Genomic DNA, 72,089 nt, shown 5'->3' with positions numbered 1-72,089 from the left:
GTTCAGCGGAATAACCAACTTAAGGAAACCAAAACCCAAGAAGAGAAGCAATCTTATAGGAAAGAGAAAAATGAGAGGAACAATTTAAAGGACAAGTCCACCCCAAAAAAACTTGATTTGAATAAAAAGAGAAAAATTCAACAAGCATAACACTGAAAATTTTATCAAAATCGGATGTAAAATAAGAAAGTTACATGGCATTTTAAAGTTTCGCTTATTTTTAACAAAATAGTTATATGAACGAGCCAGTTACATCCAAATGAGAGAGTTGATGACATCACTCACTCACTATTTCTTTTGTATTTTATTATATGAAATATGAGATATTTTTATTTTCTCGTCATTGTCATGTGAAATGAAGTTTCATTCCTCCCTGAACACGTGGAATTCCATTATTTTAACATTTTGTGCTTCAGGCAAGGAGGTCCTAATCGTCAAATTCTTAAAAATTGAAATATTGTATAATTCAAACAAAAAAAACAAAAGAAATAGTGAGTGGGTGACATCATCAACTCTCTCATTTGGATGTAACTGGCTCGTTCATATAACTATTTTGTTGAAAATAAGCGAAACTTTGAAATGTCATAACTTTCTTATTTTACATCCGATTTTGATGAAATTTTCAGCATTGTGCTTGTCTGATTTTTCTCTATTGATTCAAATCAACATTTTTCTGAGGTGGACTTGACCTTTAAAAAAAAGTTTCATCAAAATTGGTTATGAAATAAGCAAGTTATGCACGTTTAAAAAGTCTTGCTGTACTTTCAATGGGGATCCTTAAATTGGCAAACATGCTTCAAAATGGCTGCTTTTGTGGACAACTCTCCATTTGTTTTGTACACATATTTTCAGATTTTCCCCTTTATTTTACACATTATCTCCTCCTGACCTTTACAAATGTGGCGTGAGTTATATTTTCCCATGACTTATGTTGTACTCAGAAGGAGGCAAGATGCAATTTGAAAGAAAGTGGCTATGATAGCAACTCTTGCTGGAATATCACCTTTCATTGGAAGAGTCGACCAAAAACAAAACTTTCAATGTTGTCATGGTAGTTGACCCCGGTAGTTGACATTCCAGGAAGACGTGTTATCATAGCAACTTTTATGAAATGGTGCACCCTCTGCACTGCAATTGGTAAGATTCAATTAGTGACTTGTCACCCTTAATGAGAAAAAGGGGGAAATTCATATTTGTCTCTCTTTCTATTGCAGGAGGTGGAGATGATGCAGGGTTCTTTGCAGCAGCTCAAGATGGCCCAGTCTCGGTTTATGGAATCATCAGAAAGCATAGCCAAATTAAATTCTGATAATGAAGGTGAACTGAAAATAGAAATAATAATAGTACAGTTCTTAATAGACGCATATATACATTATAAACATCAAAGAATATTAAATCATAGATTGAACCGAACTTAGTTAAAGTATACACACGAAGAAAATTCACGAAAGTGATGATTATAGACAAATTATATATGGATGGAAAGGTATTGTCTTTTTATACACAAATTTGTCACTAAAAAGTCTTATAGATGTCGTGGAAATGCAAGAAATGAAATTATTAGACACCCTTCTCAGCCCCCCAGACGGACAAATCACGCAGCCGAAAACGGTCGAGAATAATGACGTCACACGATCGATGAGCTCATCATCTCTCTGTGCATCATGCACTGAATCACCTTACTGACCTGTTCAATATCTTCCGAATTTACCGTTTTCTTCATGTAATGTGATATTCAATTTCTGTTTTCGACAACTTCAGACCAAACGTGAATCAGAACTGTGTTCCTTTGCCCGTTTTTATTGAATTGTGGACTGTAAAGACCGATTTTGTCCACTGCAGTCGTCATTGTGTTGCTCCACTCCAGTCAGTGAGTGAGTGAGTCGCTGCCCAAATAATATAAGTAGAGAATCTAATCAAGAACTTGAAAATCAAAAGCAGCAATTAAGAAGTATGATTTAATAAATACAGGACTGAATAGAATCTCCATAAAAATAAAAAGAGAAAAAAGAGCTGGTAGGAAGGCTTATTATAATCACTCGCGTCGCGGGCAGGTTCGTAATCACTCGGGTCGCGTTCGAAATCACTCGGGTTTTGGATTTTTGGCGATTTTTTTTATTTTTGTGTCGTCTTATTCTTCTTCTCCTCCCTGTTTTGCTTCGACTTTTTTTTTACCTTTTCTTCTAATTCTACATTTCTTCCCTCTTTCTCTTTTTCATCTCCCTCTTCCCCCTTATTCACCCCTTCTTTTCTCTTTCTTCTCAGTTTCCCCCTTTATTCTATCCTTCTCTTTCTCTTATTCTTCTACATCCTCCCCTCATTTTTCTCTTTCAGTTTCATTTTTACTCCCTTATATTCTCCATCTTCTTTTTTTCTTCTTCTTCTACTTCTCCTCTTACTTTTCTTATTCAGCATGTTTTTCCTCCCACATTTCTACGTTAGTGTAGAATAATTCACAAAGAAAAGGAGAGAAGCAAGATAAATAATGATATTATGAAATTGTAGCACCTCTCTATGCTTTATAAAGGATACCACAGACTTCAAAAGAGATCCTCCAAAGCAAAATCGAGAGTAGCCTTTCCTCCTTTTCCTTCTTTCTTCATTCCTTTTCTCCTTTCTTTCCTTGATTCTTTCTTTCTTTTTTTCTTGATTTTTCCCCTTTTTCTCCCTCTCTCCCTTCCTTTCTTTCCCCCTTTTTGAGGGGAGCCCCCCCCCCCCTGCTTCCGCCGCCTATGGCTCTAAGGTTTAATTTGGCGTGCAATATGGCCTAATTTACGTGTAGGAATCATTTCACCTAATGAAATAGTGAATGCTTCTTCAGCCTCAATCATGAATATTTTATATGTCATTGAAGCCCTCGCTGGCGCGCTCATGTAGGTGTCTAGAGAGAAAAGCACAGCAAAAAAAGTAAAATACGACTTGCACAAGAATCTTTTTAAGTATACCGTATACCTTAGAAGTTCGTGTGTTTGTGACCAATAACTTCAGTTCAGTACCGGTACCAAAATCGAGTGTGCGGAGAGAGAAGTACATGTTGGTGTAAATGGGAGATAACGATGTGGGATGTAAACAAAATCAACAGAAATCAGGTCAAATATGTGGAATGTGATTATGTTAATACAATAGTCAGATTTTGCTTGTTAGTTATGTTAAAACAGTAGTCGAGTACATTTATTTAAGGCACTTAAATGCCGGCTTAAAACGAAACTCTAATTTCAAATTCATTTTATTTTCCCAGCATGTTTGTCCCATTGAAGACCCCGTTAGAAAAAAAATTGCACCGAATTAAGAAAAAATCGTCCAAAATCCAAAACCGAGTGATTATGAACCCGCCCGCGACGCGAGTGTTTATAATTAGCCGGTAGGAACGGGGAAGGAATATAATTTAAAAAAATCCGAACCAAAAAAAATCAGAGTTTCGAACCAGGATCACCGCACTCATAAAAAAACCTGTGTGCGTACAGATTTGTCCATAGACCATGTCTCTATCTCTGCCGGGTTCATAATGATATATAAACAAAGTGCGTTCGCTGCTGTTGCCTCGCAATGCTTCGGCAATCCAACTGCAATTCCAATCATTTCGCGATGGATATTGCCGTGTTTTTTTGTGGTTCCTGAACTTGCTACGTAATTAAATTTCATAATTTTTATTCAGTCGTGAAGACGAATGTCTATGCTTTATATTGATAATAATATCAATGTGGTGCAAGCATGATTTCTAAGTGAAAATATGCTTTGTTTATTCACGTATATTTCTTGAAAACAAATAATTTTTTCTAAGCTAAATATCGGTTACCAAAATATGTTAAATGTGCATTTCATTTTACTGTTCAGAAAATTCAAACTTTTATCTATGTTATAAGACCAATCTTGAGAGGAATAAACAATTCTAAGAGCAAAAAACGCTGATTGGAAAGATCGTCTTCAATGGGCTGCTGTCAGCTCAGCTGCTCACTGCTCTTGGTGTGACGTCACTCAGCTGGAGCTCGCCAGAGGACGGACGAAGGCAGAAATATGCCATGAAAATAAGTCATTTTTGAGAGCTGATTTCTGCAAACTCTAATCACTATTTCAAAAAGTGAAGTTATATATCTGATTAGTAATACTTCCCCTTTACAATGATGACCACAAAAAGTCATTATAAAATACTTCTGATTCTTCGGTTGTGTACTTTAAACATTCTGAAAGAGGTGGGTCTTTAATTGTACTTTGAATTGCTCAAGGTGGGTAATATGTTGTAACTAGTCGTCGGTAGAAAATTCCATTGTGTTGAAATCTGTTTTATTTATTTATGCCTCCGCCCATTTTGGGCTGTGCTTGAGGTGTTTTGTTTTCGGGTTGTCCGTCCATCTAAATTTTATTCTCACGATAACTAAAAGAAAACCATGGGATGGATCAACTTGAAACTTGGCTCATGGATGTGTTGGAGCCTGTGATCCAGTGGCATATGCATGGGGGTGTTTACAGGGGTTCACCCCCCCCCCCCCCCCTTAATTTTTTTAATACCTAAAACCCCCTCCTACATGTAAGAATTCAATTCCCCCCCCCAAAAAAAAAAAAAAAAAAAAAAAATGTAATGACCTGAAATTGGTGGTGAAGACCCTTCTTTCTTTTTTTGTCAACATTTCATTCACCTTGACCCCCCCCCTAAAAAAAAATCCTGCATGCACTACTGTTGTGATCTGATTAGATTTGGGGGTATAAAGTTAAAAAAGATAGAAATGGAAAATATTTCTTGAATCTCACATCTTTAATCTTCATTAGAAATAATCATATTGCCTATTCAGAGTGTAATTATTACTCTACCTGCTCTGGAAATGTAGCCAGTTTTCTCTTTGTCATTACATGTATATTCTATGTGATTCATTATGTGTATAAAAATAAACTGAATAGGTGTATGTATACATCTATGGATTAAACAAGTAGATGTGTATATAACTGGATAAATTATCATTCTATATTTTTGTTGGTATCTTCAATTCTACAGGAAAAGAGATGCTGGTTCCACTAACATCATCTGTATCCTTTATCTTATCAATCTTTTTTTGTTTTTCAGTGAGTAATTTTTAGTCTAGGCATAGGCCAAGTTATAGTTAAGAGTTAAATCGTACTTTTGTTAAATAATGCATGCTCAATTTGATTTGGGAATCAAAGTCATGCATAATGTTCTCTTTGGGGGCAGGGCTTTCAGTCAGGAATATATTCACTATATTTTGCAAGGTATAAAAATCTTTTGAATAAATAGTAGAATTCAAAACTATTTAAAATTGATAATAGTTATTTCTAAATGTGAGAGGGTTGTGATTATTTACATCTTAGAGATGTGCTCCTATTCCGCCAACCAAAAATAAAGAGTCCATGCAGATGAATTAGTTTTTTTTTTCAACATTAGCTCAAGTGTTATTTTCATCATCATACAACCTTCCACCCATTCCTATATGATAATTTGAATATTGTATTATTGTTTTCTCTTTCATATAACATTCTTCTGGTTTTGTGAAAATTGTTCCTTGATTCCTAACCTTCACAGCTCTATGTACCAGGCAAATTGCAAGATGTCAATAATGTATTAATAGACATAGGGACTGGCTACTATGTAGAAAAGGTAAGTTTTCAAGAAGCAGATACAGGTTTATCACATATGTATATTATTACTGAAGAAGGTTTTTTTTAATGTACATTATTTTACTGAGTAAATATTTGACACAATGGTCCATATTCCAAACTCTAGTTTGATTTAAACTCTGGTTTAACTATGGATAGCTGATTGTGACACAAACTTCTACCTGTAGATGATCAACAGCTCAATTCATTTAGCAGGCATGATATATTAGAATCGGAATTGTGATTTTTTACATAATTATTTTAATCAATTTTTTTTTAACATGATATCCTTTGCCTAGAACATTCTCATGTTTTTTTGCTTTTTAAAAGTCAAATGATAAAACTATCATGCAGACTCACCTTTACATCATGTAAAAATCACTTTCGATTCAAGAGCTTGTAACCCCGACCAGGGCGCCTCGGACTTTGGCGGTGACTTAGCAACCATTGGCTATTTTCAGATTTTTTCTCAGAGAGGAATATCATGCCTGCTTTAACTAAAAATTGTCAGTATTCTTATTGAATGAAAGAGACTGGAGTTGATTACTTCATATAGAAAACTTTCTAATCCTGACAATATTGCGCAGTTCGAAAATATAAAGCTAGTGATATGCCATTTATGAAAATAGCGCTCTGTGTCCAAGTCTCACACCCGGGGGGGGGGGGCCACTTCCATTCACGAGTGGATACCATGCGCGACCATGGGGTCTCGAAAAGCACCCTTAACACGTAATTTCCATATTCTGAAAATGCGCCCCTTAACAAGTATTGGCGTGTGAAACCCTACCCATAACAAGTATTGGTAACAAAACGATACTCTTGGCAAATGTTCCCTGAAATGAACCCCTAAACAAGTACAGGAATGTTTTATTGCTACGTGTCCTTCGGTCATCGGCTTTACCTTATTTGGTTTAGTACGACCCCACCTTCTACACCTCGCGCAAATCGGACTCTAAACACGAAGTGTTGGGGCAAAAAGGACATCCTTTATAAAACATTTTAATTTTGTTTTATCATCCCCGCGAATTCGACCCTAAACACATAATTTTCCTTGCGAAATAGATACCCTTTTTTCATTATTTTTGTGTTTTTGACACCCTTATCACGTTACGTATGTAACGTGCCCTATCGTAAAAAAGACATCCTTTTTACGTGTTTTTTTGGTCGCGCATGGTATCCACTCGTCAATGTAAGTGGCCCCCCCCCCCCCCCCCCCCCCCCCCCCCCCCCCCCCGGGTCTCACATTCCTCAAAAAATGAAGGTAAGAATAAAAGTTAAAGAATTAGAATTGATGTTTTATTCTTTGTTTTTATTTAATTCGCAGTCACTTGAGGAAGCTAAGAAGTACTTCAAAAGGAAAGTAGATTTTGTCACCAAACAAATGGAAAAAGTGCAACCAGTACTAATAGAGAAATCAAAGATGAGACAAGGTAAGTTAAAGGTTTGTTGAAGGTATAATGCATTAAATATCAATAACATGCTGATATTTTTTTTACCATTATCATTTTTGTCTCACCTGCGAAGCAAAGTGAGACTATAGGCGCCGCTTTTCCGACGGCGGCGGCGGCGTCAACATCAAATCTTAACCTGAGGTTAAGTTTTTGAAATGATGTCATAACTTAGAAAGTATATGGACCTAGTTAATAAAACTTGGCCATAAGGTTAATCAAGTATTACTGAACATCCTATTAGAGTTTCATGTCACATGACCAAGGTCAAAGGTCATTTAGGGTCAATGAACTTAGACCATGTTGGAGGAATCAAAAACATCGAAATCTTAACCTGGGGTTAAGTTTTTGAAATGTCATCATAACTTAGAAAATATATGGCCCTAGTTCATGAAACTTGGACATTAGGTTAATCAAGTATCACTGAACATCCTACATGAGTTTCACGTCACATGACCAAGGTCAAAGGTCATTTAGGGTCAATGAACTTTGGCCGAATTGGGGATATCTGTTGAATTCCCATCATAACTTTGAAAGTTTATGGATCTGATTCATGAAACTTGGACACAATAATAATCAAGCATCACTGAAAATTTTGTGCAAGTTTCAGGTCTCATGATTAAGGTCAAAGGTCATTTAGGGTCAATGAACTTTTGCCGAATCGGGGGTATCTGTTGAATTACCATCATAACTTTGAAAGTTTATTGGTCTAGTTCATTAAACTTGGACATTAGAGTAATCAAGTATCACTGAACATCCTGTGCGCGTTTCAGGTCATATGACCAAGGTCAAAGGTCAATGAACTTTGGCCGAATTGGGTGTATCTGTTGAATTACCATCATAACTTTGAAAGTTTATGGATCTGATTCATGAAACTTGTACATAAGAGTAATCAAGTATCACTGAACATCCTGTTCGAGTTTCAGGTCACATGATCAAGGTCAAAGGTCATGTAAGGTCAATGAACTTTGGCCATGTTGGGTTTTTTGTTGAATAACCATCATATCTTTGTAAGTTTATTGGTCTAGTTCATAAAAAGTGGACATAAGAGTAACCATGTATCACTGAACATCTTGTGCGAGTTAGAGTAGTATTCAAAGTCAGCACTGCTGCTGTATTGAACCGCGTGATGCAGGTGAGACGGCCAGAGGCATTCCACTTGTTTGAAATTTACATTATGATATGAAGTATTAATGATCTATTGTTATTTGATATTTCTTTGATTTAAACTGAATTTAATTCAGCTCTTGGAAACAAATTTTTATTTCCCCCTGAACATGTGGAATTACCATTGTTTAACATTTTGTGGTTCAGTCAAGTTTGTCTGTAAAAATTGAAATATTGTATAATTCAAACAATAAAAAACAAAGGATTAGTGAGTGAGAGACATCATCGATTCTCTCATTTGACCAAATTGTGCATAGAACTATTTTGTAAAAAATAAGCAAAACTTCAAAATGTCATAACTTTCTTATTTTACATCCGATTTTGAAGAAATTTTTAGCATTCTGCTTGTCTGATTTGCTTTATTGATTGAAATCAATTTTTTTTCCAATTTTTCTGAGGTGGACTTGACCTTTAACCTCTGGCCCCAAACAATTTAGCCATCAATTAGCTGCTTGAATTTATTTTCTGAAAAAGCCCCATTCCATTCATGGAAGCTTACTGCGAAAAAGGAAGCTAACCATGATTTTTTTTTGGGGGGGTGAGGAAAGCATGCAAAAATTCTTTTTTCGATTGAACTTTTAAGTTTTGCCCAAATTTTATGCTAAAACAAAAATACGCTGAGATATATTTTGGCCTTTAGTGAGATATGAGTCAGATAAAACAAAAAGAATATCATGCTACAGGTAGCACTAACATTTCTGAAAATTTCATAATTTATGAAAATGATCACTTTGTGTAGTGTGTATAAGCTTGACTCCTTCTGTATACTCTCATCTCTTAAAGAGTAAGTTAACGCTGAAAATTATTTTGTTTCAATAAAAGCAGAGAAAATGTCAAGGTTTGATGAAAATTCATCAAAGGATTCGTAGAAGTTATGAATTATAACATTTATTATTTTGTGACATCACAGACAAGCTTCTAATCCATATGTTGTGTGATGTAGATTATTTTAAAATGTTTTTTTTGTCTAAAAAAAATTTTAAGTAATTTTATTTTGCGGGGGATATTTCATTAGAAACATCATTTTCATACCCCTTTCTTTAAGAAAAATCTTTTTATACACCATGTTTCTTTTAAAAAATGGAATTTATTTATATTGCGTAATAGAGCAGGAATTTCTCACATGAAATCACTCATTAAAAACTTTTTGGAAAAAAATCATAGCTTTTTTTTTTCTTATTCTCGGATGATTATTCATAAAACTTTCACCATTATTTTCCCTTATACTTCTGCTTTTATTAAGACCAACATATTTTTAGGGTGAACTTCCCCTTTATTTCTAGGTATTGTGTTATTCCCTGGCTGTAGAATATTGTTTTAAATGTTTATCCTTTCAGGTCACTTTTTCTTGCTATTTTCAAATTGATAGCTCTAAATTTTATTGTGTGGCTATGCTTTCTTTTACAGTTGTGACAGAAGTGATGAACATGAAGATTCAAGCTCAAATGGCACAAATGCAATCACAGCAAGCAAAATCATAGGAGATCAAAAGAGATGAGCTCTTTCTTAGTGTATAAACTATTCATTTTTATAGGTGTTACATGTCATTTTCTCCCTTATGCATCTTTAGTGACCCGTGCCCACTGAATGCAGTCTAGGGCCTATTGTGGTTCAATATTAAATGAAATATATGTATATGGATATTAGTGTACGATGAGAATGTTGTAGCAGCAATACAAATGCGCTCAAGGTTGTGCCATAGTCTCCAGGCACAGACCTTCAATTTCTCATAGTGCACAATACAGAGTCTGAAGTAGTGAGACTAGATTCTCTCAGTCATGTTTTGTGGCTGTCTCTCCCAGGCAGAAAGTTTGGAGCCTAGTCTTCACTCTAGACTTGGTAGGCTATACATGTAATTTGTTTTGAAAATTGGAGTCTGTGCGTGCAGACTACTTGTAGGTGTACCATACAAGGTTCAACAAGCATAGTACTCATAGGGTTTGTATTAGGCATATGAAATTTGTCATTAGAAATGTATTCCTTATGCCTTTATGTAGCCTCAAGTGAGTAGGGCCCCATAATATGAAGCTTAAAATGTGGGATTGGATCCTGCGATTGATTGCAATGATTATTGTGTGATCATTCTTAGAAACTAGCCCCACAATTATTTGCTAAGTTTTATGTTATTGGGCCCGGGTAAAGTTTGGGATAGAGTAACCCAGATTGGATTTAGTAGCCTATGACAAATGCCACTATAAGGCCCTTGAAATACACCAATGTAAGCTTACTGACATGCATTGTACATAAACAGTAAATGTTTTGTTTAATCGGTCTACTTTTGTAAAGCAACCACTGTAAGGAACTTTGTCTCAAGTCCTTGCTGCATCTTTTCTCAGATGCTTCTTATAATGAGAGGCTTTTCCATATTTTCTATTGTTTGCCTATGCTGAAATATAAGGTATTTGAAAAACTGCTTTGGGCAAGGTGCCTGTTAAAAGGTTAAGGAATGTAGTTGCAATACACAATGATTTCATAATGAAGTCTGTAATGTCAAGGTCAACTGTCATCATATCTTTGTAGATTTAAATGTATATCTACTCTGTGAAATCATGAAATCTAAGCAGAAAAGTGACCACACTGGGGATCACCAACATAAATAACCATATGTGGGGAAGCATATTATTATTGCTTGGAAAAGACTTACTTCTGGCTGGAATATTACACTTGTTTTTTTTTTTATATTTCTCCGCAATTACATATTTTCTACCAGAATAATCTGGCACATATTTTTTATTCAATTATAAACACTTTGGTGGTCATTTTATGGAACTCATTCAGATCCTACCATAACTGGCATTTATGTGTAAATAATGCTGTCATATTTAGACATTTTTGTTCTCACGTCAAATGATTCCACCATGTATTCCAAACAACTATGTATTTACTGAACCCTATGGCTATGCTGTGTTCGCTTTAGTATATTGATGGTAATATATTTACATGTATGTACTGCTCACGAATTATGTCTTCTTAAAGTGGGCATCTCTTCAAATATTTGGAAAGAATGTCACTTTTAAGAATCAGTTTTTGTGCTGATCTTCTGTTTGCTATTGATCCTTTCCTATAACTCATGCAATTCAAAATAAAAATTATGATCACGGTCATATTTGGGTATACGTTTAACTAATACCAACTGAATTTTGAGGTACAATAACCAGAGGTTTTTCAAATACATATGCCAAAATGCTTACTCTACTTAAAAGTAGAAAAGCAAATGCTGTCAAGTAGTCTGGTTTGCAAGGAGACTTATCTACTACACTACAGATAGGACGTATCTGAGAAAGAATCAACAATGGTACGCCAGGCTTTGCGATCTTACATGAGAGTTGGTAAATCATGTAGGAGACTTCAAAATATGGATTTGCTAGTTTACATTCAATTATTGAATAGCCTACTGTATCAAAACTGTTTCTGATATGCTTCACTATGGGTATAAACATGTGGGGTTTTTTTAATTAGAAATTGGCTGATTTTAAACATGTTATCTTTTGCTATCGCTATTCTTCCATTTCATTCATATGATCGTACATATGTCTATGTACAAGTGAGTCCTTTGAATTATGTTCCATTAAATGAAGGATATACTGAGAAGATTCTGATTCTATCGCATGTGTAAGTGAGAAATTGACATGTAATATATTAGGTAAATGTGTATCTTTTGCATTATTCTCTTTGAGAATAGATTGCTGTGCTTTTTATGTTTATGTTTTATGAATGTTTTGTAATTATAATTAAAAAAATAGATGAATTCTGTTTAGTTGTTTTCTTTTTTAGATGTAATTTGATTTGTGAATCTAGAAAGGGGTAGCAAGAGTGCATGTATGGTGTATGTGAGAGTACATGTGTGTATGGTGTTTTGTATGTATGAGAGTGCCAGAGTGTGGGTGAAGGTGCTTGTATGGTATGTGATTGACTCTGCCTATGTGTGGGTGAGGGTGTGTGCCTGTGAGGGCGTGCCTGTGGGTGAGGGTGCTTGTGTGTGTAAGGGATTCATTGGTTTTTAGGAGACAGGATTGTGTGTGTGTGTGTTTGCAGGAGAGAGAGGGGGAGCATATACAGATCAGTGTGTGTGTGGGAGGGGGGACACTGAGAAGGAATTTAGAGTATCACTGAATAGAGATCATGGAGCTTACAGAGAGAAAAAAAAGTTTTAACCTTGGAGCTAGCGAGAGCAAGGTGGGCAAAGTGTGTGTGTGTGTTTTTTTTTGGGGGGGGGCTGGGGTTAGATGCTATTTTGGCCCATAAGGTAGGAAGATGGAGCAGCCACATGGGACATTACAGGGGTTAGCTTGGCTGAAAATAATCAATTCACTGCTGAAAATTCAATATCTGATGACAAATCACCAAGTTATTGGATTTGAAAGTTTGACAATATATTTTTTTGCCTTTTTTTTTGTAGCAATTGATATCTTGCGCATTAGATCAGGTGCCAATTTGGATAAATATAATTTCATATGAATAAAATCAAAAGAATAATGGGGGTATGACATCTTCGGATTGTTCATTGATTATGTGTTGAAGACATGCTTAGAACTGTTTCAACAAAATAGTGCAACTTAAAGCTTCAAAATATGATAACTTTGTTATTTCTTGTCTGATTTTGAAGAAATTTTCTGTGTTTGGTTTGTCTGATTTTACATCTGTTCAAATCATAATTTTCAGCCTGGGGTACCCCTTAAGATGATTACAAAGTAAACACAACCTTCTTCTGATTAGCATATTGCTTGATCCAAAAAAAAATTAAATTTCATTGATGTGCAAAATTAAATTACATTTTATATTATTAAAAATCAAGCATCGATCTGAAATGCAACCCATATTTATATTTCACTTTGAATATATTTTTTTCATTATTATAATGAAGTAAAAGTTATGAGGTACAACGACAATCTAAACTGTCGTATGTTCTTTATACACTCCCTCACACACCCACACATACATGTACATATTATATATTGTGATGCCAAGTTTATGCACTTGAGATGAGAGAATGCTACATAATGAGATGAGGGTCAAACTCAAAAGATATGACGCAGGAAACTGCTTCTGACAAAAGCTAAAGCTAAGAATGGTTTCCTACTCATTAATAGAGTTGACCCTCATCACATATATGTGATGAGATGAAATTAAGAAATATATATATATTTCTTCATCTTTTCTCTCCCTGTCCTCTCATCCTCATCTTTCCCCCATCAACACAATTATGATATCTCATAAACGAGTTCGCTAATGGAAAGAGGCATTTTAAGGGCATCATCCTTTATGTAAACATTGCCTTAGAAAGTGACAGCTCATTGGGCAGTCTCTGCTCTGGAAAATGCATGTTGTTCCCAACAGCCCAAACTGAGAGCAAATTGACAATAGAGATTTCGCATAGGACGTCAATCGGGACCAGTCTGTGCACGGGTCTCTATAGCGATCAATGTAAACAACTAGTCAACCATGAAAAATCGATAGGAAAATGGCCGTGAGTTCCGCTGCGCAATAAGCTCTTTTTCTGAAGTGGAAAACTCATATTTTGACCGTGTTACAAGCAAAGAATATTGAGGATACTTCATTTGCAAGGCTTTAAGGACCTGTTCACCGAATTTGGGACCTTTAAGAAAGGTCGAGATGGCGGAAAGTGTCAAAGTAGCGGTGCGATGTCGACCATTCATATCCTTTTTCATAATTTGGTAGCGAGAAGTGGTGGTTGTCTACGCCTGAGCTGCCCGTGTGACTGTGTCGCATGTCGGCTTTGCCCCTGTGACTGTGCTGTGTCCTGTGACAGCTTGGGCAAAAAAGTAGGATGGGGGGTCGGGTGTCCGGACACTTTATAATTTTGAAGCCTTCTTTTTTGTCTTTGGATTACACTAAAAATATCATTTCAATAGCTGTAACCATCTTCTATTTTGTTCTCTACAATATTTCCTACCATTTGTACCGGTATGGCAGTGTATCCTATTGCCGGACACATTCATTTCAGTGCTTTAAAAATGACAACTAGAGGAAATACAATCAAGAAAAATTATCACTTGCTATTCCAAATATTCTGAAAATTATGAATATGATGAAATTATTTTATATTTTCCAACCATTTTCTTTGCACCGCACTTGCCGCATACCCCTCCGCGAAAAACAATTATTTTCGTGCGTGACAAATTATATTGTAATTCCGGACGCGCGCCGGACGGGTAAAAATATTCTTGATTATAATGATGTAAGAAAGAATTGGTGTGATTTTTTCGAGATTAATCATCTCATGAGTAAATTCTAAGTTTTTGTTTGCTTTCTTATAACGATTCTGATCAGATCTTTGTTATAATTTGCGTTGGCTAACTAATTTCCTTTTTTTTAATTGCGCGTTCGATATTGCACTCGTTCATATCGTAAGACTCAGTCATCAAGTTAAGTTCCATCGATGCGCTGTCGATCATTGACGGCTCTCCATCACGGTAAACCTCGCGCACGGCCGGGGTACGGGAACATTGAGAACTAGCCGTCGATGATTTAATCGATGGAGCGTACGAGATTGAAATTCGGCGAATCAGGTCCGTATTTCAATCAGAAAATAGATCAATTGGGATCAATTGTTAATGCCAAAACTGTGTTATATGTTATTTCAAGCATTTTCTGTCATTTTTAGAGAAAAATAAGGTAAAAGTTATATTTTCGCCTTGTTTTTGCAATCTCGTTCTTTGAATTGATCTGTGATATTGAACTGCGGAAGTCTTACGGTACGAAATTGATTTCCTACGCAGTTATATGTGCGTCCGGAAATATGATAGTGTCCGGTAATACAATACGTCACTATACTAAAAATTGATGAAACTTCACTTGTAAATTTTTCCAAATGACTTTCTAAAATTTTTCGTCCGTACACACAACATGTCCGGACACACAACAACTGGGTATACAAGTATAGGCCTACCCTTGGCCTCGGTCTTACATTTTTAAGTGCAGGTCTAGATATGTTATGTTTGCCTTGATCTACTTTATAAAGGCCTAATCTACCTTCTTTTTTGTCTGTTCAGCTAGTGAGACAGGTTTGCTCGGTGACATTCGACTCCTGCAAATAATTGCAAATGAAAGTCACCGGCTCAAGACATAAAAAGTCAAATTGCCTAACGTTGGGCCTAACTTTAGCAGTTCTTAAACTTTGAGCTTTCAAAACTAAGTGTTTACTGTGGAGACTAGGATATAAAATAGGCCTAAAAAAAATTGAAAAGACGATGAACGTCAAACAATTTAGCAATTACGCACAAAATTTTACTTCATGAGAATTAAATCAACGAGAGATAAGTTTTGAAATTAAACATTAAATACCTACATCCAAGTAGACTGATAAATAGGTCTATTTCTGTCAGGGATATGCTCCACTGAGACTTAGTTTGGCACCGTGGCATCCCCTCCGTCAATAAATCGATGACGGCCATTGGGCTCGTAATGGAGCAAACTACTTAACTACAGCGTCTATGGAGAAGGGTACGCTGGCACACTCTCCTCAATTACTCTTAAAATTTTGCTGTTTGACGGGGTTCTAAAAGGGAAGAAATAATAAAATAGATTTTGATGACAAACAGATCAGGATCATCCAGGTTCTTTGATCGATGTCAGCGCAGCTACAGTCAAAGATACCCAGCATATGAATGTGCAAGCCAATTCCCTGGCGCTTTCGTATGCTCAGCTGTAGCTGACGCTGACAATCGAAGAACCTGGCTGCATGGTACCTGTAGTAACATTAAAGCTTCGAAGAACAACAAACTTCAAGTCCTTCTGATTTAATAGTATGAACAATTTCAAGGCCTAAAGATGATATCAGGCCTGAGATTTCCCCAATATTTATCGGGTTCCCGATATTTTTTTACCAACATAGGTAAGCTTTGAGATCGACGTAAATCCGGTATAAAATTAAGGGGGGTTAGGGTGTCTATTTTCAATGCCTTATTCGCAAAAATTGCTAGAAAATGAAGGGCACATAGCGCCCAAATTCACACAAAGTTTTAAGTTCTGGCAACTTGCTGTCGTTAATTTTTATGAAAATTGCTAGATAATAAAAACATGTATCAATTATCAATTAGATTTAGATTTGAATTCTTGAAATTAATTTTTTGTTATTAAAAAGGGAGTCTGTGGAGACCCCCTCCGGGGCGTTGCCCCTCGATCCTCGGCCGTTAGGTGCAAGACTCTGGTCACTTCGCTCCCTACAGCCAGTCTCAGGCCTGGATGATATTTTCAATTTTCTGTTTACTGAAAATAAATAAAGTACATGTACATGTATACTCCAGTATTTCTGTAAAGTTGACCTTAATTCCGGTGCACAACTCCAGAGAGAAGGCTCGCAATGCCAAGCTCATCATCAACATGAGTGGGAATACGACCACCATCACCAATCCTGAAGACCCCAAGGAGGAACCAAGAAAGTTCAACTTTGATTACAGCTATTGGTCACACGATGGCTTCAAAGCACCGGCTACCGATGATGGCTATCTGGAACCATCCAACAGCAAATACTGTGATCAGGTAAAATTATCATCTCTCAAATCTGCTGTGAATCAAGAAGTAGCAATTCCAATACTTGTGATATTAAAGGATTTAGACCGAGTCAAGCTTGTCAGTTGAAATAAAATGGAAAAAAAATATTAATTAACAAGGAGAAATAAAATTTTGCACTGAAGTCATTATACTTTAATTAATTTATATAGGCCTACAGTGTATGCATATCCCCCAGTTATTATTGGCTTTACTCATCTTCTGCAATTTGATATTTTCTCCTCCCATTCCCACACTGCTTTTTACACTCCTTGCAACATCCCGTTCATGCGAAAGCAGATAGTTTTACATGAAATCAAGTTTTGAAGCTAATGTAGATTTTTTTTAATTATTGTATTCTTTCATTTGTATTATCTTTGTTTTGTAATACGTTTTTTCTCTTCCATGTTTTGCAGAAACGGGTGTTTGAAGATCTTGGTAAAGGTGTTTTGGCCAATGCTTGGCAAGGTTACAACTCTTGTCTCTTTGCCTATGGACAGACAGGTTCAGGCAAATCCTACTCCATGGTAGGATATGGAGAAAATAAAGGTAAAAGGAAGTGATACATTTATCTGTAAAGTAATAATTTTAAGTAATGAAGGATTTTTTAACTTCAAGAATACATTATTCATCATCTCAGAGCATTCTTATTTCAGATCTTTCAAGAGGGATGTGTTATGTCTGTACAACAATAACAATGCAATAATATTGATAGTATAATATCTTGACTGTTTACACAAAAAATTAGGAATAAAGAAAATGTTATAAATATAATAATTTAGTAAATGCAGGCCATGTTAAAACTGCAAAGTTACTTATCAATATATAAGCCAGAATCTAACATACTGGTAACGGTAGAAAGGAATTTATTTGTGTATAAACATAACCTAGATCTGGATGTGTGTGACGATACAAATTGTGTACAATGTAAAGATTTATTGGCTTTCTTTATAAAGTGAATAAGATTGCATTTTCGATCAGATTAGAAAAAAAACAGCAAGATTTGAACCTGCTGCAACATTTTAGATAGATGTCTTTATGTACAGATAGTTTACAGCAAAATCAGTGTCCCATTATCTGAAACAACTCCAAGAATTAGGATTCAATAGGTTGGGTTATTGGAAAGTGAAAAAAGGTCACATCTTTCTCTTATCTAGGTATTGTGCCCATCTTCTGTGATAAGATCTTCCAAGAGATAGACCAGAAGAAGACGGAAGGTGCAAAGGCAGAGTATGAGGTCTCCTACAGCATGCTGGAGATCTACAACGAGCAGGTCCGTGATCTCCTCAATCCTGCATCCAACAAGAAGGGCGGATTGAAGATCAGAGAGCATCCCAAGAAGGGATTCTATGGTGAGTACAGGGATGGCAAAGAAAAACACATGGAGAAGAATAATTTTGGTTTGGCAATGGCGTAAATAGTAGAATTGCAAAAATTGCATGCCTCTCAACCTCTGACTCTGGAGATGAAATATCCCCCTTACCATGTCTTATGCAGGGGTAACAGCAGAAATGTAGCCATTTTGATTCCAGTCGCAATATACTTTTGCGATTCATGAGATTCAATTTTCAGTTTTAAGGAAGATTTCTTCATGTTTTTATTCACCTTTTCATCTCTTTCTCATATCACAAATTTGATTTGACTTCAGAAATGAAATTGTTGTTGAGACTTTTGGAAATATCAATGCAAATGTACCTTTATCAATACTTTTCAGTTGAGCAACTTCGCCAGACACCTGTGCAGAGCTATGCCGAGATCCAAGCCCGTATGGACGAAGGAGTTCGCAACCGAACTGTCGCTGCGACCCAGATGAATGCTACAAGCAGTCGAGCCCACACCATCATGAGCATCATCTTCACACAGAAGACCATCAATGATGCGGGCCAGGAGATGGCTAAGACCTCTATTGCCAATCTTGTGGATTTGGCTGGAAGGTAAGAGACTATGTCTCACCAATCCTTGTAGAACATGGTTTTGAACACATGTATCCTGCCTAGAGGTTGAATATAGCATTTCTTTTCCCCGACAGAGTCTGTGTTCTAAAGGATTTCGATGCCGATCTCAGAGACACACTAAAATGTCAATTGTTTACAATATAGTGAGGGGTGATATATTGATCAACCAATATTGTCTACTCATTGAAGTCTTGATGGCATGGCATTTTGGTATTACAGTCATTTCATGTAGTCCTTATTTGTTATACTGTTACATTTTACATAACAAGTTCATAATTAGAAGGAATAATTAATAAACGTTTGAATTTGTATGTGACCAGTTTGTCTTCAAAGTGTGTCCCTCAGGGAAAGGGTTGCATTCATCTCACTATTGCTACCATAGTTAACATTTCCTTCCAGACCATCTCTCAGCCATATGACCAGTTGCCACAGTAATTAATGGATAGTTCCTTACTTTCCCCTTCTTGCTCTCTTAAATGTCAGTGAGAGAGCAGAGTCCACAGGAGCTACTGGTGACAGATTGAAGGAAGGAGCCGCTATTAACCAATCTTTATCATCGCTTGGTAACGTCATATCAGCCCTCGCAGACAAATCAAAGGGCAAGAATGTGAAAGGTGAGTTATCCCTCAGGAAGGGTGGTTTTTTTTAATAATATGTAGTGAATGCTGCAGAGCAGGTTACTACTATATCCTCAAAATGTTATTCCAAAAGGCATTGAAACATGAATTCTAAAAGTCACTGGGGCATCAGATTTCATGGGGAATGGATTTTTTTCTGCTGACCGTAGACTTAGTAAAAAGCATTGGAAATACCTGTAACAGAGACATCTTTGGGGGAAAGCAAACTTGGTGCACCAGCAGCAAAGCCTCTTTAGCTTCAGGCAACATTGTCAGGCCACGGAATTTACCATAAGGCCATCTTATAGTGGTATTACATAACGTCTGCTAGTCATAAATCCTGATCAACCATGGTTCGACCATGTGTGGTTCATATGCATATGATGTCAAATTTCTCATGAAAGGTGGTGCCCCTCTGACTTTAATGCCTAAAAGTTCAAGACTTTTCAGCAACCAGGTTACCCGATGAGGTCTGGTTGCTGCACTCCCTCCGGAGCAGCAATTTTCCACTTTTATTATTTCTCAGTCTCATGCCTGCCCTTGATTGGCAAGCATTGGTAACATGGTATTTCTGATGGTTTCACAATGTGACTGCTAATAGGTCTGATACTTCAGGCCAAACATTAAATTTTCTATTTTCGATGGCTTCTCTTCACAACCAATAGCCTAAATCTGCAACAATGTATAAGCTTTTACACTGCAGTGAATTGGGAATTTCATGTTTTTTTTATTAATTTTCCAGAGCTCTTTTGAGCATATCAGTGGCGAAATCGTCTCGATTACGCCCCTCATGTAATTTTTTTCCCTGCTTGACTTTCCATTACTTTATCTCAAACAAAATCCAAAATTGGACTAATCAAGACAGAAGATGGGCCACATTATAATGTCTTTCTTGTGTTTGATTCTCGTAGTTCATCTATTTCGTGTATCTTTCTTTCAATATGTAGTTCCATTTCGTGATTCCGCGCTGACGAAGCTGCTGAAGAACGCCCTCGGTGGTAACAGTAAGACAATTATGGTTGCTGCCCTCAGTCCTGCGGATATCAACTACGATGAAACACTCTCCACATTGAGATACGGTGAGTAGGCTGCTTTTCAACTCCATGTCACAGGTCATTTTGTCTTCTGATGATAATTTGTGAATTCAGTTACGATCTTTTCTGGAGTTCTTGAAGGTAGTAATAATAACAATCAATAACTAGAATTTAATTCGTCATGTGGACGAATTAGGTGGTCTGTCATGATTTGTCATTCAGTGTCGGCTGATGTATGAAATAAATCATATAGATATCATTGATAATCTTGATCGTAGACATCCTAAGAATAAGTTTTGACCATTGCTAAATGTGATTATTGATGTGATGATGACAATCGTCAAACATACATCTTCAATCAGATACATACAAGATAGATGATTATATATATAGATGGATGGAGTGGTGGATGGAGCGATGGATGGATCAAGTGATCGATTGAGAGATAAATGATAGGTGGTTATATTAATAAAACATAGATAGACAGACAGACATATAGATAGATAAATAGATAGATAGATAGAGACAAATAGATTGATATAGATAGATAGCCAGACAGACATACATATGGAAAGATAGATAGAGACAGGCAGATAGATTGATGGATATATAGAACGATAGATAGATATACATATCTAAACAGATAAATATGTTATATTAGACAGAGAGATAGATAGACAGATACATGTACAGAGTAGGTAGATAGACAGACATATATTCATGCAGATCAATATGATCTTCATGATGACGACGGAATATTCATTATGGATGGAATACTTGTGAAAGACGGGAGATGATAAAGCACTGTTAAAAGGGTCTCTTTCATGTATGACAATACATGTGATATGAAAAAAAGTAATTATAATCTGTTTTATCTTGCGAAATTTTAAATTTTATACCATTAAATTATCACGAAGGATCATGTACGAGGTGGTAAAAAGAAAAAAAATGAAAAAAAAATCTTGTTTACCCCAGGACTCGAACCTGCGCCCCTGTGAAAGCGATTCAAATGCGTTATCCATTGAGCCACGATATTCCCCATAGAGAATACACGTAAGCAATTTTGAGAATTCCAATTTTGCAAGCGGAATACGAGCATGATCCCGGCATCTGATCAAAAATGAAGAGCACATTTTCGAAAGCTTAGAATCTCGGCTACAACATACTAAAAGCTCAGGGAAAACTGACAAGAAACAATGGAGATATGGCTCACGAAATAGAGGAATGTCGAATCTAGTTTTGAGAAAAAGTCATGTCCCATAGAGATTACACGCAAAACACATGTGATATGAAAAAAGCAATTATAATCTGTTTTATCTTGCTAAATTTTAACTTTTATACCTTTTAAATATCATAAAGGATCATGTAAGAAGTGGCAAAAAGAAAAAAAAAACTGAAAAAAAATCATCTTGTTCACCCCAGGACTCGAACCCGCGCCCTTTAGAAAGCAGTCAAAGCCACGATATTCCCCATAGAGAATACACGTAAGCAATTTTGAGAATTACAAGTCCAATTTTGCAAGTGAAATACGGGCATGATCCCGGCATCTGATCAAAAAATGAAGGGCACACTTGCGATAGCGCAGAATCTCAGCTACAACATACTAAAAGCTCAGGGAAAACCGACAAGAAAAAATGGAGATATGGCTCACGAAATAGAGGAATGTCGAATCTAGTTTTGAGAAAAAGTCATGTCCCATAGAGATTACACGCAAAATGAGGAAAAATGACATGCCTCTTTTCATCGCTGTTTTACGCAGTAATGCGTTTCTCAAAACGAATATTGATGCTTATTAAGAGAAAGAGTACATTCTAAACTACAACATATCGAAATCTGGGCGAAAAACGATCTATATTCGAGAAGTTACAACCAAATTTGCATAAATTTGATGACGTCATTTTTGAAAAAATGAAATTTTTAGTTTAGGCGCCATTTTGATGACGTCACGATATAATTTAGGGACAATGGTGACATGAAATCAAATCTACAACTAATACTCTATCGATATATGAAAAAAAAATTGGGGGTCAATGGACTATTTAAAGAGCTACAGTGAATTTTCAATAGGCATGTTTTTGCCCATATATGGCCTATAGTGAGAGCTCGCGCGCACACGTGCTGCAAACTTTAACGGGTGTTAATTTCGTCATTAATGGTCGTAGAAGGTTGATCAAGGTATCAAATTGTTCAGAATTGTATTATCAATGCAATGATGTAAAAAAAAAACCGGTGTTTATGCGTTGCGTTAAGGCGTTACGCGCGGAAACGCGCGCGCAAAATTTTGAAATGCTTAAAATGACCTGAAACGTACTCTCGTTTGGTCAAAAAGTGATTTTGAGCATTTTGAAATTTTGACGCGCGCATACGCGCACGTCGTGACCTCCAGGTGACCTTTGATGACATGACCTGATGACCCTTGACCTGAAGTTGATGTGATGTGAATATTGTTAATTTTTGATAATTGATAATGGAGATATGATTGATAATGTGATTTTACAAAATGGCGCCTAGATGACGTCATCATGACCTGATGACCTTGAAAAGCTTATTTTGACGTGTCCATGACAGATCCTATAAATGACATGAAATTCAATGTAATTGATCAAGTCTATTTTGAGATAACTTGGCGACAAGAAAATCCGTAAAAATAAAGAAATAAAGTAAGAAATAAGAAAATTCTGACGAAATTAAGAGGTGATCTGTCAAAGACAGACCACCTATTTACCCAGGGTAGCCACTTCAGTTCCAAAAACTGTTCTCCCAGCTGTAGCTCGGCTACCTAGGCACTCAAAAATTAAGGAATTTTTTCCTACCGGGCATCCATTCACCTCACCTGGGTTGAGTGCAGCACAATGTGGGTAAATTTCTTGCCGAAGGAAAAAAAACATGCCATTGCTAGGAATCAAACCCACGTCCCTCGGATTGAAAGATGAGGGACATGACCACTAGACCACGACACCCCCAATATTCTGAATCAAAGCAAATAAATCAGATTCAACAGGATTTGTTTGATAATATGTGCATTTGTAAATTTTCTGTTCGACTCGGCCCGAGTTTGAATTTCACTTTCCTTTGTACTGAACGGACACTGATTGCATGATATAACCAAGTTGTAATCTTTTGCTCCATGACCTTTGACCTACAGCTGATCGTGCCAAGCAAATCAAGACTGTTGCTGTAGTGAATGAAGATCCAACAGAAAAGCTGATCAGGGAATTGAAAGAAGAGAATGCTCGGCTGTTAGAAGCAATGAAGAAAGGAGGCATCGTGGCCGTTGCCCCTAGTGATCAAGAAACGGCCGGAATGACAGAAGAAGGTATCATACACAATTTCCATAAATTAGTATTTAAAAAAAAGAAGTAGATAGTTGGTACGTGTGTATGACTTTTCCCCCTTTTTGTTGTATCATTAGAAATATATTTGAGTACTCTATTTTTCATCTCTGTGTAGCTTTATGAAACAAAGTTTAGATATTTTCTTTGTGACATTTGCATTAATAGTATACAATAGAGTAGAAATTGTGTAAAACTGTGTATATAGGGTGAACTATTCAAAAGATCTGCTTAACAAGGACTTTTGATGGCTGCCTGACATAGCAACTATTTAATAATTTGTTTGAAAAGTTGACCGATGAGAATTGATAGAGCAACCACTTTTCTCCTACTTTACATGTATTTGCATATTTAGGAGAATACTTGTTGACTTTTTTTGCTCCAAATTATAAATTCTGCCTTTAGGGGTTTAAGTGAAATAACGCCACATTATGTCATTTGGACAACAAAAGAAAAAATCAAATTAACTGATATATTCATTTTCAGACATAATATTCATTTCTATTCTCATGAAATTATTTTCTCTTCATTAAATCAAACTGTTTTTATATCAGTATCTTGATTTTTAATTTTTTTTATTCTAATTTCCATTTCTGCATGAATGTACCTTGTTTCACAGAAATAGAAGCAGGTAATTCATATAATTTTTGTTGTATGAATATGTCAAGTGCAATGCTACACTAACAAATGAAAGAAATGTTGTTTGCAACACTTTCACAGTTCTTGGTCTTCTTTTGCCTTCACATTTGTGCCGCCTTCATTCCCTTTTCTCCCTTTCAATTCCGTTTCACCCCAATCTCAGTGTTTTTTTATAACTCTTATTCTTTATCTCCAAGGGTTATCTTATAATTGACACACATTAAAATAGGAATAAATACAGTGTGTTGAAAGAGGTTTGTTTTTTACCCTTTTCACTTGGGGTATATTTTAGGTTCTTATAAAAAAATCTACAGAGCCACTATATGATATTGGCTTATAAAATGACGTTTGCCATATAAGGAGACTGCTGTTTTTTACATTGTCCATATTATGATGGTAATAGTCCTTACTGTCTTTTCTTCGTTAGTTGAACGGTTTTACCCCCTTGTCTTGTTTAACAGAGCATTTGTCTTTAAAGACGCTCGTTTGAGTTTCTTTATTCCACTCATTCCTAATCCTTCAAAGATTTTGGAATCTTTATGACAAAATATGGATTTTGGAGTGTTTGTTTATTGCTGTGTCAATTCACACATTATGTTGAAGTGTGATGTTAAGATGACTGTTTCCCTGGTTTAAATTGTGTGTTTCTTTCCCTTGTTTGGGAGGGGGAGGGGGGGGGGGGCGGAAGCTGTTTATGGAAAAATTACTTTCATATTAAGTTCATTCTATTCATTATGCTCATGCTATCCATCCTAGAATTAAAATGTGCTATTGCTATTAAAAAAAAAGAGAGAGAGAGATATGATTTAAAAGATTAAGATTGATAATACAGTGCGTATCAAAAAAAAGTTTACACTTTGAAAAAGCCCTGGGAATTAAAAATATGCAACATGTGGGTAATTTTTTCACATATAATTATAGGTTTGGGTCTCATCTATCAAATGAAAGTAAAAGTTTTGACAGAATGTTACACTTGAGTGAGCACTGTCCATTTTTGTAAAGCTCGCAGAAATCTGTTTGCGCAGAAATGCTTGTTTTCACGCTGTGTCAAGGGGAAAGGGCGAAATCAAACTTACCCTGCGAAGCATTTCTCATAAATCTCCCAAGCACTTTTAGCCAATTTAAATAAACAGATACATTCAAGCATTTTGTAACAATTTTGCCGCCCAAATTTGAAATTTTAACACTTAGTAAGCACAACCTTCACCCTTTTTGTGCCAGCTGGATCTGAGGACATAACTGAATCTGAACAAAAGTTTATATCAGCCATCTCTAGCACTTTTCACTAAGTTTTTATCATTTAAAGTGGCTTTACATTTCATTTTTCATTTAATACTTGTTTCTCCACACTTTTCCCAAGCTTGGCAATGATTAACAATATGAAAATCAAGCCTAAGCCATTTCATGTAAATCACAGCTCAGTGTAAAGCAAATATCGTCACGATGGACTCGGTGTGTGGGGGAGTGGGGTGGGGCGCAATGCACTCTTTGAAGTGTTTTGGGCAAGGAAACAAGTTTAAAAAGGTAAAAGATATCTTAAAATCAATTTTAATAGCTAAATTCCACGTGTTCTTCATGATTAAGGTCTACTTTTATTCGCATAACTATTTCAAAGTTCTGCGCAAATCATTTTTCACCAACTTTTCAAAAGTAAGTGGTGCTCACTCAAGCGGAAATATTTTTCGACAGTTATATCGTCATTTGCTTAAATGGATCTGTACCAATGCTAAAATGTGGAAAAATCATCAGGATATTACAAATATATAATTTTACATGATTTTTTCTAAGTGTAAACTTTTTTTTGATACGCACTGTATACATCTTCATAGTCTTCAAATCTCAATTCCAGTGGGAGGGTGGTATTTCATGAAGATTTAAGTGACTTATGGAGCGTTGCAAGAAACTTGCGATCTATCCCCAGGCCATTTTTGGTCCCTAAATCAATCATATGTCTTGCAGTTAGTTGCAAATTAGTGATTGCTAATTTGCTCCTTGAAACAAGAATTTTAATCCGATTTGCTACAGCTAACATTGATCTATCAGTTGTAAAATTGCAACAGAATATTTGCAATTGATCCCAATTATTTTCTTGCAACACCCCTCAGTTACACTATTTGTGAAACACCACCCAGAAATTTAAAGTTTATGACATCATTTGCGAGCAGCTGCCCTATGTCATGTTACACATTTTTTTTATTCACATTTTTAATTATTTATGATTGTAACAGAATATTTTTTTTATAAGCAGGTAGGAAATAAAATTTCTTCTGATATTTTAAATGTACAGGGAAAGCCTTTAATTTTCAATTTTCAGAGAAAATGGCTTTTATTATTTTTAAGGGAATTTATATGAGATGACATATGGGAGAGTTGCTCGCATATGATGTTGTAAATAAAAGGGTTTTTTTTAATTCTTTGAGATATTTTCACCAAACCTTCAGTGATGTGTTTAACTTTTTTTTTTAACTTTGATTAAAACAAATTTTACATCAGGATGACCTTTCCCTTTAATGATGATCAGGATGAAGATAATCATACTAATAACTGGTCAGAGTTTCATAAAGCTGTCCTGGGGCCCATTGCAGAAAGAGTTGCAATCAATCGCAACTCTAAAAGTCATGCGCAACTTGATATTCAACCAATCAAGAGTGCGCATTTGGGACTTGCGTTTAAACGTTAAGAGCAACTTTACAATCGACTGGTGATCCTTAAGAGCTTAATCAACATCAAGAAAATTAATAGTGTATATGACCTATTACAAGAAAAGGATCACCAGTCACTGGTAAAGTCCCCCTTAACTCACGAGCAATTTTATGAAACATTGACCTAGATTTCTATAGTGCTGAGGAAATTTGTGATTTGTTCACCGGTTGAGATGATAATGAATGACAATAATTTTGTAAATTTCTCTCACAGAAAAGGAGCGTTTGAAGAAAGAAATGGAGGAGGAGATGGCTGCTCGACTCTCTGATAATGAGAAGGAGATGGAAGAGATGAAGAAGACATGGGAAGAGAAACTAAGACAAGCTCAGGTGGGTACAAAAAAGTTGCCAATTTACATTTTTTCAAAGTTTCTTTCTTCTTTCAAGGTGTTGCCAATTTAGAATATGTAATAATTTTCCTAATTTAAATGGCTTTTATTTCAGCAATGGCACTACATCCTGCTGTAGAAATTAAACAAATTCAATGCATATTTCTATTTTTCAATCATATTTTGTGTTTGATCTGGTGTTGCCATATTAGAGTTTTAATGATTTGCCCAATTTATAAAGGGCTTTTATTTTAGCAATGCCACTGCATCATGCTTTTAAAATCGTATCAGTTATTTCAATGCATTTTCTTCCTTTTCTAATTATATTTCATATATGATTTGGTGTTGCTAATTTAGAATGTATAATGATTTGCCCGTTTTGAACTGTTGATTTTTTTTTTGGGGGGGTGGGGGTTGGAGGGGAAATGGCACTATAATGGTTTCGATATTTGCAGGACATTTTTATCTTTTTGATAATATGCTTATTGCTACCATTGCAAATAATGTTTATTCCTGTATTCCTTGAAATTTAGTTTAATTGATAAAGAGAACCACAAAAAATGGCCCGTAAAAGAGAAATTACTTTCGAGGGAAATTAGACTTTTTGTCCTTATAGACAGGTGGTTATTCAAGAAGGTTGGAGTATATTCCATGAAGTAATAAGTAATGTTAACATATGAAATCTATTTTGTATTTTTAGGCTGCAAATGTAGGCGATGATTCTGAGCGAGCCAAGAAAGAAGCACGTAAGAACACTCCTCATCTTTTCAATCTTAACGTGGACCCTGCCCTCTCTGGCATGATCGTGCACATCCTCGCCCCTGGCAATTACAACGTTGGCAGTGATAAGGCAGAAAACAAACCTCAGATTGTACTCAATGGACTTAGGTAAGTTGTTTTCACCCTGTCTGTATCAATGTATCCTAAATATGAACCAGTAGCTCAGGTTAGCACCACCCACATCCTTAATTACTAAAATCTGGCCAGAATTCTAACCCATAATGCAACATTCTGAACTGTGTAGTCTTATATTGCAGACCCACTTGAATGATGCCTTACTATTTCACTACTCAATAATTCATAATTTCTTAATGATTGTGATCATAAGTAGTAAAACGGGTACTTTCCCCTCATCACATTTTAGTTTCCCTATTCAAATTAAATCATCGCCTCATTTATTCTCTGTATTATTCATTGTTATCCCGAAAGACTAGACTAGCTATATATAAAAAATTAGTCTGCTTTGTGAACCCATCACTCGAGTTAAGTGGTCTGAATACGCAGCATACAATGACCTGTGAACTGTATCAGCCCTGCAGACTACAGTCAATTAGAGACCACACAATGTTGGTTAGATCGATCCCGGAATAATATGTCTTTTTAACCTCTCTTTCTCACAGTATTCAAAAGGAGCATGCTGTCATCACAAATGAAGGAGGTAAAGTCTTCATCGAGAAGGTCAGTCCGATGGCCAAACTTCTAGTGAACGGCGACCCCATTACGTCCAAGCTGGAACTTGATCATAATGATAGGTAAGGTGTTCATTTATATTTGAGCTCCTATTGAATATTCACTCAATAAAAAAGCTATACTTTAGATGTAAGCTACCGGTATATGTCATCTTGGTTGAATATAATCAAAGAGACTTATTTCATAGAATGAATTTGTTCTTCCTTTAAGCTTTGATAGCTGATGTTATGCCCCTGTGTAATTCCTGACCCTAATGGAAGTGATAATATTGCAAGTCAGTTAAAAAATTCATTGTTAATTGCTACAAATGAAAAATATTCTGTTCTAGACTACATGGGTGAGATGTATTGTGAGTTCTCATATGGATATTTTCATTGAATTTATTTTTTTCAAAATTGGATATGGTGGAGTCAAAGCCTATAACCGCCATTTAGATAATCACTGAAAGCATAATGGTGAGCAATTTTGTGATTGATTGGCAGGATCTAAAGAAAAAAAGGTGAAACAAAGTTGCTGGAATGCTTTTTTTACATGTTTGCATACAATAAATATATTTCAGTTTAATTGTAAACATCAAAATACATTATTTCATCTTTTTAATCTTTTTTCTTTATATATTCAGAGTGATGTTTGGATCCAATCATCTGTATGTATTCCAACATCCTGCATTGCAGAAGGCTAGTCCTAAAACATACACTGTGGTGACTTATGAACAGGCTCAGCAAGAGATTGCAGAGAAGAATGGCTTTGACATGTCCTCAAAGAAATCAGGAGGTATGTACACCTGTCTTTTAAGTTAAAAATGTATTATGTATGTTATTATTTAATGAATTATAATTATATTTGACATGTCCTGAAAGAATTGGGAAGTATGTATGAGTGTCATCTCAATTGATTTAATATAGACTATATTCATCATGTAATCATTTATGATTACATTGGCATGGCCCAAAAAAAGAAGAAAAAATCTGAAGATAAAGGTAATACATAAGTCAAACCTATTTGGACCACTGAAATCTGTTTGATAGAAATTTGAGTTAAAGGAAGTATGGAACACCAGTTTAGTTTATAATCTTTTTTAAAAAATATCTTTGATTTGAGGCAAATATTTGACTTATTGAAGATTGACTTATGCACGTTTTCTAGCATGCATGTCTATTTGCTCAAATTATTAGTTTATATTAATCATGATGTAAGGAATTATCACTTCACTGAAAGCTGATGAATTTGAATGTTTGTGATGATGATGATGATGATGAGGAGGAGGAGGAGGATGATGAGGATGATGATGATGAAGATGATGATAACAAAAATTTCTAAACTCTCTTGATTGAGCAGATGTGATATTTGTTTTCAAACATTTTACAAATAAATAATTTCAAAAACAGATTGCTTACAATAAATGTCGGATGTCCTGTCTATTTCTTTCCAGAGGATTTACTTCTTCAAGAGGAACTTGTAGAGATGATTCCCATGGTTGAGGAGGCTAATGCAATCAGTGAAGAACTCGATAGGAAGGTCAAGTTTGAGATTGTTGTCATGTCACCAAAGGCTAGAGGGTTATCTCATGGCCGCACTGAGGTAAATAATCAATGTGAATTTGGGCTTTGGATCCCAAACTCGTACCCCACCCGTACTACAAAAGCATTACTGTCTACCTCTATACCAACACATTCAGTTTAAATCTAGTTATACAGTGCATCCCACAAAAAACGAAACCAAGGTTTATCATAACTTAATCATTAATAAAGTAGACAAATGACCTACCAATTTAAAGCTTACAATCTCCTCTTTCATCTGTAATTACTTAGATTATTTCTCATTCACGCATGAGTGAGCAAAAACAATTTGAAGAGGGGATACCAAAAAGTCACTTGGCGGTTTGTATCTGGGTTTCAAAAAGAAAATCACATTTTTAAAAAGTTCAATATCTGCTCTTTAATTTGATACCTCAATTACAGAAAATGGTCGAGAAATAACAAAGTTCTGGCTATTTGAAATAAGGCTTGAATTTCAATAATTTCATAAAATGAAGAGGTTTTACAGGCTAGCGTTCAAACTCACTCGACACTCCGTTTTGTTGACGATCAGCCATGCATTACGTCTTTTGTTAACCGTGCGACAGCTATATTGAACATTTTAGGCATGTGGTTTTCTTTTTGAAATTCAGATACTCCCCACCAAATGAGTTTTTGGTATCCTTTCTTCAAATTGTTTTTGCTCACTCATGCGTGAATGAGGAATAATTTAAGTAATATCAGATGAAAGAGGAGATTCTAAGCTTTACATTGGTAGGTCATTTGTCTATTTTGTTAATGATTAAGTAATGATAAATCATCGCTAAATCTCGGTTTCGTTTTTTCTGGGACGCACTGTATATCTATCTATCAGGGTAAAAATAGACTGGGGCTCATGGCAATTTCACCCCCAAAATGATAAAAAGATCCCTGGAAATGGAAGCACCAGCCCCAGAAAATCCCCATTCACTACAATGTCAAAGCTTGTCCAATGTTGCAGACTTTGGGAGATTGTGAAAAATTTGTTCCTGCCATCTAATTAACTATCTTAATGTCATCAACATAAACACACCATCTTGTAACATTTCAGACTTATTTAGGTTTAAGTTTGTACAATGCATATGGGGCTTCTTTCAAGGCACAGTAAGTGAAACTTGCTGGCATCCCAGAAACCTATTCTTATTAATCAACATACTCATGAGGGATGTACTCACTCCTGTTGGATTCTGTACATCAGGGAAAAAAATCACATGGAGGTTCGGTGCAAGTTTACCCCAGAAATGCTCAAAACAAGCCCTGGAAATCCTGAGTCATTCTTGGGTCAAAGCTTGTCCAATATTGCAGATTTAGGCAGTAAGTTGTAAAATGTAGACCCTGAAAATGCAACAATTTTTTTTTTACATATGTAATAAATCACCCTATATCGTTTTCGTCTAGGTCTGTGTGAAGCTCCGTAACCTGCAGAATGAGCTGGAGTACATCTGGTCCAGAGACAAATTCGTCAGACGCAAGTACCTTATGCAGGAGATGTATCAGAACTTTGCCGAGGGATCTGACTGGCAACTTCCCGATGTAAGTTGACCCTTGACCCCCTCCATCATTCGTGGCATTGTGTATTGGGAACTTCGGTCCATCCAGTTTTCGTTCCCTTGATAGCTAACACAGATCTGCCAACTAGTACTGATTTTCAGTATTTTAGTACTGAACATGAGAATATACAGATTTTTAACGTTTAAGTTCATGCATAGGATTTCTTTGAAAACAACCGATCCCCTCACCAAAATAATGATTTTCAGCTTTTAAACACTGAAATGTTCTTGTTCAGGTTGGCTACTCTGCTAACAGCATTTTGATGGATTAACTTCAAAATTTATCCATGTATACATGTAGAAGTGATCATGATGTTCTGATTAGCTTTTAGGGTATTAATGTCAAAGGTCGATTGGGATTCATTTTCATGCTATACGTAATACTTGATGTTTTGTGGATAAGAATGATATTCATTTTCCTTTCCTTTTTTGTGTGTGTTACACAGGAGAAGGATCCATTCACAGAACCATTGAACACCAATGTCCAGATTGGGGTGGTCAATGTTTATCTTCAAAGTATAGCATACATGGTGAGTGAGATTGTGATTAAAAGGATTAAGGTAATCTCCTGTTTCTTCAAATAAGCTTGTGGTATGTGTCTACATTACATTACTCATGTACAGGTAAACTTGCATAAACCAACCTACCAAAAGTCAGATCTTTGCTCAAGTCCAAGGAATTTTCTAGACCAGATTATGCAAAACATGTGCTATAAACCTCTTCTAAAGCAACTTTCTCCTAAGTTGAACAGGTTTCTTTGGTCCAAAAAGATTTACTTAAGTCAAATTAACTATATAGTTTACCCTCTATATGTCCAGAAAAAAAGCATAGGATGCAAAAAAAAAGAAAGGGAAAGGAAAATGAGTGAAAGATGATACTACCCCAAAAATGTATAAAATTTATGAAATTAAATTTTCATTCATATAGGCACAAAAAAAATTCTTGTTGGCTTGCTCAACATAAGAAATGTTGCCCCTCAAAATTGTTGGCTCATTACACCACTGTGTCCTACCCTCTAGTTAATGAAAAAAAAGTGTCATTATTCTCTTATCTGTCACCATGCAGAGTTAAAATTCTGTCAAATACGCATTTCCAAGCCTGAGACATAGTACCAGGACTACCAGATTTGCCATCAATCGGTTCAGTGGAAGTCGATCATGGGTGTAGGACTAGATCTAGATCTTTAACTTCGACTTGGCCCTTGTCTGTGAAACAAATTACTATGTATGGCCATATCTTGTTCTTCAGCACATGGATAGAATATATAGTGCAAAATATATTTAAAATTCTCTTTTAATGGAATACAGTAATGTGTCTAGTCCAACGTAAATTGTTTTTATTTCAGATCGAGACAAAAGAATCTCTTGAAATCAGTGATTACCGTGGCAAGCAGCAAGGTCTACTGGATGTAGAGATCGTACCTTGTGACGTAAAGGGTAAAGAACTCACCGAGGCTGATGACGTCTTTGTCGACGACCCCAAGGATCTGATTGGTCGATGTGTGAACTTTGTCATCAAGATTAAGACGGTGACTGGTGTTCCAAACAGATTTAAGGTATGAACACCATTCACAATTTTTTAATATAATGGTCTACTTTCACTTTGTTTGCTTTCCCTTCCTTCTCATCCCACATGGTCTAATCCTTGTTCGACTAGAACTAGTTTGTTTACGAACCATTTGATTAAAAATAACTCTTTCTTACTCGTCCCTAGTAATAACCTAATATTAAGTCAAATAAGAAATTTGAATTCTCATATGAAGCTAATCAAATGAATTGTTTCAAGGATCGGTCGTTACATCTTCAGATATTCAATTCTGTTTCCTACCACCATCTATTTCCCTATTTCATGTATTAGAAGAGAAGTGGAATAATGTATGGGGCTGGATATTCAATAGCACCCAACTATTGATTGCATAATGAATACATTATTTGTCTATACCTACAGGACATATATTGCGCCTACAAGATGTATCTGGAGAGTGAGGAGAACAAGACGGACTGCAAAGACAGCTCCGGATCATCGGACTTTGCCTTCCGCAAGTTCTACAACTTCCAGGTAGCCACATCCCAGCTTGTGGATTACCTTCAGAATGGGATGTTGACGATAGCGATATGGGGCCGTCAGGAGCCGAAGACATCGACCAGGGCCAAGAACCTCAACACGGCCCAGATCATGATGTCAGAGACGCTTGCCAAGGGATCCAGCTCGGCTTCTGTCGCCAATATGGAGAAGGTAAATCTATCAAGTTTTTCAGAATTTTTCTTCTTTTTCTGTTTAATCTGTTATTTTTATTTTAAAAAATATATATTCAAAAGAAGTAAAGGCCATTTTTATTGGTCAAATCTTTGGAATCACCACAGTCTGTTGGACTTACAGAAATTGAACATAGAAGAGGCATATATAACTCGGGGTTTTCATAATCTGAGAGAAACAAATTGCTCCTACTTGAATGAATATTTGACTTATGAAAGTTAACTTATGCAAGTCTTTTTCCTCTTAAAATGAAACTCCTGCCCTTCAATATGTGGGTTTGAATACCATCACAGGACGTAAGTTTTCGAGCTGATATTGGCCCATTTTGTGTTCCACTCTAACCAGGTGAGAAAAATAGGGCCTTGACAGGACTCTTTAACTTAATATGTGATTGTGTGACATCTGCGCTGCCAATGTAAGACATTGGCCCTTATTCTGAAGTCGGGTTTAAATCAAATCCTGGTTTAAAGTTGTGGTTTAAGTATGGATAGCCAACTGGGGCACAAATTCCTAACAGTAAACATTCAATTATTAACTCATATGACACCCAAATTGTTCGTAATTGTCTGGGAATAATAACTGAAGTATTTTCTTCATTAAGAAAGCAAAAGGAAACAAAATATTAAACATAAGAAATATAAATATAAACTTAATTTTTGATTTCTTGGCTCCCCATGATTTTAGTAGAGAGTTAGACCGTGGTCTAAACCTGACTTCAGAATACGGGCCATTGCATTTAGAAATTTGACAGTCTCAGAAAAAAAGCAATGAAGTTAAAAAAATAAACTTCTGTTAAGAACTCACCAGCTTCCTTGTGGGAAAAGTTTGAAATATAAAGAAAAACACTTCCCCTGCCTTTCACTTGCTTCTCTGGAAATTGAATTGAAAGTTAACAAGCATCATTGATACTTCACTTTATGTGAACAAAGTTCGGCAGAGACCTAGTGATCACTTTACCTGTTGGTCTGTTACAAAATGTTTTTTGGTTCTTGTGCAAACTTGCTCTCATTTCTTTATTGCTGCATCAATTTTGATCACACTTGGTTCAAATGATCCTTGGGTAATACCACATGTGCGTTGTTGGGAAATGGGGTCAAAGGTCATCTAAGGGTCAAAAGGTCATGGTTTTGTAAAAATTGCTTTCATTTCTGCATCAATGGTGTTTGCATTTGGTACAAATAATCACTTGGTAATAATAATACCACATGTGTGTTCAAGAAGATGATAAAGTCAAAGGAAATCTAGGGGTAAAAAGATTATATTATATTGATCACAAAATAAGGCAAGACTCGTGGTTTGTGAACCACCTTGTTTGCTTTTTTTTTTTTAAATGAACCAACCAAATTACATCCCATTGACTGTAACATATACCATTTCATACCACCTATACCATAAAAATGTGAGTGTAATTACATGTACGTTTTACAGACATGAGCTTTTAGAGACTGTTTTAACTATTGAAGTACATGTATGGGAATGAAGTGCTGATTAATTCTGCAGCCATTTTATTATTTTTTTTACTGTGAAACAGTCTGGAGATGGAGAAAGTGTAAGTTAGTTTTAAACCATCCTACCACAGCAGCACTTTCACTATGATTCTTATTATTTAATTGTGTGGGTTGATTATTGTTGAAGGTTGAGACCTAATCGGACATAGAACAAGCCTTCTCTGCGGTTGCATTGCATGGGCAACTACTTGCCTTATTTGCATGTTATTTCTGTACATGGATATGGAGATTTTCTCTCTCAAGATGGCATGATCAAATTTGCTTGTTATTTTGAGATATAAATGTTATCTTCTCAGACCTGTCTGCCAACAGCATTGAGCAATTAACTCACAACTAAGTTCTTTTGTTTGTGTTCACAAATGTTTGATTTTTTTGTACCTGTATGTTCAAAAGTCTGTGCTTGATATCTGGAGATGTTTTTATTATATGTGTATATCAGTTCATTGATATTGAATCCTTTTGTAGTAGTATTATTATTTGTATTTTCATGGTGACATATTTTTATGATTACTATCATTATTATGATAATTATTATTATCAGTCTTCATTATCATATTCACATTCATCTTCATCATCATCATTATCATCACCATCATCATCTTTATTTTTGGCAAGATAAAGATGTAAGGAAAAAATTACAAGAAAGAATAAATCCTTAAAATATGGAAGATAATTATCAAAAACAAAGTTATGATTCCCTTGAGCACTGCAAGTCACAAAAAAATAGGGCAGGCAAAGTGAACTGAAATCTCCCAATTTGACTTGCAGCAGTCTTGGAAGCTCATTTCATACATGTATATGTAAAACAATCATTCTTTGGCATGTAAAGCTATCTGAAGTAAATCATGAAGAATTAACAGTATGAAAGAATATTTCAAAGATTGGAATTATGGATTACATTGATTAATTTTTATTGAAAATTATAATTGATTTAACAATTACTGGTAATATAAAGCACAACTTTATTTTCAATATTTTTGAACATTAGTGTCAGGTTTTTCTCACCAGTCTTTTCTTAGGAAAATTATTGATAAATGCCTTAAGAGTGGTCTAAATTTTGAAATTGTTTAAATTTGCTGCACAGTTTGCTTAATGCCCTTTTAACAACTTAAGATTGTTTCTTTATGCAATAAAATGTTTTTATACTAACTTGCTATTTTGCACAATTTAAAATTACTGACCCACAAGGTTGCTGTGCATTTTAATTTTTATTTTTAAAGGGGCAGGACAGGAGGATTAAGTTCACCCTGCAACCATTAGAAGTTAAAAAAATACAAAACAACATTACAATTCTAACATAAAAATTCAATGGAAATTCTTAAAAAACAAAATCAAAATAAACATTAAAAACATAATAAAAGCCATAAAAATTTATAGCCTACCATCAATCAGCCCTCTTTTGTGTCTCATCAAATGTTGTGTTTGATGTGTTGTGAGTGATAAATTTATGTGTAAAAAAATTTATCAATTTCCAACCAAATTCTGACACGCTTTGAAAACTCCCAAACCCACACCAATTCAAAAATATAAAGGGTGGTTAAACAAAATTTAAAGTAATGTATTTCTCTATTGAATTTCTTTTGTTTAATCACTGTTGTACGTATTCTGTACATATCAGCAAACTGAACAATTGATAAGTCATTTCTGCCTCTTTTTTTAATTTCAGGCTCTTGATACCAACAAGGTAGCGCATCATTTCCAACTGGCCATCTACAAAAAGAAGCAAGAACGCATGGACATAAAAATGGTATGGTTGTATTTTCTATCTTCTATTTTTTTATATCAAAAGAAGATATTTCATTGTTCAGTGAGTCCCACCAAAAAAACCAGACACGTCTTTAGATAGATCTGTATCACAATCACGTTTCAATCATGAATTGAACATTTATAGTAAAAATAAAATTCCTCTTATTCAATCCCAGTGAATTGTTATTGCATTGCAGAGTAAAAAAACGTACAAGACAGAGACATAAAACGATCTGCACATAGATTTTATGTGTAAATCTGAATTTACTTTCATTTAGAGATCAGAACAAAGAATACACAGATTGCCCCCCATGCAAGACCTCACCAGCAAATTCTCCTAACAACTCACTACCATTTTTTCCCAGAAAAAACGAATTGACATCCAAAATTGTTAAAATTCATAATATCATACGAAATAACGAAAAAAATTCAATTACATTGAATTGCCTGCTGGAAAAAAAAAAAAATAAATCATATTTACCCCTTTCTTAAACAACCTTAACTCTAATAAGGCCACCGTCAAAGTCAAATACACCGTCAACTCTCCTGCAACAGTTTTTCAATTTATAAAAATCAAAAATCATCAACAGTCACAACTCACAAAACAAGCTGCAATCAAAGGACCCTAGCAAGATCCTGGATTCCTGCTAAAAAACAATACCACAGACCAGTAGCAGACCGTACCCGGAGGAGACAAACAAATTGGAGGGGCACAGCATTGTTCACAAACAATACCCCCCTCCAATCAATTGTCTCCTTCAGGTCACGGTCCGCCACTGCCGCAGACATTTGTCAAGGTGCCTTGTTATTATGTGACCTAGATCGTGGTAGGGGCCAGGGTATTTTAGATTTTAGGATAGGGCTAGGTAACCCATAGGTGAATTAATATGGGTAATAAATATTTACACAACCTAACACACTCTTGTGAATACTCCTCTATTCTTTTTTTATTCTCTCCTTGTTTCTTCACATTTCTTTAGTGTAATATCACTTTAAAAAATACTGGGGACAATTGTCCTCTTTTATTCCTGAATATTGTGCTTCATTTATGCAAAGAATTTCTCCCTTTCCTGTTAAAAAGTGGACTTACATTCCAGTGTTTTCTGTGTTGTGGGTGCATTAACTTAAACCTAGCTTTGTGCAATCCTGAAATTTAATGGATTCTGTTCGAACTCATTTTGAGATTGTTACCACAACTTACATCTATTTATGTTTAACAGAATCAGATGAAGAAGATGTTGGAGGTCGCCGAGCGTCACGGCAAGGAGCGCATCCAGGTCGAGCTGATCAAACAGTTAATGATAGCATCTAATAATCAGATAGCCGACAAGGTCATTGCAAGGATACCTAAAGACCAGGGTGGTGGATCAAGCAATAATGCTGGCCATCCAGCGCCAAGTAAGTACAATCAATTTTTTAAAAATCCTTTGTGTTTTATAAATATTATTTGTGATGTAGTTGAGGTATTCTTCGGTGTGGCCTTCCATATTGATATTTTTGAGCAGATATACAAACATCATACTTGTGTATACAAGAATCTTTTCATTTAGAATACACCTTTTAAAATATTTTTACAAATTTTCTAATAATTTCTTTTCTTGCCATGATTTTGTTTGTGTTCTGTTTAACCCTAAAAGTATTGGGCTATTTTGACACCTAGCAAGACTGGGGGGGGGTCGCCTAACATCTTAGCCATTAAAACACACAAAATGATGAAAATCGGCATGCACATTATCCAGGGCATAAATTACTACATTCAGTTATTGGAAAGTTATAATTCTTCGCAAAAATCTTATATCAAACATGCTGCAGACTTTTTGTAAGATCTGATCAGATGTGGTTCAGCAAGATTTTGTATAAAAATATTGTATGGATTTATGGTTTCTATAATATTATTACCTATTTCTTTGTTTGTTTTGGATTTTTACTTTTTCAATAATTTTCAGTAATTATCTGGTTCATAAACAACATGAAATCAGCTGATTTTACTTAGTAAAAGCATGGAGCTCTTATAGCTCTATGGTATAAGTAATGATACATGTATTAATTTGGACTATCTCTCATCAATCCACACCCATTTTCCCACACTTTCATTCTCTTTTATTTTCTCGCTTTCCCCATCCCTATCTTTCATTGTCTATCTCTCATTCCCCGTTTCTCTTTCTTTCTCCCTCCCTTCCTCCCTTGTCTCTTCATTTGCATTCTTTTCTTTCACCTGTTAAACTGTCACATACAGAAGGAGAGACCAACTCATCTGTTTGCAGTATCATGTAATCACCATAGAATGATATACACCTCAATATAAGATCAGCGTCAACCAGCTAAAAAGCAACTTTCAAACCAAAGATATAAGGATTACTTTTAAAGCATTTTTTTTTTAAATGAATTGTCAGGTACACGGGAGGATTGGCTTCCATATAGGCACTTGTGAAAGAAATTATTGACTGACATGTGTGTTTAGAGATACTTCTGTGAGTTGAGAGTTCTATGGCTATTATGTTATTTCGAGAAAGTGTCTTACAAGCATGAAAAAAAGGCCAGTGTGATGAAATCCTTAAGCACCTGGGGCACGTTTCATAAAGAGTTGCAAGTGTTGTAACTTTGCCAATATGGCAACTACCATGGCAACCTTGATTTTGATTGGCTGCTGAGCCCTGTTGCCATGGTATTTGCCACAATGGCAAAGTTACAACAGCTGTAACTCTTTATGAAGCGGGCCCCTGGTCTTTTTGATACGTCTAAATTTTCTATTGAAAAGTTATTAACTTAAAATGTATTCAATCCATCCCTGATCAAATTCAGTTTTTCATTTCAAAGTTTGGCATGAATTCATTTCGGTTATGAAGGTCAGCATTTATCCTACCAAGACCTGACCATGTTGACCGAGGCTGTATTTTGAATGAGAAGTGCTTATACATTATTTTCACAAATGACCCATATCCCTTCAAAATCAGCCAAATGTTTGAGACTGAATATTTTCACAGCTTATAAATTCCATGGGCATTTCTGTATAATATTTGTATTGATAGAACCATTGGTATGAATGAATAGCAATAAGAAGCTGACCTCACTGACTAAAAATTTGTGATTATAATCAATAATCCTCTTAAATTTTCTGTAATATTGAACTTTTGTGCTTTATTTTAAGCTCATATAGCTACAACTAATATGACACTCATTTAGTTTGCATGCCTTCTTTATGCTTATACTTTGTAAACACACAAAAATGATTTATTTTGAATACTTGTCAATCAAGCAGTTGACAGATGACTTGAAAATATATATATGTATACATATATGTATGAATATATATATATATATATATATATTAAAAATTTTCTTGATTCATATGTTTATTCCTCAAATTAAGTTAAGCTTGATGAACTTTGTCTTTCGCATTTCCTTGTGTCGGTGCAAGAACACCCTTAGCAAAACATTTTCACCCACTACATCGGTGCAGAAATGCCCTTACACAATTCACTTGTGCATGCTGCTAAGGGCGTTTTTGCACGCATTCATTGAGTGAAAGTGTGGTGTTAAGGGTGTTCTTGCACAGACGTGACAAATTGTATCATTTTATGTGAGATAGCCTTGTATGCAATCACCTTGAAAATCATGTATATATAGATATATTTGTATATATAGATATATAACAATCGGCATTATATAGTTGTGAATTTGATAGTTGCTTTTTTTTTACTTTTCTTTGTGTACTTTCAAACATTCCCATATTTGTGAAAGGAATGTTTTCATGTATGTGTGATAATTGTATATATATGATTTTACAAAATTCAATCAATATATATTGTACATGATGTGCTCTAGTGAAGTAATTTTTCTCTAGGACCCATCCGCACAAAAGTAGCTGTCAATCACAGAGCTTAAAATCACCAGTCAAGATCATTGATGCATACACAGTATGTTCCAAACACTAAACCAATGAGAACTGTTGATTTTTGTTCTGTGATTGGTCACAGACTTTTTTTTGTTAAGGCAACCTGCTTTTGATTTTCAGTAACAAGCATTCCTCAATAGGAAAAATTGAATTCTTTTTACCATTGACAACATACTCGTCTGGATGTAACGTGTAAATTACTTATGCATGGAGTATACTTACACAGTGGGTGATCAAGTTCAGTGTTGGTGCTGGTGTCAAAGTTGGCATTAGAAGCACAATTGTGATTGTCTTATCTAGCTCTAACACCACATCAAGTTGATGTTAAATGTTTGATGTTGGAAGCACTATTGTCATTGCCTTCATTAGTTACAACACCTTTTACCAAGTTCAATGTTGGTGCTGGTGTTATCATTAATAGCACTATTGTTATTGCCTTACCTAGCTCCTAACACCCAATTGAGTTCAGTTTTGGTGTTGCCATTTGAAGTGTAATTGGCATTTGTGATTGTCTTCTCAACACATTAAGTTCAGTGTTGGTGTTAAAAGCACACTTATAATTGCCTTCCTCTGCTCAACACCTAATCTGAAATGAGCCAATATACTTTCTTGATAGTTCCACACCTAGTGAAACTTGTACCAAGACCAATTTTATTAAGTTGGGTTTTGTGCTGATACAAGCACGAAAAGATCCAACACCAAACTTGAAGTCACACAGTGCCAGGCAAGAAACACCTTGAACATTTTCTGTGCATATGATTATGTGTCTAATTGTTATATGTAGATTGATAATTGTTTAATTTATTGATAAATGTCACATCCAGTCTTTCATGCATGTGGGTTTTTTATGCTATTGTGACATATTTATGTGTGCATACACAGTATTACAATTAAAGAATGCAATCATCTACACCTCAGAGAATTTGCTACATATTTTTTTTAATCTGTAGCAAAAAAATCACGGTTACAATTTGGCAACAAGTTTATACAAATTTGTACATGTAAACAATGAAAAAGTAACAAGCAAAATTCTACAAAGTGTACAGGAAAAGCAGAAATAATAAAAACACAGCATTATTCTTCTATCTGAAACTGTTGTGACTGAAGATATTTTCTCTTTTGTAATTTATTTTGCATGACATTATTTCAGCAATAATTTACTAATTTTACTAATCTGGTATTGCACTCTCGTAACACAGTACACTAATATGTTAGCTTGTAATGAAACATTTCTGCACACAAGCATAATAGAAGATACATTTTTACCCAGGAAAATGCTCTAGAAAATGGTTCTTTGTTTCAAGTTAATAGAAAATGAAATCATTTTCAATTCAGTATAATATATATAAAACATTTATAACATTGAAACTAACAGAATACAACTCTTACTTGACACACATAAGAACATGACAATAATTGGTTGGGTACAAAAATGTCTCTAGATAATACCCTTCCCTATTAGTTTTACCAATATCCAACAAGCTTAAATAATTTTAATTTGTACCAATACTGTGATTTATGGTTCTTTTTTCACAATTACTGGGTATTCTTTCTGACAGAAACATACGGCAGTCTTGTGTATAAACCTCCAGTAACTTCAACACCCGTTTTCAAAGTCGTGTTTCACACATCGCCAACAAAGCGGTATTATTTCTGTTGAAAATTAAGTGAATTTGAATGTGATGTAAAACTGATCCAACCGATTTAAACCGATCAAAACCTTTCATCAAATCATTGTTGATTCTAGGCGACATATTCGTATTCTGCATGATTATATATCCTCTGATTTTCTCCGTCTCTCATCTTACGTGCCCAATATGTTTCGAGGAAACACTGTCATTTATCAGCCAACCTTACCCCATCCCCTCCTCTTCCCTACGCAGTCCAGACATTAACACTCGTCCAACATATTGTACATGATTTTCTTCACAAAAGCTGTCCACAGCGAGGAAGTAGAAATCATAAAGAGAGAAAAGAAAGAGATATTGACACCAAAAGTCTGATAACATACAACCGATATACAATACGAAATCAAAATCACGGCATTTAAGTAATGACTGGACATTCTTGAAATGGCATGAAACTTGTCAAGGATCACTGACCTCGTCATGCTATACAATGAACTCTTACAAGGAAATGTGATGACGTAATGTAATAAGCCCATATCCATATTTTATGTCGATACAATATCGATAAGGGTTTATCGAAAACTGATTAATGATCGAGCGCATGAGCGCAGCACGTCAGATCATGGAATATTGAATGTGAGATGGGGGTTTGAAATTGCCGATCACGTATGAAATGGCGAAACGGGGGACTTGAAAGCGAGCGAATGGATGAGTTGAATAAGTATGCGTTTCTGAATCATATCCCCTGCAATAAACTTACCACTGTTTGAAAAATATCGAGTTATAGGATCAAGTTTTTATTCGTCAACTTATATTCTTTAACTCTGACAAGATGATCGAACAGCAGTGAGAATGAGAGAGAAAAAGTCACTTTGAACTTGCAGTGATTGTGATGAATATCGATCCCCTCATTTTCTCATGGGCGAGGCGAATCAGAAAAAGCCTGACGAGGATGCAGATGATGATCATGATGATGGTGGTGGTGATGAGAGTGAGTGAGAGATGGCGAAATTGATGCAATCGGTCTTTTCGCCCCCAAAACGGACAATGACGATGTTGATGACGTCAATGATTTCAGCTCAGTTAAAAATCGATAATGTTGGTCTCGATCTTCTTAACCACATCTGTTTCCATGGAGATGTGTGGATGCAAAATGAAAGACAAAAATGTTAGAAACTCATTTTTCGTGCGGATGCAAATTTTTTGATGTGCGTTGATCAATGATTTATGCATACCGATCTTTCATGCAATTTGTTTTCATTTCGTGCAAAGAATAATGCTGGAATAATGCTGAAGATTCTTATTTTTTATGCAGAGTTTAGCATGCTGGATCTTTTACTGAATAATTTGATAGAAAAAGGGGTGAAAACGTGCAGATTTTTTTTTAATTGAATGCACTTTTCAGTCATATTAAGGTAATAAGTGAAGTTTGCATTGATGACACCATTGGAAGTTTTCGAATTACTTGTCTCTAGCTAAGTATTAATTGATTTGGATCTAGCTAATAATAGGCCCTATATTTAACAGGATAATATAGATAAAAAAAATATTCTGACTCACCATTTGCAGGTTACTAGACAGGTGCAATGTTTAAACCAGTGCCCATATTAAAAATAAATGGAATAAGTCCAGAACTACATTGGCTACAGTTTCAGCATTTCTCGTTAAAGGAAAGATCTACCCTCTGGTGTTATTTACTTTTGAATAAAGCAGGATTGGGAAATTTCAAAGTTTTATGTTGTGACGTCATATGCAATGCCCATAATTTCGATAGATTGCAGCTTTAATGGTTGTTGCTGTTTGAATAATACTTTTTTAATAGAAACTCCTGCGGTATATAATACTCGCAGGTATACGTTGCAAAATTAGAAGTCGAAAAATAGCCTTAATAAAAAACGGACAAATTGAAGCTTTTTCGACATGCACTCATCGGAGTAAAATTGCATGAATGACCAGAACGCTAGAGCGAATCATTATCAGCTTCAGTATGTCCGTTTTTAAGGCTATTTTAAGATTTTTGCGGTACCAACATTAAAAGTCCAAAACTTTTTTTTACTCTTTGGTGGATGTTTACGAAACCTTTCTTGATTATGCATGTTTCTTTAATATTCTGCTTTGAATAAAACAACTTAGGCCAGGGTGGACTTCCCCTTTAAAGGATATAGTCCTAAATGAATATACACTCTAAAACAAAGTTTACCGAATATTAGGTAAAATGAATATACACTCTAAAAAAAAGTTTACCGAATATTAGGTAAAATTGGATCATGCATGTTTGGAGGTAAAAAGATAACAAATACTGTATTTGTCAATTTTACGCAAAGTTGCGTTAAAAATTTACCCTTTAGGACTATACATGCAATTTGTCCAATATTGCGGGGGAAAAATCACCCAGCAAACAGGTATGTTCCCTTTCTATAAGTTATCCAATATTGGGTAAAATTTTACTCTCTGTTTTTAGAGTGGATTCATTATCGATTTTAATCGATGTTCATGCAGGTTTCTTATTTTCCAGTGTGTGCATCGTGCTTTAAGTTATTCTTACGTTCAAGTAAAATACATTACACATTAAAAACGCTGTTTAAGATTTTATACAACGCTGTTTACTACATGAACCTTACAGTATTTGTTTAACTGTTTAAACAATCATGTTTAATTTATTGAAAATTAAACTTTGTTGCTTATATAACGCTGTTTTTTGCTTTTATACAACGCTGTTTACTACATGAACCTTACAGTATTTGTTTAACTGTTTAAACAATCCTGTTTAATTTATTGAAAATTAAACTTTGTTGCTTAAGATTTAAACACTTGTTTAAACTGTTTAAACAATTACTGTAAGGTTCATATAGTAAACAGCGTTGTATATATTTTTTACTGGGTAAGATGCAAGCAAGTGCGGACTTTGAAACTTCTGGCCAATTACAGCGTTGCATCCGTTCACATCGTTTTAGTGATTGGTGACTGCAGAGCAAATTTCACTTCAGTGACACTCTCTAATAAAATTTTACCAACCCAAAATCGGTTAAAATAGTAACCGACCAACCGTTGGTTAAAAAACCCCAATTCATTTTGCATGCTACAAACAGTTATAGGTACCGTACATGCTGCACTTAATTGCCCTAAACTCTGGGAGAGCTAGCGGGATGCACTTACAATTTCGTGGACTATCAATACATCCAGAACAATGTACATGTATATGGTGTCGAAAATATTAGAAGATAAAATTGTTTTTCCCCCTTCAATATTTATCATCCATCCATTCATGTCATTGAATATAGAAAAAAGGTGCAGATTTTGATAGGACCCCATCTTGAGCATTTCCTTATAGCCAGGAACGTTTCATAAAAATTAAAAAAAAAAGGTCAGTTCTGACAATCTCAGTGAAATCCTTGGTTTTGAATGGCTGAGACTCACTTGCCTCTGACTGTTACTATGGTAACTGCCGGAAAAGACAACTTGTCAGTGCTGACAACTTTCACGAAATGGTCCCCAGTCGAGTGGGGAGCTCAATCATATTTCACAATATCATTCATTCGTCAAATTTGATCACGTAGGGACATTTTATCATTGGTAAGGCAACCGAATTTACTTCATATTTTTCGGACACCATAATATTGTTAAAGTCACTGATTGAGAACTATGGGTGTAGTAGTCAAACCAATGAAACCGACTCCAGACCGATCAAGTTGTCATGTTATTCAGAATGACATATCGTCAGTCATTTGGAATCGGTTGTGATTGTGACATTGTTTAAGTTTTGGATTTAACTTGTTTTGAATTTTTAATTTTTTTTCACAGACAATCAATTTCAAGTATTCACAATATTTTTTTTTCAGGAATAATCTCTTCTTTAAGCGATCACCTATAGGTCCAAAGTATATATATTTCCTTTCACAGTTTTGTGTAGATATAAAAGCGAAGATTTAGACCAATTTTATGTAGGGCATACCTCCTTTTCGTACAAAACATGCATTTACACTTCAGATTTAAGCCACGATTTAGTATTTATTTGTATAGCAGCTTTACTTTCACAAATTTTATACAGTAGCAAGATATAGTCTGTACAACGAAACACGAAAATACAAAACGAATGAAAAATTGCCCATTGTGTATATACCCCCTTCCCCCCTCCCCTCAAAAAAAAAAGTGAGAAATAAAATCCCTTACATAATAAATCAATACAACTTCTAAATGAAAATGTACCAAGAAACGTTCATATACCTCTTATGATCTGTATTTATGTTACTGTATTTGAAATACACTGTGTCCTGTATTATTGCACTCTAAACTCCTTTAAACCACTCCGAAAGCTGAATGCTTAAATGCAATATCATGTCAGGTAAATGCATCAAAGATGTATCAGTCTTAGATGTTATGTTATAAACTCGATGTTGATTTTTTTTGTTTTAGTGTGTACATGCACATTCTAAAATTTGATCTGGCCTATATCAATGTACTTTAAAATCTAATTCAAAATAATAATTTACCTATAATTATTGCTAAAATAATTCATTGAAAGTTTGAGATATATGCTTCTGAAAGTTTTTAAAAGCATCTTTAGATTTGATAATAATCTTCACATAACAAGGAAACACGTTTTGCGCATACATGCAAATAAAAATCCATTTGCGTTTTCCCCTTTCTTTTTCTTTGTCTTCTTCGTCGCCGAATGGGTCATTAATGACTCAATATGCAAATAAGTATTTTGGTAAATATAGGCATGACTGAAATTCTCTTGTATCTAGATTTGTGTCATGATGTAGATTTGTTTGTATTAAAATATATATAGGAGGGGCATATATTGATTTCGACTCTGCGGATAACAGCATTGATGCAATATTGGATGCTGCCTGTGCAAGTTATAAAGATGTCATTAAAAAAATTATGTGATATGGAATAATGATCTAAGTTTCTTAAAGTGGAGCAAAAATGCAATACAAAAAGCCAAGTTGAATGCCATGTGAAATCGGACGTACTGGTGTCGCCTCTACATTGTAAAACACCCGCGTTAAGTCAACACCAACCGGGTATCTATCTATATATATAGGAAAACACCAGAAAAGTGTTGAACAACGCCAAATTGGCTTTGAGCTAACACCAGATAGGCAATTAAAGATACAATGCAGTTTTAAACTATAATTCTATTTCACTGGTGTTGTTTCAAGTGGTGCTACCGGGTCGGTGTCAAGTCAACACCAGTGTTTATGCAGTATTCACAGTAAAAACGCTTTTTGAAATTTTATACAACACTGTTCACTATATGAACCTTACAGTAGTTGTTTAGACAGTTTATGCAACCATGCTTACTTTAATGAGAATTAAGTATCTAAAATTAAACATTGTTGTTTAAGATGTTAAAACAACTACTGTAAGGATCATAGAGTAAACAATGTTGTATATATATGAAAAAAAAATGAAATAAATAAATAACCAGCGTATACTGTGTAGGTCATTGAATACACAAGTCACTTTCGTATTTATGAAGCATAATGCATTATCAATGTCTAGTGATAATAAATAAATATGTGCAATATTGCAATAATGTTTAGAGGCCCCCCAAAATGACGTATTATAGAGACATTTTGCGAAGGTGGTGAAACATGCAAATACCATTGCCCCATACACAGTAAAAACATTATATTTATACAACCTGGTTTACTATATGAACGAATCAGCAACTATCTAAAATTTAAACAATATTGCTTATCATTTAAACAACAATGCCGAATTTCTGGTTTTATTCACTCTCGTAAACATGGTAAAGAACAATCATGAGTTCATATAATAAACAAGAATGTCTATAGACATGTTGTTTTTATATATTTTTACTGTGTAACTCATTTTTTAAAGGACTCTAAACCCTGGTCGTAGCATTAACGAAATTGAGAGGAAAGGTGAATATAAATACGTGCAGACGAAAGACTCGTCAGGCATGCATCTTTTCGACTTCATGAACTTAATTCAAGACCAATAAAACAAATCAGTCAAAATGACCGGATATGCTCAGCTGGGAGCAACACTTTTAGTCACATTTCACTACTTTCCAGTCATATTTTACTGCAATATAGTAAGAAATATGACTGGACATATAAGTTGCATCCAACTGACCAGTGTTGTAGTCAATTTGACTCGGTTTTTTTTAGAGTGTATAGGGGCGACGGTTGTCTCGTATACGTTTCTGTTTACAAGGTTTACCTTTGGTCATGACCAAAAAGCTTGGCTGTTGCATTCCCATCAAGCAGGAAATGTTGTATGCTACTCATGCAAATTGTTCATTCTCGATGCAATCATAACGGGAAAATGCAATTTATTACCATCTCAGAGCATTCTGCAAAGTTGCATCTATATTTGAATCGATATAAAGATGTCGGCTGGGCATGGTGACTTCAATGCGAGCTTGATGACGAAGAAATAAGACCTGGCGCATTCCACAAATTACCATGCCAAAAAGTGTTTATAATGCATTCTCATTGCAGTTTGCGAAAATGGGTGTTGAAATACTCGATGTTTTTTTAAATCACCGAAAAGAGGGGAAATTATTCTGATAATGACGAGGAAGATGCTGAAGATGAAACAGTGATGGAATCATTACGTAATAACCCATAGCAGATTCTGATGATGATGACGTCAGATTGTGATGATGATGATGATTATGACGTCATATTCAGGTGCATGCACTTGACTTGAAGGTGATGATGGTTACTCAAAAGCATTTACCATCAACTTAGCGACAATTTCTGTTCCAGGAGAAGTGACATTAAACACACGTGTACATAACACAAAAGAAAAAAAAGAATATTACATGCTCATCATTAAGAACGTGCAAATAATCATTGACAGAAGATTGATTTATTCATATCTTCATTTACTAAAAAAAAAGAAGATAAATGCATGTGCAAGTAAACTTGCTTCTTTGCTGATAGTGATAGCGATTTACGACATAAATGTGCATTTAATTTTGTAATACTTAATTTCATGCTAAATGAACTTTATTTGCTTTAAGTTAATAATGTAAAATGCCGTTTTATGTCTGAATTATTTTGCAATGGTTGAAAGCCTAAAAGCTCAGGATTCTTTTCATTGAAATGCAGTGATTTCAAGATGCAAATTTATTATCATTCGTACAGTGAAAGCATGCTAGGTGCATGGGTGTAGGTACATTTATGTTGAGCATCAAATTTAACGAAATCATTTAATCTTAATTAAACAGTGATTACAAATTATTCTGTAAATCTCTAACAGTAACCATTTCCCAATTAAATACCAATGCAATCAAAATACCCACATAATTGAAATACAGTCAACACTATTTTATGGAATGTAAAATCTATAATTTCTAATTTGTAAACATTAAAATAAACCAGATCCAATCTCTTATTATATAATTAAGTCTGTGCATGGTACTATATCAAATATTATATGACCTAATTTAAAGTCCCAAATAAATCAGTTACCAACATCGCAATGTCGGCGGATGCACAGTGTTTACGATTGCTACCTCAATTTGTCAAATGCCAGGAATAGCAGACCCAATTTATTAAGTTGGATGTATTATTCACATGAGATGCATTCGAATGAAATGTAAAACGACACCCACCGGTGATCAATCAGGGATCCTGCCCGGATCCATGGGGTAAGGGGGTATGTGCCCCTTGTCTAACGATAGAATTTAGCCCCCCTCTATCATTACTTAAAGAAAAAATAGAAATGGATCCCTTCTTTGGGGGTGAATACCCCTACTCCCTCCCTTTTTTTTGGGGGGGGGGTCAGAAAAATAATACCCACTTATTATGCCCCGGTCGTCAAATATCTACTCCCGGGGCCCGTATCATGAAAGTGTCATAAACCCAGCTCGACGTCATCTCTATGGAAGGCCAAGCTCCCGGGCCAAGCTGGACGATAATCGTCTTTGAACAGACATACGCGTTATAATCCATATTCCATGGGTCTGCACTTTTTTAAATAGCGTATTGTCCAGCTTGGCTGTCCATAGTAATGGCTTTCAATTAAAACAGGCCAAATGATATTCGCTAAGTTATCAGGGATAAAGGGGGAAAAGAGATATTTTGTTCTTACCATCAATATTGACCTGTCCTTTCTTGTCTTCCATTCCCTTGAGAATAACATCGGCCTCAGCTTCCTCTAGCCTCTCACCTGGAACAAAATAATATTAAGTCATTTGTCATCATCATCATCATCATCACCATTATCGTCATTATCATCATTACCATCATCGTCATCATCATTTTCATTATCATCATCACCATTATCACCACTACCACCACCATTATCTTCATCGCATCATCATCATCATCTCATACCATCATCATCATCCTCATCATCGTCATCATCATCGTCATCATCATCATCATCTTCATCGTCATCATCACCATCATCACCATCATCGTCACCTTCAGCGTCATCATCATCTTCTTCTTCATCGTCATTATCACCACTACCATCATCATTAATATCACCAACACCAACATCATCATCATCATCACATCCTCCTTTGCATCATCGTCGTCGTCGATCATTGCCACCACATAATCACCATCACATATCCCCCTCCTCCTCCACATCCTCTTCACCATTATCATCATCATAACCATCATCATCATCACCATCACCATCATCAGCATCATCATCACCAAAATCACAATGCACCACCACCGTCATCATCATCATATTCTCCTCCTCCTTCATAATCATCATCATCATTATCATCACCGTCGTCGTCGATCATCACCACCACCACCACCATAATCATCACATCATCATCAAATATCTTCATCATCTTCATCACCATCATCATTATCATCTTCATCACCATCATCATTATCATCACCAACATCATCATCATTATCATCATCATCTTCATCATCTTCACCATCATCATCATCATCATCTTAACATCATAATCACCATCACTACCACCAATAGCTCCTCCCTCTACCACTTCTGATTATCATAATCATCTCTTTCACCATTGTCATCCTCATCATTCATCGTCGTTATCATCCACATCGTTACCTAGAGTGCAAATAACGTGACGGATCTCTGCACAGTTGACTGTCCCGCTGTTGTCCTTGTCAAATACTTTCAATCCTTCGATGAAGTCATCATGGGTACCAAACTTGCCTGCTGTCACATCCTTCAACATGGGGTAGAAGGTCTCCCAGTCAACGCGGTCGTCTAAAATTATATAAAATGATAACATACTCTTAATTTTCCCATTGGCAAATATTTACAACTTAAAAAAGGCATTGCATTTCTATCAGTGGGACACGCTGCCCCTCCTCCCCTGTCCCCTATACACTCATTACCCATAAAATAAATATGAAATATATAAGAAAATGACACGCTCCCATGTCCCCCCCCCGACATGTCTTTAGGTGTAAACCATCCCCCCCCCCAAAAAAAAGAAGGTATGAAAATGAATTGTACCTATCAGGTTTGCCAATGGCCCATCCTTTCCACCCCCCCCCTCGGCGAGATACGCTTGTGTTATACCCCCCCAAGAAAAAAAAATAGTACTGAAAATTAAAATGACTTGTACTTACACTCGTCCCTGTCTGGACCGACGACCTTCTTGATAGCCTTCTCTGTTGGGTTCCACAGCAACGACCTCATGACATGTCCAATATGAGGGACAGCAACCTTGTTATCTCCTTTCCTATCCCACATCATGAATGTGTCCTTGTACTCTGTAGATTATGATGAGAGATGAAAAATAATTATGATGCTTTACAAAAGAAATCTAAGTAAATAAAAAGCTCAATAGTTGGGTTTACGAAAGACCCACGTTCGTGAGTTTCTCATTTCGAGCTATCACCAAGAAAAGTATGATTTTTGTTTACGTCCGATATGTGGAATTCCGGGATATGAATTAGGAACAAGATGGGATCAGCAACAATATCCCATGCCTAAATCAATTCGGCCAGTAGATGGGCTTGGCTCGTTCTTGTTGCGAATAACTTCAACCATCCACTTTTTCTTCCAATTAGTTTGTTAATCTGATTACATTTGACTTATGTATCTGGTTATAAAATAATACGGATTAAAGAGATAGAGAGGGGGAGGGGGGGGGGGGTAACAAACACTTATCGCAATGGGGGTTGTGACGACACAACTTTGGGGTAAGGTGATCAGTAATCTGACATTTTCACAACTCCTTTATAAATTCATTTAACATGCAGCTTTGTGTATTTTAAAGACAGCTTCCATTTTCGCTATAATCAACTTCAAGGTCAAGGCCAGATTTTTTGAGGGGCTAGATATGGCGTATCGCGTAAAATTAATTTTTAAAAAAATTGCGAGACGGCGACATGTTTATTACAAAAATCTAATCTTGTGATACATTTTGACATCAGAAAAATATATATTCTCACCATTCTCTCTTTCCTTTTCTTTCCTTTTTTCTTGGTCAAATTAAAAGAAAAAATTGGCGTGGGGGTGGGAGAGCCACCCCCCCCCCAGCACCCCCTCATCTGTACGTCAGTGACTTCAAGTGTATTTTTCTTCCGATTAGGCAAAATACAATAGGAAAATCGACGAAATTAGAATAAAAACCCAGTGTGAATTCAGGGAAAAATGATAAATCCGGATTATATTTTAAACATATATCATCATCGACAACATTCTATTTGTGTCATATTTCATGTAAATTATGTACGGGCGTGTTCGAAAAATTAAGAATTGAAGAAAAAAAACATTCCCAGATTAGTTTTATTCATTTCGATTGACAAACTAGACATTTCAGAACTAAGCATCAAAGCTGTCTAATCTAATCTTACACGCGCCGAGTAGAGTAAATAATTATGTTTGCCTTTAAATTGTAATATGTGCAGATGGCAAACTGTTATCTCAATCTCAAACATGATGTCGTTATCGACAAGATGCTAATCGGCTTTACAAGAAAACCAACTTGTCAAGCATAAGGTCATAAGTAAACGACAATCTGCTAGAGACACAACACGCACCGCCAAATTTGGTAAAAGGAGTCTTGGCAAACTCAGCGCGCATGCGCCATGGACCGTGGCGGTTTAGATGTTTGACATTCCAGCTGTGTTGGATGTGGGGATGTGGCGTCGTTGGCGGGGTCAGCCGCATCCCGAAAAAGGCCTGCCTGGTATTTTTTCTCGAGAAGGCCATACAGCTCGAACTTCGTGCTGCATTTATATACCAACGTGTTTCAACCACACTAGTTAGGCAGCAGACTCTTTTTGCATTATGTTTATCACATTACATTTTTGAATGGAGATAATTTTAAAGCTACATGCAAGCGTTTTTGCAGCTGCAAATTATAGTTGCATCATATCGTGATAGGATTAATAATGACAAGAAGGGACTTTTAGATTGGCCCCGTCTTTCGAGTTACGATAGATTCAAATTAAACACAAATGAGATTTATCTCAAATCTTGTATTTCTATAAAAAAAGTCAATCTCAATTTGAGTTTCATTATAATTTTGTTACACTATTTCGTAAACACTGGGCATGAAGTGCATGGGCCATGAGGAGGATGACTTCTGGCTGTAAAAATGAAAATTCAAAAGGCAGTTTTCGAAGCCACATGAGTTTTGTGCTCTTATTCCCCTTTGCAAATATACTTGTATATTTAAATAAATCTATTGAAGTGGATATGGACTGCTAGCATCTACCACCTAAATTACCTCACCCCTCTGCCCCTGGCCTCCACCCCCCCCCCGCACACACACTAATGCTTCATAGTAAATCTCATCGATATTTCAAAACTTGACGACGAAAGCAACTTTTAAAAATGAAATTAATTCCCTGAATGATAAAGTTGTCTTATTTGAATTATAAGAAAGGGTGAGAATTAAGTTATTGCGCAACACAAGACAATAAAAAAATGTTCTTAAGAAGATTCTTGCTTATCCCTATAAAGCTCAGCTATAGTACAAATATACTCTGTCTCGATACACTTCAACGTTATTATCTAAGGCGAGAATTGAAGTTTGTCCTTTAAACAAACAAAACTCATCCCAACAAAAAAGTACCAGCCTTCAATAACACTAAGATGAGAGTTTTATATCCTTGTCTATGGTGGGGTTGATGATGACTCAGTGATTGTAAACGGGCATGAAGTGGACATAAAACAGAAAACAATATAAAAAGAATTTCAGGAACATTTATTTCAGTCATGGCATAATGGAGAAAGAATCAACGATACGAGAATATAGTTTTAAGTAAGAACGAAAATGGCATGCTCCCATGCACAATGACTGAATTGAAAAAAATAAATGATTCCGATTAGTATATTTGGAATTAGGAGGGGACTCGAGGAGGGGGGGGGGGTGCTGTCTCTGATTTGTAAATATTAAATCATTTATTTTTTTAATCATAAGGTGATAATAGATTATTTACATAGAAAGGAACGAAATTAAGATTTAAAAAAAAAGAAGATTGCACCTTCGTTAATAAAAAAGTGAAAAAAATTAACAGTGAAAATTTACACAAGTAAATATGATATTCCAGTGATTACACCAAAATAAATGTTATGTAGTTGTTGATATGAAATGAACATGGCCGTTAAAAGGAAGATGAAATTAGCACCGAAGGTCGAATTACGTCAATATGGCCATGACGTCATCCTTGAAAGTGATATATAGGCCTACATGATGTAACAAATCTCAGCGCCGTCACATTAGTGATAGACCAGATAATGCTACATTTTATTATTATTATTATTTGCTTTTCAGTATAGATAGGTATTTATAACTGATTCATAATACGCTTCGTTATATTCTAATTTGAGAAACTGATCTGCTGCTGCAGATCTTTACATTGGTTACAAATTCGTTATAATATTATGAATTAATATTAATATTACTCCGGTAAACTCATAGAATCAACAAATATAATATACTCACCCTGCATGTTAGTTTCTGAGAACTTGGGATTCTGAAGGAAAAAAAAATCGAGTTAAGAAATTTAACCAGACATTACTGTGAACTTTTAAATATACACCATCTCTCATTACTTTGTAGCTGGCTGTACCCTATAAATCCACTTAAGGCCGCTCTTATACTTACCTCATACAGATACTCTTCATCAATCGGCCTACAGTAAATGTGGCTTATCTCTAGAGCTTCTCTTCCATGTAGTTCAAAAATATATAAAAATGTCTGAACTCCGGTAAACCTCCCAATATGCATGTACTCCTTTCTGGTGTGCCTCTCTCCTCTCCCTACTCCGCCACCCAAACAAAACTTGGCCTTGTATTTCAAGCTTGAATCTTGAACTTCCCTTCAAATTCTTTTTTGTTTATGCCCCCCATGATAACAAAAGCATCTTTTTACTTGTTTACACCAGTCAATAATGTTCAATAATTGATTACTATTAATGCTAGTAATTACTTTCAATTACGATTTAAGCAATAACGCATTAACATCAAAAAGTTAAGCTATTGAAGAAAATTTGAAATAATTAAATTCATTGAATATCTATCTTTCAGGTGGATCTACGAAGATTGGTGATGAGGTGGCCACGACTGTTACCCTTAAAATAAATGTGATTATATAGATATTATCTAGGATGAACATATTAACTTTAATAAAAATTTGTAATACAGTTCATTGCAATGAGCATGATATGGAATGATTTGAAATTCATGAATATCATAAAAACAACTAATATACTCAGCGCTATTAAAATGTTCATATGAATAACGGTGGCATGCATCCAGTACTACAGAGTCGATTGAAAATCCTTGAGAAATTAACGTCTTTTTGCAAATGATTACAAAATAATTATTCAGTATAAAACAAAAGTGAGTACAGCCACTTACGAAAAATGAACGTTTTATTGCAGCTCTTTCACAAGAGAATTTCTTGAATTTAACAACAATGATCAAAGAATAAGGACTATTAAGCATTACTTTGATCTCAAGGAAGGTGCACATAATAAAAAAAATAATGTATGCTTATTAATCAGCGTATCCCGTGGTGGGTGCATTATACTTAGTTGTGTTGCATTATTTCACAAAGTAACATGGCAGTAATCGCATATATGTTTAAAAAGTCAAAGCTAGTGGATAGAACAACTTCTATTGTGTGGATAGCATTGTTCCCTTCAGAAAGATGAAAAGAAAACATAAAAATAAATCTGTAAATTATCATTAGTCAACTGAAATATATGAAATCAAAACGGACACCAGCTTACCATTTTGGAAAGTTTTTATCTGCCTTTATTCCGAGAAGAAGTGAGAAAAGATGCTGTTCCTCTATGGATGCTGCCAAACCCGTAAAGAAACGAATTGAGCAAACATAAGGAGGTATAGATGTACGAAACGAGAACCAGCTCTAGGAGCTGAACTGTACACCACCCTCATTGCGCATGCGTAATGAGATACGAGCTATGCCAGGAATGCCCATTCCATTGCACGGGGGCTGATATAAGAATAGATGTTAGGCTCTGACCGGTGAGGAAGAGGAGGAGGATGGTGAGATGGAGATAGAGAGAGGAAAAAGAAAAATGTAAATCATCGCATATTGGAGTATAACGGGGGGGGGGGTGCCTCGGGAGACCCGAACGCCGAAGCATAATAATGGGTGACTCAACGACGAACTTTATGGACGAACATGTCGCCTTTTCAATGAAATTACAACTATTCATTCACTCATTCATTCAATCAATCCTGTCAGTCAGTCAGTCATTCATTCATTCATTCGTTCATCATTCATTTCATTTATCGATTCATGCATCCATCCATTCGTTCATTCATTCATTCATTTAATCACTCATTCATTCATTTGAAGGGGTCCATGCAGATATGGACATGGGGCAAATTTTCACAAAAATACAGTTTCGTGTTAGATTTAGTACAACATAATTATTCAGAAAATCTCATATTTCAGTTTTTCCTTAATTTCCCTCCTTTTTCCTCTTTACCCTCCATGTTGGTCGTGAAAATTTTAGGGGTCCATGCCACTAATCTTTCAGTGCCGCCTTGCATAAAATTATAATTGAGAAAATGCTAAAATAATTAAACACTAAACTGAGGAATTTGTAGTATTGTCGGACAGAACCTGGAATCTTCCGGGATTGACAGTGACTGGTGTAGTCACGAACAATGTCAATTTTTGTTTGTTCGATAACTTAAATGCTACAGTGGTGCCCCGGGAGTGGTGCTAAACTGAAAATTAGTGAACCCCAATGGAAAATGCACTCCTTCATGCTGAGTGTTGAATGGAGACAACAAAACTGCAATGTTTGGCGAACCTAGGCAAAACAAACTGTATGAATGTAATATTTCATCATAAATTATATCATGATCCCATATATTATCATAGTATATAAATCATTACACATGCAAGCTTTACATTGGTTATATATCAGTATATATGGTTACATTTTGCTTAACTTTGTTTTATGTGGATTTATTGACCGAGCCAATTGGCACCCCGTGGCAGCCATATACCAGGGGCCAATATGCGAGAGGGTGCTCTGATCGATCTGATCGATATACCTTCCCGGGTATTGTTTTGTGTCTTGTCTGTGCATGTGTGTGTGTGGGGGGGGGTGAGCACTCGAACCCTTTCCGCTTTTTTTAGTGTTAATTTCATTCAGTTTAATCAATGTTGAGCAATAAATTTTCTGCATATTTTGTATGATTTTGTGAATTTATATTGGTTATAAATGTTTTTTTTTTACTGAATATGAATATGTTAAACATGACATTTTGTACGATTATTTGAATTATAAAAATTGATAATTATTTGACTTCAGTGAACAGTTTTCTTAATATTGCATTGTTATATTTTACAATGTATCGTACACACTTTGATTTTAAACTGAATGATTTATAAGTATAATTACAAAACAAAAAATAAAACTTTGTTGTAAAATAGCCGAATAAATATTTTGGATGAAGATTTGAGGAAAATCCATTAAAGATTAAGAACGTATTATTAGAATGTCAAGTTTTTTTTATCTCATAAACAAGCAGCGGCCCCAGCAAATGTTATGTAATCTTGTTTTAAATTGGTTCATGAGTTAGGCCATTTTTTTTCGAGCGAGTGTGAAATCTTTTTAGCGAAAGTACAATGAAAAACATTATATTTTTTCATTGATTGTCATTAATTTATTTCATTGATTTTTACCATACGATACTGGAAAGCTGCTTGCATATAACGGTCACAAATCAAATAATCAAAACGTTAGGCCTCTTTCAATTTCCCCAAACCTTAATTCGCCAATATACTATTTTTTCTGCTTATAATGAACTTTTTGTCAGTGTGAACTTCCATTTTTATATACGTCCACATGTGCTTCATCTGGGCGTTGTGGCGTGCGCCTGCAATCCAAGCTGTGGGGAATTTACAATAAATTGATGCAGAGGTTTTCGAGGTTCGAGCCCGGCTGGTGATCACGTCTTAAAGGTCGGTCCAAGAAGTAAATAATCATATCTGATTGATACACGTCTGACAAAACTCAAATACATACACACACACTGTGTCTCCATGAACAGAACGAAAAATCGCCTCTGGGTCATTGGATTTTTATTTGAAGTTTTGCCTCCACCAGTATCAAATACATTTCAAGTGTCAAATATGAGACTGTGCGCTAGCAGACCACAGAAATACAAATAGTTAACAATTCGTTGTAGCAGACTACACGTGGAAGACTAAACATTGATTATCATGCGTCACATGATGGCGCTCTATTAATTACGATCTTTTCTTTATATTTTAAAATTCATCTCTGCAGTACGTGGCAGTTTCCGTAGTGTAGCGGTTATCACGTGAGTCTAACACACTCAAGGTCCCGGTTCGAGCCCGGGCGGAAACACGTTTTGCTTTTTTTTTTCTAGTTGGTGATAACGAAATAAGTGTCCTAAAATAAAAATCTGTATTATATTCTCTACCGTCCTGTTCATAATTACAAATACATGCTCACAGGGCCACGTTTTAATGCCTCGTCTATACTGGTATATATCAATCGCCCACTATCCATAATGGTCTAATTGCCGTTTCGTCTAATATTACCAGTTGGTCCAATCATACCATTTAGTCCATATACCATTTGGTCTATGGACTAAATGTTAATTGTGCAAAAATGACTGAAAATTGATATTAGACCAACTAGTCATGAGACGAAATGGTCATAGACGAATGTGATGAAGAGATGATTATAAAAATTAAAGATGGACCCCATGGGACCAATTAAATTTAATTAGACGAAATGTTGATGCACAGAACTCGGGCATTAGACTAAATAAAGTAGACTATTGGAGAGTGGACGAGCTGGCAATATAGACGAATTAAGCCTTGAGATCAGCGAGATGATTGATTTTATTGATATATTTGGCAAGTCATTGTCGGTCCCCGTGTATATGACCCACGAAATATATAAAAGCTTATTTCAAGTAGTGTCCTCGACATGTATAGGCCTATTGCGACAAAAGTAAAACTATAGGTCTATTTGTATAAACTTTGAAAAATAACAGGAGTTGTTATCAGAAATAAATAAAAATATGGTACTGAACATTTTTCTTGAATTCAATCATGATCAAACACAATATTCTCAAATAAAATTTTGCAAACATTTACCATAAATACACAAATACCTACGAAATATAAATATGTAAAACATTTGCCGATTTTTTACATACAATATCAGCTGCCAATCGGACCCCTCTTCGCGTGTGAACTATCACTTGAATGGTATCGTATTACCTAACGCGTGTTTTATATGGGAAAAGTTAAATTTTGAAAAAAAATCACTGATGAGCTATTTTTACAATGATTTATTATTTTGAGAATAAAGACTTTGAAGATGTGTTTTGGCAATTTTCATCATCTATAGGCTTTCTATTCAACTTCCCTCTGGAAGGTTCTAAGGCGTATTGCAAAGGTTTTAGTTTTCTGACCATCATTAAGATGCGCGCTTGTGGTGATATACGTACAAGGCCGGTCGGTACAAGTTTACAAGAAGAAAAAAGAACGAGAGGAAGAAGAAGCTAAGAAGAAGAAGGAGGAGGAGGAGAAGAAGAAGAAGAAGCCCAGAAGGAAAAAACAGACCAGTATTTTTTTTTTACTGGTTTCCAGTATAATTTTACTGGTTTCCAGTATTTTTACTGGGCCAGTTGATTTTTAACTGGACCAGTAAAAATCAACTGGAGACCAGTTCCACAATTGCATTCCAGTTGAAGTAATTAGTAATACCAGTTAAACTGTTTTTCACTAAACTGGTGTTACTGGTCCAATAATGGTTTCCAGTAGATTTTTACTGGTTTCCAGTATATGTTTACTGGACCAGTTGATTTTTAACTGGACCAGTAAAAATCAACTGGAGACCAGTTCCAACAATTGCATTCCAGTTGAAGTAATTAGTAATACCAGTTAAACTGTTTTTCATTAAACTGGTGTTACTGGTCCAATAATGGTTTCCAGTAGATTTTTACTGGTTTCCAGTATATGTTTACTGGACCAGTTGATTTTTAACTGGAGACCAGCAAACAATTGCATTCTGGTTATTGGTCCAATAAATAACTCTCAAGTCAGATCATTTAACAAATTATGAAAAATGAATCTTGCAATTCAGAAAAAGTTATCGTTATCATTTATCATTGTTATTATCATTGCTCTTATGATTATCACAATTATTATTATTACGATCATTCTTGTAATCATTCTTATTACTGTCATTATTGTTATTGATATTGTAATTATTATTATTACTATTATCATAATTATCAATTATTGATATTATCATTAAAAATAATTAATTCCTCTAATTATGATTAAGATCAAAGCATGATGTATTCCTCTGATATATTATAGTCAACTGGTCTAAAGTAATTCAATGTTTGAAATTAAACTGGTCAAGACCAGTAATACCAGTAATTCTGATGATGCTGATCACGTGGTTTACCTCATTTGCATATTTCCTGTTTTTTTAAAGAAAAATCAGGATTTATAATGGAATATCTTTGCAATAGCACTCATTGTTGTTTGAAAACCTTCAAAATAATTGTGTGAACTAATTCACAATGAAAATGTGTAATTTTATACATCACATTCAAAATAACAGCAGAAAGATTAATTTACTAACCATCTTTTCTATCACATTTCACTGGCCATGGTCAGAGCTACCAAGTGTCACGTATTATGCGTGAGAAACAAGCATTTTGGACTCATTGTTCATCCCCTCAAATCTCTGTCTCGCGCAACTATCACAGCCTATCCCCATATTTTACACAATGTCTGTGATCTCACTCAGATTCACAGAAAATCTCACGCATAGCTGGTCTTTGAACTTGGCATCTCGGCATGGTATATAAAAAAACCAAATGCATGTAATAAACTGATCCAGTAAGACCAGTACGAGGACCAGTTCCACCGAGTTTAAGGACCAGATATAGACCAGAATGAAGACCAGTGAGACTAGTATGAAGACCAGTGAGACCAGTAACAACCACCAGAAACAAGACCAGTATAAAATTCCACAACTTCAAGACCAGTTTAATTTTTAACTGGACCAGTATGACCATTTAGACCAGTAAACCGATGTTCCAATTTCCAGAGTTACCAGTTAAAATTATACTGGTCTACGGGTCCAGTGGAACTGGTTTTTCCTTCTGGAGAAGAAAAAGAAGAAGGAGAAGAAGATTAAGAAGAAGATTGAGCCGAGGAAGAAGGTAATGCATGCAGTATACTACCTATCATTTCTGGTAAGCTGAAGTTGAAATGACTGCCATTTCTTTTATTCAGTAAAATGATGATGAACCCCCATCCCCAAAAGTTAGCAAAAGCTGGAAAAGTTGAATCCGTCAAGTGTGTGGATTCCCAGGGCGTTTTTTTTAATATGTACACTGTAAAAAATGATAACTCGAATCACGTTGACCTGAAAATGTTCTTGAAAACGGGATATGTAAGCCACATTAAATCCTTTTGATTTACTTTTTATGAACGCCCCCCCCCTCCTGTTTGACAAAATTAGTTTATTGTAAAAACAGCAGAAAAAATATGAAAATATTGCCCGAAGGAAAATTCTATATCGAACTAGTGATCGAAGAATGAAAAAAAAAGTTTAATTTATTTGATTTGTGACGTTATATGCAAATAGCTTCCTGCATACCGTGTGGTAAAAATCAATGAAATGTAATTTTCTCAGAAAATTTTAAAAGGTTTTTATTGTATCTTCACTAAAATGATTTCACACCCGCTCAAAAAAAGTCATCACGAAACATTACAAATGAAATTTATGCATTTTGCATAACTTAATGTCATAATGTGGCAGATGCTCGTAAATGACGTCACTAATCCAAGATTTTAATAAATTTTATAATCTGAAATGGATTTTCGTCATATCTTCATCAATATATTATTTTTATTCTGCTAGGTAGCCTAGGCTTATTTTCACAACAAACCTTTCTTTATAGCCTTGAATTTCCCTTTAAACGACAATGTCGAAGCGCCCTCTAGTGCATGTGGCGTTGCTGATTTGGCCGGCAGATTTGATTCGAAAAACAAAGCGGATCGGATAATTTGTCTCAGAATTAGATACAGAATGACAGAATTGCAGAGATGACTAAGCATGATGTGCTAGTTAGACGATATGAAACAGAAACTTGCAGCTGCTGTTAACATGGAACAGAGGAGGTACGATTTTAGTACTCTTAAAAAATAAAACCCAAAGACAAAGTTACGCTGCTAGTATGATGGGGGGACCTAAAGCTACGCACTTTGTTTATAAACAATAAAAACTGTCCCAATTTTAATATTTCAACAAATTATATTTCACTAATTTGTGGCAAACATTCTAAAGATCATTAGCCAAGTAGAAAATATCACAAAACTCACTAATACGAAAATCCCGTCGTGTTTTTCGAACACCTCTTGATTTCGCCGCCCGATGTAGAAGGGGTCCTAAAGCTACGCACTCGATTTATCATGCAAAAAAATAGTATTTCCTGTGCCTCAATTTCTAAAATATATTCAAATTATTATAGGATAAAATGAAATTAAAGCGAATATAACTCCAAACTTCCTAACAGTTGTTGGTTTTCTCTGCATTTAGAGATTTACTGCAGCCTCTGTAGAAAAAAATTAATAGGAATTGTTCATCACTCTGCAGTCACAGTTCCACACACAGAGTGCGCATTTGCCATTGAAAACTGCATGCGCGATGAGTGGTGCGTAGCTTTAGGACCCCCTATACCATACAGTGAGTAGTGAGAGACATGTGATGACGTCGGCTGCGCTTGTTGACTGGCGCGCGTACGATTTCTTATTCACGTAAATGTACGGGGAATGACACGTTTCCGTGATCTGCACGCTGTGACCATTTCGTGATTTAAAAAAAAAATGTTTTCAGAGTATTTCATTTAAAACAAATATATTTGTGTTATCTTGATGATTTATTTTTGTTTAGTTTTAAGTTTGAACTTCTTTCTTTCTTTCTGAAAATTGAATGAGTGGTCAGGCCCAGCCCCACTTGACGGTGACTTGTTCACTGCTAGTACCACCCTGCCTGTGGGGAATCTACAGGTAGGACTATGGCCATGGTATGCCAATGTTGTACAGAGCACACACTTTAAAAAATCATTAAAATATCACTTTTGTGACCAAAATTACTAATTTCCATACAGTTGCAATTTATTTTTCATTAGTAACTTGGGAATAATTTTTGTATTCACTACTAGTACTAGTAGCACTTGCTCAAAAACTTGAATTTTGGGCATATTTTTGTGTACGCCCTCTATTGGTGGAAAGTAATATGGCAAGAAAATTTTCTTTTTTTGATCTCTGTTTTTAATTAAGAAAAAAATGATTTAAAGAATCAAATTTAAATAAGAGTCAAGTTGTATGAATAATAAGTGTATTGGGAACTGTCAGTGTAAAAAATCAGGCATTTGCCCCAAAGAAAAAGAGAAAATAAGCCAAACATTACCACCCTTCTTTTGCCACACATGGAGATATAACTGATAACAAGGTTATATCATAACCTTGTTCGTTGAATGAGTGCCCAGCCCCAGGGTTGCCGGTCGTTCATTGAATGAGTGGTTGGCACGTTTAAAACGGTGTGTTTTAAAACATGTTTTAAATTGCGCTTGAAAACACCCGTTTTTTTTTTTAATAACCTGTTTTAAAACACCTCATAGTCATAGACTTGTTATAAAATGGTCATGAATATGATTTTAGATCAATATTTTTGTATAATTTTAATAAGTGGTATATTATTTTCTTTTAATTAAATCTCTTTCTCAACATCGTTCTTTTTCTCCTCTCTCTCTCCCCCTTTCTCCATCCCTTTGTCATGTTCCTTGAAAATCCTCTTGTTCAATTGTGCACATCAATCTGTATTAAAGGGGAAGTTCACCCTGAAGAAAACTTTGTTGTAAAAATAGCAGAAAAAATAGTGAAAAATATTGGTGAAGGTTTGAGGAAAATCCGTTAAAGAGTAAGAAAGTTATTAGAGTTCAAAATTTTGGATTTGTGACGTCATAAACGAGCAGCTGCCCCATGTGTTATGTAATATAAAATGTATGAATTTCAAATTTTGTATGGTTCCTGATGACTTAATTTTGTTTCTTTTCATGATCGGGTGTGAAATGATTTGTCTATTGATATACATGTACAAAAGTTACAGTGAAAACCATTTTCAATTTTCTGAGAAAATGACATTTCATTGATTTTTTACCATTCGCTATGTAGGAATGCTGCTCGCATATGACGTCACAAATCAAATAATTGAAATTCTAATAACTTTTTAATTATTTGATGAATTTTTCTCAAACCTTCGGCAATATTTTTTATTATTTTTTCTGCTATTTTTACAATAAACTTTTTGTCAGGGTGAACTTCCCCTTTAAGTATATTCTTATTATTGTGACGGAATCACTAAAAAAATAAACTAGCAAAACTTACGTAACAAACAAAGTGTGAGGTCATAATGCACCATTTTTGGTAGCGTCTTTTAGTTAGTACTTTCTATTGTGACGTAGCACTGGTCATGGCTACTTCTGGTCAGAAACCATTAGCAACGCGCCTAAATTGCGTAATCAATAAAATGCGCGTTCCATTTCTTGCCCCATAAAAGTTACTTTTTATAACAAAAATTACCATTGATTCAGATAAAGATTTGTTGTGCACAGTACCGAGATTAGCGTCATTTTGACAGACATTTTTCCGGACAAGTGGGCAAACCTTTCAAGGTAATTTAATCTTTATTTCTCCAGTAATATTTGCTATTTTATGAGAAGAATATTTACCATAATGATTGCTGAATGTGAGATTCCAAATTAATTATCTTGATTCTCTATTTTTAAAGTTTTATAGGAGAAATTGGGTCACATAAAGGTTGTTTGAAGTTGCGTAATACTATATTCTCATTTTGCCATTATGGAAAGATGTTTATTCTATGTTGCGTTCAGTCGAATTTTCATGGTGCGTCAGTATGCGCATTAGAGATGTTTGTTTTTGTTTTAAACCATAAATGTGTGAAATATTTGCCAATGTATTTTTGGTAAATTTCAAGATGTGCCATTATTTGTCAAGTTTAAAAGATGCCAATAATACTTGGTCAGTTTTTATATGCCGATATTTTCGTCAAGTTGAAAAGATGCCAATAATACTTGGTCAGTTTTCATATGCCGATATTTTCGTCAAGTTGAAAAGATGCCAATAATACTTGGTCAGTTAGTTTTTATATGCCGATATTTTCGTCAAGTTGAAAAGATGCCAATAATACTTGGTCAGTTAGTTTTTATATGCCGATGTTTTCATCAAGTTGAAAAGATGCCAATATACTTGGTCAGTTTTTATATGCCGATATTTTTTTCAAGTTGAAAAGATGCCAATAATACTTGGTCAGTTTTTATATGCCAATATTTTTGTCAAAGTTGAAAAGATGCCAATATACTTGGTCAGTTTTTATGTGCCAATTTTGGTCAAGTTCAAAAATTGTCAATTTTGGACAAGTTCAAAAAGTGCCAATTTTAGACAAGTTCAATATGTGCCAATTTTGGTCGATTTCAAAGGTGCCAATTTTGGTCAAGTTCAAAAGTGCCAATTTTGGTCAATATCAAAATGTGCCAATTTTGGTCGGTTTTAAAATGTGCCAATTGTCAGTGAATTTATGTTATCGATAATGATGATGTTTATGTATTGATGTATTCTTATTTATTATTGGTCACTTGTAAGAAACCATTCTTGGGTAAGGTGAACTGATATTTTGGTAGAGTGTTTAGACTCTTCTGTGGCTGAATGAAAATAAGCTGCAACAATTGAGACGCGGCCCAGGTCGTTGAGCAGAGTGACATCTGTCTCGAATGCAACCGTGCTTCTCGTCTAACCTTACCCAGGGTAGTTTCCGTGACATTAATGGTTTGAGATGAATGGTTTATTTGAATCTGGACATTATGAATTTATTACTTACAGGTATATCTTAATAAAGATGAATTTTTGGAGCAGAAGGCTGAGAGCCTTCGTAACTTAGACATATGTCACCAGGGGTCTCTAGATGAGGCATCCTTGATCTTTTATGAAGATCATAGTATTGTTAGGAATAGGACTTAATGTTAACAGATGAATATTAGTGTCACTTGATAAAGAGTTGCAGCGGCACTCGAAAGCTCGTGAACTTGTAAGCTAGTGAACACTTTTTGCGAGAGTGATCACGAATTTCCTAGAAAGCCAGTGAACACTTTTTGCGAGAGTGATCACGAATTTCCTTGTTGACCATAGTAGATTGCGAGACAAATGAATACCCTCTAGCGTTTATTGGTCTAGTTCATAAAACTTGGACATACAGTAAGAGAAATCAAGTGTCACCAAACATCCTGTGCAAATTTCAGATCACATGACAAAGGTCAATGAGCTTTGGCCATGTTTGGGGTACAGTATCTGTTGAATTACCATCATAACTTTGAAAGTTAATGGATTTGATTCATGAATCTTGGACATTAGACTAATCAAGTATCACTGAACATCTCATGTGAGTTTCAGGTCACATGACCAAAGTCAAAGGTCATTAAAGGTCTTTGAACTTTGGCCATTTTGGAGGTACAATGTAATTATTAGATTGCTGTCATTTCTTTCAAAGTTTATAGATATAGTTTATAAAATGTAGATATAAGGGTAATCATGTATCACTGACAAGTGTTGGGTCACCTGATCATGGTCAAATGTCATTTATTGTCAATGAACGTAGTATTTTATCATTATATGAATGGTGCTTTGTTTTTTTGTGAATAATTATTTTATACAGGTAGTCAGTACTGCTGCTGTATTGAATCGCTTGATGCTGGTGAGACTGCCAAAGGTTCTCCACTTGTTTCTTCCTCTAGGCCCCTTTCATTCACATTTTCATTCTTCATACTGGATTCTCCTTTCGTAGCTGCTGATTTTCAGGGCTTTGTTGTATGGGGGTGCTACTTCTTTGGAGAAGCATTATAAATTACGGGTGTTTCCCTATGTTAATCTTCCAGATGCAAAGAGTTCAGTCCAGATTAAAAACAATGAAACTGTGGAGAAGTTGTTACAAGTTCAAGCATCCACGGGGATGACAGTCACTATGGTCAAGAGGCTGTTGAAGTTGAGAGAAGAACATCTGATCAAATACTCTGCTGCTTTGGGCATGAACCAGGCTCAGATGATGGCCAAACCTGTCTTAGTTTTTGGAGAAAAAGCTCAGGTTCGTGTTTCTTTTTAATGATAAAATTACTGCTAGCTAGTGTAGGCATCTTTCCCAGACAAGTTTAAAATTCAATTTCTTCCCTGTCCCACGACTCTTTTAATCATAGGAATAGGCCTGAGTCGAAAAGACCACTTTGTAATAAAGCCCAGTTTTGTGTTTTAAGGTTTCAGGTTTTACTAAATTTACAACTTCCTTGATCCTATCGACATACCCTTTTCTGGTCAGATAGAAAATGTTACATGTAGATTTATTTCTTATCCACTGGTAGTATTATCAAACATAAGTACCTCTGATACATGTATCATGTTCATCCTTTTTATTATGTACACCGGCACAACACCATAATGTGAATGAAACTGGTATTAGGGCAAGTCTCACGTGTTATTAGCTGTCAGTGATACAAGTTGGACCAATTTTGTCGAATCGAATATTTGATGGAGACTGGAAGGCAAAATAGTTTTGTGCTCCAACAGCAACACTGACCTAATGCATCCAACAGAATAATCTTCCTCTTGACATGGCCTGTTGGCTTCATTTTCTCATTGGATATAGAGCTTCTTAGAGTCAAATCTAAAATCAGACTGGAAATCACTTGATAGATTATCAAGTAACAAAAAAAGGATTTCCCTCAAAATTGAGGTATGAGGGCTTGTCCCCAAACGGCGACAAAATTCTCTACCTTATGCCAAAAAAGTATTGTAATGAAATTTCCTATCTTGACAACCATAAGTACATCAGCTCCTTCTCTCACCCCAAGCAGCTGTACAATGTGAGATGTCTCCCTTGAAGACAAGGAATAAGCCCCAAGGAAACTGCGCTGCATCAACCGACAAGATCTACATCAGGAAGGACATCAGAAGTCTTCTGACCACCACACCAACCTTTGTCACCGGCAGTGCCCTGGCAGGAGGTAAGTGTGCAACTGTTTGTCATTTTGCAAATACATTACAGACATAAAGTTTGCTGTTTCTAAAGTAAATGGAGAAGTTACCATCAAATTTCACACTTGAAAATTTTGTTTATCATATTCAACCATTCTTCTTGTTTTTCTTTTCTTTAAAAAAGAGTGTTTATAATTGTTTTTCCCTGTTGTGAGGATTTTCAGATTGACCATGTTTGTTCCAGGCAGTTAATATTTATTTTCAGTGTACTAGGCTGCTTCAAGAACTCCATTTATCACTACATTATCTTGTCTCATTCCTTTGAATAGGTAATATGAAGAGTCCACAGAGCATGAGGCAAGGTCTTTTTGATCAAGGCATCATTTTGAATGTTCATATGACGTCATCATCGGCGTCAACCTCGGATTCGACCACAGATCTCAGATTCAGTCATTGTTGTCACGCCAATATGAACAAGAAGACAGAAGAGAGCACTACTCATTTACAATAGGTAAGGAGTTATGGTGTTTTTAGAAGAAAAATAAAAACTACATGTAGTTTGCAAGAAAAGTGTTTCAAATGAAAATATTAGGTCTGTCAACTGGTCACTGGAATTCATTTCCCTCCTGAAAGCTTGTGCAAATACTGATAATATAAAATATGGTTTTGTTGTTATTTTAGTTTTCAAAGTCATCACTACTGCTATATTGAATCGTGTGATGCAGGTGAGACCGCCAGAGGCATTCCACTTGTTTTTGAAAAACTTCAATTTGTATGTATTTGAAAAATCCACAACTTTATTATTAGTAGTATTATTAGAGAAAAACTGATCCAATGTATCAACTCTTTCTCCATATATCAAATATTTTATAAGGAAATTTCTCAGTGCTGATAATGTGTCCATTTTCTTTAAATCATTAATCCTTCTGTTAGGTGCCAATCTGCAACGCTGCCACCTCATCTGCTAAATCTTCAGCACAGTGCACTCTCTGGCAACAAAGCACCATGGGGGCATACCTCGCACCTCAACCCCAGGATCCAACTTCGTTCAACCTGCAGTCTTGGCCGAACTTGAAGGAGACATAAACAAGCCAGGATGACATGATCAGAGGGATGCGACTTCTTTCAACCTGCAGTCTTGTCCCAGCTTGAAGGAGACATAAACAAGCCAGGATGACGTGATCAGCGAGATGCAACTTCTTTCAACAGTCTTGGCCCAGCTAGAAGGTGACATAAACAAGCCAGGATGACCTTCATCAGAGGGATGCACCTATTTTCTACCTGAAGATTTTGCCCAACAGGAAGGAGACATTGGTTTGTACAAACAAGCCAGGATTACGTTATCAGAGGGATACAACTTCACTCCACCTGCAGACTTGGTCATGGAGAGAAATACTTGAGGGGGTATCTCACTGAGCAGTGAATGCTTTTAAATGTTGGGAATCTGAGATTCTCCAACTTTACTGATGAGTGATGCAAACTCATGCAAATGTTTGTTAATGACATCAAAATCTATTTGCGAACTGCTTCAAAATGGAAAAAATATGTTTGTAAACATTTGATACTGAATTATTTATCAGTGGGTTGAATTTATACAGGAGCCAACTGATCACCAGTATATTGGAAAATCAAAAAGAACTTCAGCCAGGCTATCTTATTACCATTGTAAAGACAAAGAAATTTTGAACATGTTCAAAATTTCTTTGCAATGAAAAAAACAGTTTGCAACAATGAAAAACGTTAAAGAACTTTCTTGTAATCTTTTATGAACCCTGGTGGGTGTTTCATAAAGCTGTTCATAAGTTAAGAGCGACTTTAAGAATGACTGGTGAACCTTTCTTACGTGCTAAATAATCACCAATGAACATTTAATGGTGAATATCATTTACCACAATAAGGGATCACCAGTTGTCTCAAAGTCTATCTGAACTTATAAACAGCCCTATCATGAAATCCCAAATTTGCAATCATTCGCTTCTCAGTGAAATCCCCCCTTTATTAAAGGGATGGCCCGGGCTGAAAGTATTTATAGCTTAATAAATAGAGTAGAATTCACTGAGCAAAGTGCCGAAAATTTCATCAAAATCGGATAACAAATAATAAAGTTATTGAATTTTAAAGTTTAGCAATATTTTTTGAAAACAGTCGTCATGAATATTCATTAGGCGGGCTGATGATGTCACATCTTCACTTGTTCTTTTGTATTTTATTATATGATATTAGGTTTATTCAAATTTTTCCTCCAAGAACTAGAAAAATTGGATTAACAACTAATTTAGTGCATTAGATATTTATTGCTACAACTTATTTCACTATAAGAGAGACATATTATTCACATAAGTATGAAATAATGAAAAAAAATTATGATTTTATGTAATAACATAGGAAAACGGAAAGTGGAGATGTGACATCATTAGCCCACCTAATGAATATCCATGACGACTGTTTTCACGAAATATTGCTAAACCTTAAACTTCAATAACTTTATTATTTGTCATCCGATTTTGATGAAATTTTTGGCATTTTGCTCAGTGAATTCTACTGTATGTATTAATATTTTCAGCCCGGACCATCCCTTTAATATGTGATCT

At 35.3% G+C, this 72,089-nt stretch overlaps 3 protein-coding genes, 1 long non-coding RNA gene and 1 other non-coding gene across 11 annotated transcripts in view; 4 read left to right on the top strand and 1 right to left on the bottom strand.

The window, feature by feature from the left end:
• LOC121411531 (prefoldin subunit 5-like) overlaps positions 1-10,246 on the top strand; it is an 11,165-nt gene extending 919 nt beyond the window's left edge. The window contains exons 2-6 of the mRNA XM_041604308.1: positions 1,215-1,317; positions 4,988-5,019; positions 5,531-5,605; positions 6,929-7,034; positions 9,627-10,246. Of these exons, the coding sequence (XP_041460242.1) occupies positions 1,215-1,317; positions 4,988-5,019; positions 5,531-5,605; positions 6,929-7,034; positions 9,627-9,700 (390 nt within the window). The 3' untranslated portion in view covers positions 9,701-10,246. The remainder of the gene's footprint in view (positions 1-1,214; positions 1,318-4,987; positions 5,020-5,530; positions 5,606-6,928; positions 7,035-9,626) is intronic.
• A 3,399-nt stretch (positions 10,247-13,645) lies between these two features.
• On the top strand, positions 13,646-42,406 carry LOC121411527 (kinesin-like protein KIF28P). Of its 5 annotated transcripts, none has more exons than XM_041604299.1 (22): positions 13,646-13,874; positions 16,521-16,721; positions 17,147-17,279; positions 17,888-18,082; positions 18,445-18,664; positions 19,169-19,299; positions 20,250-20,381; positions 23,482-23,652; positions 24,288-24,299; positions 27,224-27,339; positions 28,039-28,226; positions 28,739-28,870; positions 29,431-29,582; positions 30,241-30,389; positions 31,763-31,897; positions 32,361-32,444; positions 33,260-33,469; positions 33,862-34,149; positions 35,702-35,719; positions 37,345-37,425; positions 38,645-38,822; positions 39,664-42,406. In XM_041604299.1, exons 1-22 carry the CDS (start codon positions 13,833-13,835, stop codon positions 39,696-39,698), a joined length of 3,003 nt encoding a protein of 1,000 aa, XP_041460233.1. In that variant the 5' UTR covers positions 13,646-13,832; the 3' UTR covers positions 39,699-42,406. The 5 variants fall into 5 exon arrangements, with proteins under 5 accessions (XP_041460233.1, XP_041460232.1, XP_041460234.1 ...); XM_041604298.1 differs by having other exon boundaries at positions 39,661-42,406; XM_041604300.1 differs by lacking the exon at positions 24,288-24,299 and having other exon boundaries at positions 39,661-42,406.
• Positions 42,407-42,859: 453 nt separating this feature from the next.
• LOC121411529 (myosin light chain 3, skeletal muscle isoform-like) lies at positions 42,860-57,254 on the bottom strand. 3 transcript variants are annotated; one of them, XM_041604303.1, is made up of 6 exons: positions 57,137-57,254; positions 55,846-55,876; positions 52,514-52,657; positions 51,984-52,145; positions 51,027-51,104; positions 42,860-43,254 (listed from the first exon to the last, which is right to left on the bottom strand). In XM_041604303.1, the coding sequence occupies exons 1-6, from the start codon at positions 57,137-57,139 to the stop codon at positions 43,211-43,213; spliced, it is 462 nt and encodes a 153-aa protein (XP_041460237.1). In that variant the 5' UTR covers positions 57,140-57,254; the 3' UTR covers positions 42,860-43,210. The 3 variants fall into 3 exon arrangements, with proteins under 3 accessions (XP_041460237.1, XP_041460238.1, XP_041460239.1); XM_041604304.1 differs by having other exon boundaries at positions 42,860-44,071; positions 57,137-57,251; XM_041604305.1 differs by lacking the exon at positions 42,860-43,254 and adding an exon at positions 49,466-49,687 and having other exon boundaries at positions 57,137-57,252.
• A 2,438-nt stretch (positions 57,255-59,692) lies between these two features.
• Positions 59,693-59,764, top strand: TRNAV-AAC. The gene has a single exon. It is a non-coding gene; the product is annotated as a tRNA-Val (tRNA).
• A 3,679-nt stretch (positions 59,765-63,443) lies between these two features.
• Positions 63,444-70,497, top strand: LOC121411526. Its single transcript, XR_005969482.1, has 5 exons — positions 63,444-63,579; positions 68,409-68,614; positions 69,378-69,527; positions 69,828-70,009; positions 70,432-70,497. It is a non-coding gene; the product is annotated as an uncharacterized LOC121411526 (long non-coding RNA).
• The last annotated feature ends 1,592 nt before the right edge of the window (positions 70,498-72,089 follow it).

This window comes from Lytechinus variegatus, chromosome 3, assembly GCF_018143015.1.
Source record: "Lytechinus variegatus isolate NC3 chromosome 3, Lvar_3.0, whole genome shotgun sequence".
In the NCBI taxonomy this organism is placed as follows: Eukaryota; Metazoa; Echinodermata; class Echinoidea; order Temnopleuroida; family Toxopneustidae; genus Lytechinus; species Lytechinus variegatus.
Note: the sequence above shows the minus strand (reverse complement) of the source record. Positions and strands in the feature narration are given on the sequence as shown.

Bases quoted from the DNA above. Each gene is read 5' to 3' on its own strand.
- LOC121411529 (XM_041604303.1), bottom strand. The intron at 52,658-55,845 runs GTGAGTATATTA...CATAATCTACAG, and splicing joins CTCAGAAACTAACATGCAGG to AGTACAAGGACACATTCATG. The intron at 43,255-51,026 runs GTAAGAACAAAA...CGCTGTGGACAG, and splicing joins AGGACAGGTCAATATTGATG to CTTTTGTGAAGAAAATCATG.
- LOC121411527 (XM_041604298.1), top strand. From the start codon at position 13,833: ATGGCGGAAAGTGTCAAAGTAGCGGTGCGATGTCGACCATTC. The intron at 37,426-38,644 runs GTATGGTTGTAT...TATGTTTAACAG, and splicing joins AACGCATGGACATAAAAATG to AATCAGATGAAGAAGATGTT. The intron at 38,823-39,660 runs GTAAGTACAATC...TGTCACATACAG, and splicing joins TGCTGGCCATCCAGCGCCAA to AAGGAGAGACCAACTCATCT.